We start from the raw sequence: 72,089 nt of genomic DNA on the forward strand, positions 1-72,089 counted from the left end.
GCCTAACTATTTTCTATGTAGTTGCGTGTTCTAATCTTACTTGTTCTATTATATTGAGTACTATCTTCTCTAAGATTTTCTCGAGATTTATCTACGATAGGTAAGATATAAAAAGTAATAACAAAGCTCTTTGTCTCATTCTTTGTGATTCCACAATAGCTTCTTCTACTACCATATAGTTAAGTTATTGTGAGGTGATTGATATTTCTAGGCTGTTCTTCGAGAATATAAGACTGTATTATCTATTGGTTCCTGTTCACCTTGATTTATCAAAAGACAGAACAAAAACTTCGTATGTATTTCTGTGGGAAACAGATTTATCTATCAGAATAGACTTTTCTATGGGAGACATATCTGTTTATAAGTCTTCGACTTTGGGTCGTAGCAACTCTTAGTTGTGGGTGAGATCATCTAAGGGAATCAAGTTTATTTGGTTAACGTTAACTAAGAGTTGAATTTTGACTTATAACGAAGTCTGTAGACTTTTTTGAGTTAACGTATATAAAATACAACTTTTTTATGAATTCTTTATTTTTGTGTTGGCTTTGTCTTAGATAATCTCACCCCCAACTAAGATTTGCTACGACCCAAAGTCGAAGACTTACAAACAAATTTGTCTCCCATAGAAAAGTCTATTCTGATAGATAAATCTGTCTCCCACAAAAGTACCTATGAAGTTTTATTCCGTCTTATGATAAATCAAGGTGAACAGGAACCAATTGATAATACGGTCTTATACTTCCGAAGAAGATCGACTGTAACTGAATTACTGGGAGGGTTTAATTCAGTCTCAACTACATTCCAGTCCGAAGTTAATTGGTAGTACGCTAGTGTCTGTAGCGGCTTAATATAATTTGGTGTTCAATCTGGACTAAGTCCCGAGGTTTTTCTGCATTTGTGGTTTCCTCGTTAACAAAATTTCTGGTGTCTGTGTTATTTATTTTCTGCATTATATTGTTTATCTTTATAATTGAAATATCACAGGTTGTGCGTAAATCAATCATAGTAGATACGTCCAACCTTGTTTTTTGGATAAGACTTGATTGATTACTTGGAAAATTGATCTTTGGAATCACCCAAGTAATCTCACACGCAAATCATGTTCACGGACTAGTCTCTGTAAACTTTCTGATTGTGAGAGAAAGAGATATAACTCTGAATACTTTTCTTCGATTGAGATTCATTAAGTTGAAATCTCGTAATTGTATTTAAATTTGCCTATGAAAAAATTGGTGGTGTATTTTGGTACCCCGCGTTTTCAGGATTACTTCCATCCTTTTTTCTAGTACTAAGGATAAAATTTAGATCTCCAACTACAGACTATGAAATTCTTTATTGGAGAGCAATGTTATGCCTTAACTCCCATTGAGCTTTCTTAACATCGGAATCAAGGAAACCATAAATAAGTGTTAATTCTAGCATCCATTTTTATCATATAATTGATTATGTTCAATAACATGTATGTCTATATTATCCTTCAAATGGAACCACAAAGCACCAGCAGTACCGAATGGTTCACACAAAAAACAACATTAGTATAATTAAGATGCGATACATGAAGTTTCATTTTTATGGGTTAGTTTTTGGTCTCACTAAGGAAAATAATGTATGGATTGTTAAACTTAGTGAGCAATGTTGTTTGGTATGTTTGTTTCAAAACCAGTAAGTGTTCCAACTAATAATTTTCATATTAGCAAGAGATGGGAGTTCCTGGCAATATTTTCTGAGAGTAATGTAATGGTTGGTTGAATCAGAAGCAGGCTGACTATATACTATCAACAAATATTAAGTGAATATGAGCATAAATAGAAGTAGTATCGTTACTGATACTCAAATATAAAGCAAGACAGTTGACATGTGAAGCAAGCACAAAATTAAGGATAGCATTTGGAAAGTAAATAATCCAAACAGAGATATTGAGTTGAGAATTTTGAAGAAAAAAAAAAACTTAGTCTGCAGCGGCTTTTCCTAATTGTCCCCGTGTGCTCAATCTTTCAATAGATGCCTCTGTGAATTTTATTTCTCCAAGATTTTTTCCTTCTATAGTCTCTTGATCTAATGCTCATCCATATTTGTTTTACATGCCTCTTCATGTCTGATAGAAATTTCACATCCAGAATCAAACCTATCAAAAATAGGATTTGTATGGGTAATTGGTTAATTGGTGGTGATTCTGGTTTGAGGGATTGGGAGAACCATCTTCTATTTGTCTCTTGTTTTTCTTATTCTCATTATCCTTGGTGTTTTCATGGTTATAATAGATGACTATAAGGACATTGTTATTTCCAGCAGATGTACCATTTAAATTACTATCAACACCCTTCATATTCATGTGGGTTGTCATATATGCTACTCCTTCTTGTGTGTTGTACCTCAAATGCAGATACTATTTTTCCTTCATAGATTTATTTTGTGTTCTATAGAATTTTTCTCACAGCGGGTATCATCATGATCAATTACGGAGCAATCTTTACAAATATTATAAGGTTGCTTTTCAAAGTGGTATATAACCTGAACCTTCTTTCGAGCTGCTGTAAAAATCCATCCTCATCTTCTCAATGGCTTATTGAAGCCTACATCAACATACAAGGTATTAAAGTTACTGCATCTTGGTAATCTATATATTTTAGCATCCAGAATGATCATTTTCCCAATATCCTTCCCAATTTCATCTATTATATTTTTTTAGTAAGACTTGCTGCAGATTTAGGCTTGGCACACCATATTTACCTTGTGAAAATATGATCTTAAAAGGTAATTTTTTTCATTATATTTTTGGAGTGATAATAGGTTCCCGTCCATAGTCCATGGAACTTTCCTTAAAACTTCTGTCATGAAATCTTTTTTATTGAATCTGAACACAAATAAGTTTTTCCCTTCAGTGATAATTTTATCCCTTTGTACTTTCTCTATCGTAGATTGATTTTCTTCTTAACATCTTAGCAATCCAATTCATCTCCAGCAAAGAAATTAACCAACAAACTTGTTGACTAATTATGAAAAGACGAGGGTATCCAAATACACCACGATCTTTTAAATATCAACCTATAAGTCCTCTACCGAATGTGACCGTCTATGGACAGAGTCGATACAATACAACTAATTTGGTTCGCACTTCGTGTGATCGTCTATGGATACGAGATCGAGACAGTACAACAACAAGATCACTTGTGTGATTGACTATGGATAAAAGATCGAGACGATACAACAACAAAGTGTGTACTTGATAATAGGTTCGATAATAACCGAAACTCTACAGGATCAATATCAACTGTTACGGAATTAGCGTACAAGTGCAATTTATTTTAACTATAATAAAACGATTATAATGCGGAAAAGTAAAGTGAATGACGGAGCAAGATTTTGTTAACGAGAAACCGCAAATGCAGAAAAACCCCAGGACCTAGTCCAGTTTTGAATACTCTCAGAATTAATCCACTACACAAAATCTAATACCAACTCAGTATAGTTGAGACCAAGCATACTACCCCTAGCTACTTATTTCTCTCAGTATCCCTGCGCTTCGACTTCTAGAGTCACGCACGTGAATAGCAAGTCCTTTGGATTGTATTCCAAACAGCAAAGGAATAATCTGTATGGTAGTAACAAATCTAATCAATCTTGCTAAAGATGTTTGATGAGTCGTTGACAAAGGCTCTTATGTTTAATCAAATAAACTCATGTGTCTAGTTAGATCAATCTATATATTGATTACTGAAATAATCAAGTTCTTGATTCGCAATCAATCAATATAGATCTCAAAGAGAAACAATAAAGTGATGTCGTTCTCACGCAACTAATCAATCATATCTATCAAAGATAAATCGATTTTAGTTGGATCCTAGCCGATCAAGGTTTGTGCACTAAATCTACAAGATACAAAAACTAATAAGAATACTTCTTCTTCTTCAAATATTATACTGCCTTCAAATACCTGCACAACATCATTTGAATCCTCTTGTGATCAATAACGCACAGAACGGAGTCTGTTAATGATGGATTATCACAAGATGTCTTTAGATCCGAAGATGGTTCTAAAGATCCCGTCGATACTTTGATCTAGTCTGAGTGAATCTTATATCAAAAGATAAGATTCACAAGAAGAAACAAACTAGGTGCAATCAAAGTTTCAACAACCGTGAGTCAATCAAATCAATAATCGAAAACTAATAACACTACAGTCTATTTTCCCACCAACGATACTCGTAGAGCTTCTTGATCCCACGGAAGTCTTTAAACGAGCGCTCGTAAGAGATTTCGCCTAATTAGGGTACTTTCTTCTAGAATAGACGGCTCCACCAGAAACTACAAGAAATGAAGTTTTCCTGGCTCTTAGGATAGTTTACAAGAAATGAAAATTCAATTATTTATAGACCAAGGTTGTTTGGACAACAAGGAAATTCCAAAACCGAAAATATTCTCAAGATATTAATTGAAGTACCCGAATTCGGTTTTCCTATTCCCAATAAATGTTAACCAATATTTCTGAAAACTCTCATGGAAAAACTTCTATTATTAGTCTAGCAAATCAATTAATAATATTTTCCATAGGATATGTTTAATTGCTGGTAATTAAAACATATATGATGAAAATCATAATTAAATGTTTTTCAATTTTTTGGACTAGGGATCACCTTGAGTATCAAGGAATATTTTGAACAATTAATGATATGAGTTATGTACATGTTCAAATATGTCGACATCTTGGAATCTTCTCAACTTGACAAACCAAAAACCTTAATTCACACACACCAAAAAAAATATATGTGAAGCATGGTTATTGGTTTTGTACGTGGAACCGATTGAACCATCACTCCAAAATATGTTGTGACCGGTTATAACATGATTCCCAATACAGGCCGTTATCGACCTTGCTCACAAAGTAGCTTGTGATCGATTACACCTTGCTTCCCGAGTTAGCTTGTGATCGTTTACAACATGCTTTCCAAAGGTAGCTTGTGATCGATTACATTAACTTCCCAATTCATCTTATGACCGGTTATACCTTGTTTCCCAAAGTAACTAATGACCGGTTACAACTTGCCTTACAATATAGCTTGTGATCGGTTACAATTAGATTTACAATGAATCTCATGACCGATTGCAACAAACTATATTATATAGGCTATGACCAGTTATACCATAAATCTCAACAAGTTAAGATAGGTTCTACCAAAGTCATATTCCATTGGTCATCCAAAAGATATTCAAAGAATAGCAAGACCAATCATGATTTCCCTTTTGATTATGGAAACAAACTCATACATATACTTCCTTAAACTCATGTAAATATACATAGTTTTCTAGGATGAAATCATACTTATATAATGCACACATAATCAAATAATATATACAATAGATTATGTCGATGTCGTATTTACGAAGTTCCAAAAGATAAGGTTTTAGTCTTCGTAATATGTTTTCCTTGACACTTTGATCATACTATTATGACCAAGTCGCATCACTAGAATATTATATACAATATATATAGCTTCGCATATTATGTTTTCAATATAGCACGTTTTGAAAGATACGTTAGGAATGGAAATAAGATCAAGTCAATATTACTAACCTCAAGTGGAAGGATGATGTCGTCGTTATAGTCGTTACTTCTTCACATTCTTCAGGTCTTCGGAGTATTACTTGTACCTCTCAACATTCCTAGATTTTATAGTCTAACCTAAACGAAGTTGATTCTAATATTTAATCAAGCGACTCTAGATGAGTTTCGGTACTAAAATATGACAACCAAACTTGAGATACCAATGCTTGGTGAGTTCAACCGAGCTTTGCTCAAACAATTTATTTGCAACTTCATCAACTTGAGCAGAAGCTCTCTTCTAATAGATCTGCCAGAGCCATTACCAATGCAAGTGGATCGCATTCTTGAGGATAACACTTCAATTTGACTTGATTGATCGGCCATTAGAGGACTTTTCTTTTTTAGGAGTCGTTGTCGTCTTACAAAGCTTTTTGGATTTGATAGGTACGGAATAAGGATTAGGGTATCTTATCATATTATAAACTGGGAGACGATTCGGAGTATGTTTCTGTTGCCTAAAATAGTTCAACAGAAAATAATTTAAGGTTTTCCTGTAAGAAACATTTGACCATTTTATCTTGAGAATCAAAATGGAGGAAGAATACCTAAAATAGTTGTTGTAGTTATGGGTATTGAAAACGGAATAAATACCGATTTTCAACCATTAAGTTGATATGATGATTCTGTTAATATTCATGATGGAATTAAAATGAGAAACTGGGTGTTATTGTGAAAGAAAATATGAATAAGGAGTGATCACAATCGACAGAGCAACTTCAAACTACTTTGAACACCAAAAGATAGATATTGAAGGTAATGCTACTGTTAAAATGGGGATAGAGCAATCTCAGAAATAAAATGGTGAAAAATGAGCCGCTCCTGGTAACTACTACTGGCAAGTACACATCAGAAATACGAATATCTGCTACTGGGAACCACTACTTGCAAGCACACATCAGGAACAATACGAAAATCTGCAAAAGAAAATTAGAATATCATAAGTAAGAGAACAACAATTTTAAAAGATAACATGGATATAATGTTTGAAAGGAATTAGTTGATAAGAAGAAAAGAAAAAAAGGAATTCATAAACAATCCTCAAAACCAATCTAATAGATCATATAATCAGAGAGAATGATTGAAATCTAATCGAACAACATAAGAGTTCCAAGATTAGATCAAGAAAAATGGCGGAACAAAGTAGAAATTTGAAAAAACCAAGTGGACTCGTTTGTCACCCGATTTATTACAACTTATCTAAATACAAATTAGTTAGAAGTCTTGTTAGAAGAGCGAGAGAGAAGATATTTGAAGCACTTGGTTTATAAGTGTAGTTCAGAAAGTTACTGAACAACGCATCAATTTTTTGGGATTCCATTTACACCTAGGTCAGAAAGTAAAGTAGATACACTTTCCAAAGAAGATAAATTAACGGGGAAATAGTTTCTTCTTGCTGCATTAGAAGTGAACATTTATTAGATATATTTACAAAATAGAAATTACTTCTTTTGATACGGCAACAACAAAATTTAATCTTAGCCCTATCTATAGAAAAGATCGAGGAAACCAGGAGATCTAACCCTCCCATTGAAAGTTGGGATTGGGAATGGTGGAGGAGGTCCCATCATCCTCTCAAGCAGGAAAACATCATGGGATGATCTCACGGTATACTAATCATATTCGCCAAGTGTTGTTGGGCCGTTCACTCCTTGCAAACAACAATCAAGGTGACCCTTATCAAATAAGGGGGAGCTAATTAGAAGGAATTTAAGTTAGAAACAGTGTTGATATATAATTCTTGTCCGTGAGATCAAGAAACCAACAGCGAGCAAAAAGAAGAAAGAGAAAAGAAGTGCACCCGCCATTAGAGATTTTTTTTTGGTGAAGAATTTGTGATCCTGAAGAAAAAGGTTGTTCTAACGAGGGACCGGTTTGGTTGGTGAAGATTTATCCACCACATCCTTTCTATTCAAAGGGATTTTAGGGTTTTCAAATCCTAGTAGTAGTAAGTTTCTCATCTTCCTTGTTTTGTTATTGCTTGAATCTACCTAATTATTTGGTGAAAAATTAGAGATCCATCGTTAGCGGTGAGTGAGTAGAGAAAGAGGACATTGTTATCCAAGTGCTATATGCACTTTGAAGTTGTGGGAAACTCCAATTTAGAAGATACCGTTGCATCCCATTATTTGTCATAGTGGAAGTTTGTCCTTAATCTTTGGTGGTGTGTGATTGGTATTATTTTAATGTCTGATTGCAATGCACCTTAAGAGCTTCTCCAATGGAATGTATATGAACATAAATGTCTAAGTCCACACAGGATAGACATTCATTTTCCATAAAATTCTTCTCCAATCCAATTTCTTAAATTAATGTGAAGATGACATGGCTTAATTTTTGTTAGACATTGTTAAGGTGAATGTCCTAATAAGTTTTTGCTTAACTAATATAAATTCCAATATATTAAATAACCATTTATAGTTCTAATAAAATCTTAAAATTACTAAAAATAATATCTACATTTAATTAAAAATAGATCACTACCAACACCATCGGAGATGAATTATTTTTTCACCCTAGATTTAAGTTAACACTGAAATGAGGATGTCTTGTTTGTGGTTCCTCCTAGGAAACACACACAACACCATTGGAGAAACTCTAAACTCCTTCTTCAAGCTCACAAATTCTTCGCCCAAAATTGCTCTCACGGACAAAACTTATTCCTAACTTAAACTCCTTCTAATTAGCTCCCCTTATTTGATAAGGGCCACCTTGATTGTTATCCATAAGGAGTGAACGGCCCAACAAGTGCTCGACCAAGGAGGAGTCGAAATTTCTTTTACAGAACTGCGCAATCCTCAGCAGGAAACTAAAAATCCAGGGTAGGTCTCTTGTCTTTATGAGTTTTATTTCTCCTTTATCCTTGAAGCCTATTTTGAGGCATACCTTCGGCTGATAACCTCTGAGTTATCAGCCGAACCTAGACAAAACATAAGTTCGGCTGATAACTTGAATATGCCTCAAAAAAGATTGGTCCGCCTCAAAACAGGTTTCTTATCCTTCGCAAGTACACGAAGTTAAGAGTTGGCACATAGGCAATTTCTTATCTGTTTTGGAATCCGGAGCCAGAAGGGGGTATAAGTTCTTTTCTTTTTCGGAATCCGAGGAAAGAAGGCGGGCACTGTTTTATAAGGAAACCATACCCTTATTTGGTAAGTTACGTATTTGGAAATGCAAATATATATATATATACCTTCATTATCTTGTTGTAGCTACGTACAAAAATGAAAACGAACTGCATCATAGGAACTAAAACCGAACAGAAAAGCAAACTGCTGATCCTTCCTGAAGATATTATCATCGATATACTTTCTAAGTTTTCATTCAAATCGATCTCTCGGCTCAAGTGTGTATGCAAAAATCTGGTATGAATCATTGAAAAGCACTAAGTTTATTAAGACGCACCTTCGCCATACTATTTGAAACAATAAGTTTAGTGTTCTACTTGGTTCAAATGCGGACTCTTATATTATAGATTTTGATGTAACATCCTCATCTTACCATATGGTTGTTGAAGCTAATCTCCCACCTAATACCTTTGTATCTGGTTCTCAACATGTTGTTTCATGTGATAGTCTAGTCGGCTTATCCAACAGTCTTCGTTATGGGGAGGCAACCTTGTGGAATCCATTAACTCGAGAATACAAGAAAATATCGAGGGTATATTAATTAAATACCCTAAGTTTTGACACCCAATAAATATACCCTTATACAACAATAAATATACCCCTATCATTTAAAAATCTTATTCATACAATAATAGATTACCTTAATACCCTCACTTGTATAATATTTTTCTTTATTTCAAAATACAAAAATTTCTTTCTCTATCAACTTCACCGCCACCATTCCACCACCAACATCACCGTCACCACCATCACCACCATTACACCACCAACATCACGGCCACCACCACCACCACTTACTAACCACAGCCACCACTACTATTCCATTACTACCACCACCTCCGCCGCCACCACCACTCCGCCGTCGCCACCACTACTCCATCACCACCGCTGCCACCACCACCAAAAATTGGTGTCAACAACTAAAGTTGATCCAAAAATTAAAAGTTCAAAAATAACTTTACTAGTACATATTCAAGTTTTTTTTGTATCAACAAAGGAAGTTGATCCCAATGAATGGAGTCAACAACCAAAGTTGATTCCAAAATCCGGTGTAAACAACCAAAGTTGATCAACTTTTTTTGTTTAAAAAATAACTGAAAAATATTCCCAACTTTTTGGGTCAACAATGGAAGTTGATCCCAGTGAATGGAGTCAACAACCAAAGTTGATCCCAAAATCTGGTATCAACAACCAAAAGTTGATCAATTTCCTTTGTTGATACAATACGTGAAAAAACTCCAACTTTTTTGGGTCAACAATGGAAGTTGAGCCCAGTGAATGGATCAACAAAAGTAGTTGATCCCATAAAAAATTGTATCAACAACAGGAGCTGATCCCATAAAAATGGTCAACAGTAGGAGTTGATCCTATGATTAATAAGAATTAATCATGTACATACATCCTCCACCACTGTCGCCACCAGAACCACCACCGCCGCAACCATTATCATCATTACTCCTCTCTTCATAATTCAATATATATACCCTATAATTCCTACACATTCATCTAATCATTTTAATCACAATCCATTAGAAACATTAGAAGATTCATATTCGAACACACTCATTACTTCTCAGCAACAACAGGTTCATCATCTCCAACATATCTCATTGATTCACACAACATAACCATATCGAAATTCAATTGACCTCGCCTCTATCTCTGTGTATCAGTTTTGGCTACGATTTGTTTCTCTAGTTCTACTTCAATCTTCATCACTCACGCCACAACAGTACTCATCCTGCCTTCTTCTTTCTCTTTCAATTATGCCCAAAATCTTGAGCAATCACCCACCAGACTAACCTCCAATTCCTTCGAAAATCAACCATCCAAGGCTATAACAAGTTCAATCTCGTATCAATTTCTTCAATTGCATTTCATCATCTTGAACTCAATCGCCCATTAAAGCCATCATATATACTGTCTCGGATCACTTTTACCGTAACATCTCTCAAATCTCCTTTTCTTAATCAAATCGAATCACATCACCATCTTCAATGCCAACAGCGACAACCAGTCATTCGCAGACTTTGCTCAAAACTTGATTTCAGAACCTAAAAAATCAGATCTGGATTTCTTTGGATCTGATTTTAGAAATCAATTATAAAAGAAGAAGAAGGTTTCATATGTTACTGATACTTCTCGATCGTCGGTGGCGAATATGGGAGTATTTGCAGAGGTGGTGACGATGAAGATGCTGGTGGTGGTGGTGGAGCGATGGAGATGGATGGTTCGCTGCTAATTAGAAATGAAGAAGAAGAATAAGAAAAAGAAGGGGAAGTAGATAAAAACGATAGGAGGGCCAATTTGGAATAAATAAAAACCTTAATGGACCCCTGATGTGCTTAGGGATGGTGAGGGGTATTTTTATTGTAGGATAAGGGTAGTTGTGAAGGCCATGAAAAGGAGGGTCATTTATATAATTCCCACAAATGGGTATCAACAGCGTCATATCCTTTACCAAATATGGGGTTTGTTATGATTGGAAAATTGATGGGTACATGTTGTTCAAAATAGTACCCAATAATTGCCATGTCTGTTCAGAAATTTGGATTCATGGATTAGGTTCAAATTCATGGGATAGCATTAGAAACATATCTTACAATTTAAGTCATACTCTCTCCGTTTCTGGAAAAGTGTTACTTTCACTTTTTCATTTTAACCTAAAAATAGGTTAAATTGAAAAAATGAAAGTAACACTTTTTCAGAAATGGAGGTAGTATTAATGTCTCTATGAAGCCTTTAAATGGAATCATTCATTGGATAGGAAACACTAAAGTTATAGCCTCATTCGATTTGGTTAAAGAGCGAATTAAGGAAATCCAAATACCCAGTTGCTCTCTGGAGATAAGTTTCATGATATGGAAGTGGGTGTCTTGGGAGAGGACCTTTACCTATCAGTTAATGCTACATCTGGACAGGGTTATATCGATCTATGGGTGATGAAAGATTATGGAGTTATAGATTGTTGGACCAAAATTTTCAGCCTCTCGAAAGATAAAACATGTTATGATTCATTATGGCCCTACATTATCTCAATAATAATCGCAAGATTCTCTTACAGGGTTATTTGAATGGGAATGGCAAAGTGCTTTAGTCTCGTATGACCTGAAAATTCGAAGAGTTAGAACTTTGGATATCCCCGGCATACCAAAATATTTTTCTGCAAATACTTTTGTTGGAAGTCCAGTTTCACTAAATTCGGGTGAATTCGTAGAAGCTACAAAAATATCTAAGGTAGCGTGAGTCTCATGGTGACATTCTGATCAAAACAAAAAAAAAAAAAAAAAACCTCGTGGTTACTTTTCTATTCTCGTAAGATGAAACAAGCCGTCTTATTTTTATTGGTTTCCGTTATTCTGCAACTCAGCTATTCTTGAAATTTCTGTAAATTCGATGTGTTACTTGATTTTGACAACTTAAAATTAAGGATTTCAGGCACAAATGTGTCATGTCATGTGGATTTGTTATTGATTGCTGTTTTGCAAGCGCTCAAAGAATTCCAAAGGCCGATAAATTATGGATTTCTCAAGTATTTTGCTGCGTGACCAACTTTACACAACAAAATGGGGGAAAACGCAATTAAAGCAAACCACAGGAGAATTCCAACAAGAAGCCTACAACTAGTTGGGATACGGTAATCGCGACAGAAGCAAGTGCTCAACTGCACACAAATGCACTGTTGGGTCATTACCATCACCCGTTTGAGGTGTGACCGTGCAATATTGTGTTAAGGACGGCTAGGTGAAAAAGTGGCTCTGTCCTCTATTACTTGTACGGCTCAATTTGATTATCAAAGTTTATAAAGGAAGATCCAATAAAAATGACTTGATCTGAGGTATTTACCGCAAATAGTTACACGAATCGTGTATATTCACTGTAATGTTGATATCACTATCCTGCTGTATCACTGATCTGACAATATCCTTCATCTAAATGGTCTTTATTCTTCAAGCAAAAATGGAGCTCATCCTCCACCAAGAATTGAAAAACGTCATTATGGTTCTCCACATTAATAACCTGTTCCGTTCAAATACCATCACAGCTAAAATCAAGACCAGTTCATGTATTACATGTGACACTAGCCTTGTAGCTAGGGCAGACTTGTAAGCTATCATCCATAGGCTCATAGAGTAAATGCAAGATTAAAAAAAAAAAAAAAGATGATGATGATGATGATCGCAGATTCACATTTGAGGATAAATGAAACATATTCATGACAAATAGAAGCTTCTCCGTAGAAATGACGTATAAGCTAAGCCTAATTAAGCTTCTAGGTTAATTTATAAATTCAGATGAGAATTTACCCTCTTGTTGAGCAACTATTCTCAATAATGAATATACCTGTTGAGACATACCACATTATCAATGTTCAACCCTATGAATCTCTTGTCAACTGATGAAACCAGCTCGCAAGAGTATCTCTATTCACCTGCCGATAAAGAAAACATTGATGTGGACACCTACCGAGCTCGCCAAAGAGCAGCCTTTCTCCATCTATTTGATTCACCTTATGATTTCCAGTGCCTTTATATATAATATAATTGCTAAACCAAGATTACAAGAAATAAATTTCAGATTCTTTCTTAAGAGGTGACGACTATATTAGAGATAAAAAAGAAATCCTATAGATGCGTGGTACTGGAAGTAGATTATGAGTAGAGTAAAGAAGCTTTCAGGAAACTCTGTCATTTCTTCCCAAGTACGTTATTTACGTTGTATTAACACAACAACAAAGCTTAGAAGTAAAGAAACAAAAACGTTCTATTGTTCATATTAGTAAGACAGCAATTCAAATTCTGATAAGAAAGGGAACACAAACATTACTCCCTCCGTCCAAGTTATATAGGTGGAGAAGGCAAATCTCATGGATTAAGAAAAATATATAGATTTCATAAATATCTATGTTTTTTTTCTATTTTACCCCTTACCTTTTGATGAAAACTAAAAGCAATAAATTTTAGTGTAGTATTACAATCATAAACAGAGGCATATATGAAAAAAGTCATCTAGGAATTAGAACTATGCCTATAACCAAAAACTGATATTCCACCTATATAACATGGACAGAGGGAGTAGTTTATTACCTCAAACAGAAGTGCAAGAGTCGGTGCCAGATTAACTCCAAAGAGGAGCGGCTCCTTGAATCCTGCAATGGAGAATGGACAGCAAATAGAGATTATCATAACTCTAAACAGTGAAATGCATATAAAAAATGTTCAATTGCAATCAGAAGCAAGTAAGGACCAAAAACATGGGAGAATAGACAACCACTGAACAAGAAGGCAAAAGGCATCACACACAATACCTGAAATGTCTCACTGGAACTGATAAGTTTTCTGCAGATCTTACACAAATAAAGAACTTCACACATCTTTGGACTTAAAACACCAAATTACAAGTATTCCTTGGACAAGAAGAATGGATAAGAACCTTTGTTGTGGCTACACTAAATGTCTAACTTCACTTAGAGGACAACAAGGAGAAGGGAGAAAACAATAAGGAGTGCAGTTTTAAGCTTACATCAACTGAAAAAATATTCTAACCAAAATGGGAATAACTGTATTCACTGGAATATACAACAGCAGAAAAATGCGAAGGGCAGCATTTAAGTATATCAATGCGAGAATATACGACAACATCTGCTCTGAAGGGAAAAATCAATTAAATTAATAATCAATGTCTAAATGAACTTCCATGGTACATAAATTACAAATTGAGCTGGTGTGAATGCACCAATGAGAGTTTTTTTTAAGGGACCTCAACCACACAAGATAGCTAATGATTTCCTGCATTAGGGTATGATAGGATGGAGCAACATACATGAGCTTTCATCATCTTTCCACCCATTCCCAGATTTTGGCTTATACTGCAGTCAGTCCCTGACTTCCAAGGTTTCATACTTTCACATTGGTAGAGTGTCTGTATCCTTTATTAGCTTACCTTTCAGTATGGTTTACTCTGCTTGTTTTCTCTCTTAAGTTGAACCTTTAACTTCTTACCTCCTAATTGGTAGCCATTCATGACGTTAATTGCAGATTGGGCTGCTACTGGTGAATCATAACTGACAAAGCCTGCACGCAGAAGGTAATATGGTTGGTAAATCCAATTCTTTCTTTTTGTTTTTAGTTGATCGAACAACTCCATATGTACCACATCAAAAGTTAGGAGAGAATAGAGGGGTACTTACCAAAACATTTGCTAACACCAGTTGCCTTATCTACGAAAACCTTAGCGCTCAAGACTCTACCAAACGTCTGAAAAGCATTTGCAAGCTCTGGATCTCCAAATTCTTGAGGGATGTGATAGATAAATAGATTAGCACCAGGAGGACCTACAAGTTCACCAGCACATTAAAGGAAGGTTAGCGATGGAGCAATGATAGGGACCTCAAAACAAATGACCAACTTGGAGAAAAAACAATCACCAACCTTCAGTTTGAGCCCCTGAACTTGTAATGATGTTAGAAGATGCAGCTAAGTTATTATTTGCAGTTGGGGATGTAGCATGGGAACTATTGTGAGACCCTTGATTTATCACTCCGCCAGGATAGGACATAGGATATTGAAGACCTGGAATAGAAGGATATCCAGACCTCATATAATTGGCCTGAGAAAACCCTCTAGGTCTTAAACCAGGAGCAAGATCAGGTGATAGTCCACGGATTGCACTCCCACGGTTGACTGGCGGAACCATATTTTGGAAGCCAGGTTGATTCTGCATCTGTGGTAGTGGGTACTGCATGAGTCCATAAGTTCCAGGCGCCTACAAAAAGGATATAAAATATAACCCAGGTCCCATTTTTAAATTTCATGCATGAATGAATGTTGAAACAAGATTATATGATATGTATACTGAATAAACTCAACTACCAATTTGCAAGGAAAGTAGTATGCCATGCAAATGAGAGAGATATCCTTTCGCTGCTGAGATATAGTCAAGAGTGATTAATGAACCAAACCTGATACCCATATCCATTGTATAGAGGAATGTGACCCATTGGCAAGGCCCCAAACAATGAAGGTTGTTGTGCTAGATCAGTATTAGGCACTCCAGAAGCTTGGGATTGAGCTTTCTGAGCTCTCCGAGCTTGCCTTTCCTTCTCCGTATCAGCCCACTTGACAACTAGTGGAACACTTGAACCCTACAATAACAGCAATGCATAGAAACAACATTTCAACCTCGGCCAATAATACCATCAAAAAGCAGCAAAAAGCAGCAAAAATCAGCACAGTTTAAAAAAGTTGAAATATCATAAAAGTATGTTGCCGTACTTGTGGTATTGAATGCTAATATGACATCTATTTTAATTCTACAGCAGTTCTGATGTAATCATGCAAAATCACATTTTGGAACAATAGGTCATCTTGCTACACAGCCTTTTTTCTTTGGGCGAAACTCCAACAAGGAGATCATATTGATGAAAGGAAATCAAAAAAGACAAATAGGAGGGGGGGGGGGGGGATTAAATCAAAACTTCAAAACAGAATGAAAGCACCAATTGAGCAAATCGGTTAGCTAAACCAGATCCAGTAACACAACTTTAAATAAGCACAAACCTCCATTTTATGCTTTCCGTTGATGGCCTCCAGGGCTGAAAGAGCTTGCTCTTTTGTCTCATACTTCAAAAAGGCACAGCCTGCCCAGAACAATAACAATGGATAAAGACTCCGTAAGAAAAGTTTATATGACTCTGTCTATTTAAAGTTGTGAATACTGAATTCCTCAAAGGTTGATAGTAGAGAAAAATACAAAATGAAATATAAATTGCTAAAAGGGTGGTTTATGTACCTTTGCTAGTCTGTTGAGAACCCCTCAAAATCTGTAAATCTTTTATCTTCCCATAGTTAGAAAATAACGCAGAAACTTCAGCATCAGAGACATTCTTTGGAAGCATACCAACAAATAGCTTGTGTTCTAGGAAATCCAACATAGAGAAAATCACAACTTTGCCGAAGTATTAAAGATAATCAAAAGGCTACTTTTAGCTTTAGAAGTAGTTAGTAAAAAGCACCAGCATTAAATACAAATGAGACCAGGCGCGTAAAGAGAAACCACAGGAGAGAAGAACAACATAATTACACATATGAACAATTCTCACACCTAGTCTTTCCAACTCGCCATCTGCATATTTCACTTGCAAGGGACTAGATGCCTGATTTAAGTAGAAACAACAGAACACACTTTAATTAAAGAAAGAAAGACAAATATTGACAAAACACTATAAAAGGGAACAAGGTTAAAAGCATGTAAGACTCTTCTAATCAGAAAAGGCAATTTGGCCTTCTAGTTTATATTTAGAATTCAAACAAACACAAACGCATATTACTCAATGAAGAAAGTAAAGCAGCCAACCAAGTGTCAATAATCAAATATTTCTATTCCTGGTGGATTTTTGCCACCCAGTTTTGGACTACTAAAGAAGAAAACAAAGTATTTACTTTCATTTTAACTTTTTCATTACAATTAACCGATGATAAGGTGGATACCATATTTAGGATAAGAAACTTTGATCCAGTAGAACTCTGTGATTATCAGACTTGTATGACATCTGACATGCTTTTGTAAATTACATTAACTTAAAACTTAAAATGTTTTTTTATGAAGTAAATTCTAAGAAAAAAAATCAATTGTCGAAGAAGATCATAAAGGATCTCGCAGTTCAGGCTACAACACACAGATTGTTAAATAACGTCGAAGATTTCTAAAGTATCTAATTACAAATCGACTTCCTTGTGAATGTGAAGATACACAAGAGACCACATACTCAAATCAGCATAAATTCACTCTTTTTCGTCCTATTTCAACATCTTAGGCTCATTACTGCGTTCGATCCTAATCTTAATTCTTTTTTTTTTTTGATCCATATTCTAATCTTAGTTCTTGAAATGTAACTTCATAATACATACCCAACACTAATCAAAAGTCAACTTAAAAAGGATTCTCCAAACCTCACACCTAACTATCAAAAAGGTCTTGATCCAATTACACACAATCCCGATTCATACAAATTTCTACATCAAATTACTTAAGGTTCCAGCTAAAAATAAACTCATGCAAACTGGAAAATGAAAAAAAAAAAAACTATCCAAATCAAATTCTCTAGAATAATACTACAGTGTTCTAAGTTCAATTCCAAACTCAAGTGATGATATGAAGATAAAGAAAATCAATGACTTACTCCAGGTAGCGTTCGTTTATTGTGACAAGCGTTAACTGCTTTATCTGCTTCTTCTCTCGACGGACAGATCAAAAAACAACAACCTACACGCAAAATTTAGGGTTTCGAATTACGATAGTTTCAGATCCCACATTCACGATCCACAAATTATACCAGCACTTGAAATCCAAACTTATCAACAAACAAAAATTAAAATATCAAGTAAATTCCAAAAGTGTAACAACGAACCTCGTGAAGTTCGAGTAGTTTTGTCTTTAATAATGTTAACTTCATCAACCAAAGAAAATTCTTTAAACATAGTAATCAGTTCAACTTCTGTCATATGTTTTGGTACTTGACCAACAAATAATTTCACACTTTCTCCTCCTCCTCCACTATGATTATTGTTATTTGTTGTTGATTCCGTCATTGTTGCCTATTCTTTCTCTCTTCCCTCGGTCTCTCTAAATTTTGAAAAAGAAAATTCAGTCGATCGATCTTTTGGAGTCTTCTTCTTCTTCTTCTTCTTGAAATTCTTTTGTTTGAAATTTATTTGGATTTTATTTTAATTTTTGTAAATTTTGGGGAAAATGGAGTGTTTTGGGAGGGTAAGATTGGGTCTTGATGATATTATTATAATTAAATGGTTAAGTTTGCCCATGCATACAGTTTTATTTACAACATATGACCTTGTACTTCTTTTTAACATGAGTTTACGTGAAAAACAAAGATAGGTGAATCTATGGCTTAGATTTGGTTGGATTGTATACGTGAAATGACAATAATGTACTTGGTCCTTTATAGTAAAGCGCCGTAATTTTGCTGGGTTGGCAGGTGAAGGTTTGGTTTTGGATTAGATTTGAATTAAGGTGTCAAAGTGGATGACAACTTTTGCATGTTTACGTGGTGAGATTTGTTTGCAAGTGTGGAGATTTACAGTGCTATCTGCACCATACAATACAGGAAAGAAAGACAATGTCCATGCTTTGATTGACTCGTTTTGTCGATGTGAAGTCAAATTGGGGGTCATTACTCCTTAGTGGGTTCCTCAAATTTTGGGGCTCCACCACAACTTTTCGGACATAATGGATGTGAAATAGTGGATATAAAGGTCTCATTTTGCTCGGACGGATATGAAAATATGATGATCATTGAGGGGGGAATGTGTACACATATATCTCACTATCAGACACGTGTATATATAAAGATACGTGGAAAGTATGCAGGCCAAAACATCAAAACATGATGCGCTACGAAACACCAAATAAACCCCGAGGAGTTACTTTATCGCATCCCCAAAAGAGAAGCTAGGATCAACGGTGGAGAGAAAGTTAGCTGACACGGACGTGACAGGGGCAGAAGACACTTGTCTGACACGAGCAGACTCCTCAACTACCCGCATTAAACACTCTGAGCAGTGTACGTGTCGATCAACCTGTGGAACGAGCGTGGATGCCTCTGCGAGATCAAGGGGCAAACGCAGACCTCTGCGTGATAGACGCAAGGACACAAGAAGATAAGGTTCCAACGGTCATCAGAGATGGGTCCCACACTCTAACCTTATAAATACCCCGTCTCCACCAAGAGGAATGGGGGATCGGAAGAATCAGGAAGGGAAGGAGAGAGAAAGAGAGTTGCAAGTGTAAGTTAATCATTTAGAAGAGAGAAACATGTAAACCCAAAAGTCATTCGACTATTCGTGTAACCGTGAAGAATATAGTAAAACAACAAACCCCGTGGACGTAGGCCTTAGTGCTGAACCACGTAAACCATGGTCTTATTTACATTTCAGCACTTTATATTTATTTAGCCCCACGGATCTTTACTTATACGTTTTGTTTTCTTTGCTTGTACTTATATCCCGTGCGCAAACGCCTCGCATGGAGTTGTTAGATGAGGCTATGATAAACCCGAAGGTTTTGAGCCAATGAATCAACACTTGGATATCATCATCACAAATCTCCTTAGATGATGATGATTGATTGTGAGCATTCGGATCCCTTCGTGATTTGTGTGTTCACAATTTGGCGCTAGAAACAGGGACTTCGTCCCGTTAAAAGATTTATCTTATCCTGTGATTTCATTTTAAATTGGCATATGATTGCTCTGATTTATCAGCCCGGACCGTATAGATCATTTGTTAACTGTATTGTGTTAAAAACACACCTTTTATGTTCGATAAGATTTATTGTTCTAATCCGCGGATTTACGATTTTCTTTAAATCTCATGCGAACCCGTCTCTCTGGGGGGTTTTTTCGTAGTTTTTATACTAAGGATCTCCTTTAGTAAAACTTTAACCCGTATATTATAACTTGCGGGTATTAATCCTCTCCAGGAAGAATGTATTTCGTCAACTAACCCGCTTCACGCGGATATTCCCGTTTTTCGTTTGAAATGCCTTAGGCAGAAAGGACGTATTGTGAGTAAAGAAGGCGAGTTTCGGCGAGATTTCATTGTCAACAAAAGGACACGTGATGGAAAAGACGCAGGAAGCAGGAAAATCCAAAGCTTTGTCAAAAGAAACACCCAGGACAACCCCGGTCATCACCCGAAGCAAGCAGAAGGGAGATAAAGCTAAAATGACCAGTCAAAGGCAAGATACTGCGGAAATCACTTCACCTATGAACGCTAATTCAGTTGCAGCGGCGGCTCTCAGAGCAACAGCGACAAAGTACGGTGCGGCTGCGGTAATCCCGAAGGCTGCAGAGGCTAGCAATACTTGCGCCATGAATCAACTTAACCAACCAAGAGAAAGGGTGGATGAATCCAGAACATTCCAACCCGTGCACCTTCTAACTTTTGGAATGCCACCAACAAATGATCAAAATCAAACCATACCGGCGGCTCTAGCACCGCAGAGGAGCACTCACCCCAATTTGGAAATGCCAGCGACCGAAGCTGAACCCCTTCAACCTTTAGTGCAGACCATGGAGGAGGGCGGCACCATGGCTGTAGTAGCACGCGCTGGGACCCCCAATCAGGGGTCCAACCAATCACACCGACTGATGGCTGAGCTTGAGGAACTGAAGAAGAGCCAGCAGGTTTACGCAGATGTTGTAGCCCTGTTGGCCAGAGAAAATCAAGATTTAAAGGAGCGGATTGCTCTAAGCACGAAGACCAGCCAACAACTTGATGAAGCAAACTCCAAAGCACCAGAGCCAAACCGAGACTATAGAGTCGTCATAGCAGCTAATGAAGACGCGACAAGGGGAGTAGCGTATCTGACCCGGATTATGACGATGGAGAGTCAGACGGTAACGAACAGAAGAATTTAGGGCACCACCGCGCAATGGAAGAACTACGAGATGAGATGATGGCCGAGATCAAGCAATTAAAAAATAAACAAGGCGGGGGGAGGTTAGAAGAAGTCATGAGAGAAGCTAACTCCATGCCCTTAACTCATCGCTTGGCCAACACCCCTATTCCACTGAAATGCCCTGTCCCAACGTTCGAATGCTATGATGGATCCAGCGACCCTGCTGCACATATTCGGTACTACAACCGTGTCTTAGCTAGATGGGGTCAGAACGACGCCGTACTCTGCAGATACTTCCCGTCAATCCTGAAGGGATCGGCGTTATCATGGTTCGATAACCTGCCACCAAATTCTATCCACTCATATGACCAACTCGCAGAGAAATTCTTAAGAACGTATATGTACAACAAGACTGTAAACACCGGAATGGATAAGCTCTTTTCACTAGCGATTGGCTACAAGGAAACCACGAGGGAGTACACTAACAGATGGCACAAGATCTGCCAAGCCATAGGAAGCGTGGACCCAGTAGTAAGCATCAATTGCTACAAATGGGGCTTAGACCGAATGAGTCCCCTATTTGTTGAAATTCATGGGAGTGTGCCTAAGACAGAGGGAGATCTTCGAATAATTATTGAAAAGCACGCTCGACTTGAAGAAATTCAACGGGAAAACCCGAGGGCATATCCGCAGAGGTCTCACCGCACCAATTCAGCGGAACAAACCAATGGGGCCAAAAGGAGTTGCTCAGGGGAGAGACCTCACGAAGATAGGAAGGAATGAAGGGATGAACGAAGAACAGGTGACCGAAAATTCGAAGATCAAGTTTACACGAAACTCAACGCTAGCTATGCTCGTATCCTGCGAGAGATCAAAGGGAGGGAAAACTTGGAGTGGCCATGGTCTAAGGGAAAGCAGCCCTCGAGATCCGAGAAGTCTAAAGATTACTGTGAATATCACTGTTTCAACGGACACCAGTCCGAAAAGTGCAAGAACCTTAAAATAATGATCCAAAAATTAATTGATGCGGGAGAGCTCAAACATTACGTATGAAAGGATGTTACCGAGGACAGATCTAAGCGAACCAAACCAGTCCAACTTCCGGAAGGAAACCGAACAATCAACACCATCTCATGTTCTGAAGCCACAGGACCCTCACTTACAGCGCAGATAGAAAAGAGGTTAAGGAAGCAATTCGAAGACCGCTGCGAATTATATAAGGTCGATGGGATAGTGGTGGACGAACACGAAGAATGGATGGAATATCATATCATCTTCGACGCAGAGGATATCGAAGAAGATATGGAAGACCATAACGATCCCTTGGTCCTAACACTACCAGTAGCTGGATGTAACCTCAAGAAGATCCTCATAGACGGGGGAAGCTCCGTAAACGTCCTATTTTACGATGCATTCAAACGGATGAAGCTCCATGATGAACAGTTAATGACCTCTTATCACACCATCTACGGATTCAATGGAGCAGCCACGAAGCCCTTGGGAGACATCGTGTTGCAGGTTAACGCAGGGCCCATGAAAGTAGAAACCCGATTCAGTGTGGTGGACACCCCTTCCCCCTACAACGCTATTATTGGACGAAAATGGATACATAAGCTCAAAGGAGTTGCGGCAACGTACCACCAATATCTCAGATTTCCAACACCTGAGGGAGTAATGGAAATCAAGGGAGATCGGATCACTGCGCGAGAGTGCCAGGCCACTCAGGATCATATCAACAACGAGCAAGAAGAGCAGCGAAAAATCCGAAGAGTAAAAAATCAAGAAACCGCGAAAGAGAAGGCCATAGACCTGTTCCTCAAAGAAACTACAGGGAAGGGCTTGGCGAAAGATGATAATGTCCTAAGCACAGAAAAAAGTACTTCAACAGCCAGCGAAGAACAGAAACACGCTAAATAGCAATTAAAGAACGTTCCAGTCCTCGGAAACCCGAAGCCTGTGTTCACACCAGTGGAGCCCGTAAAGGAAATCAACATAGGATCGGAAGAATCAGGAAGGGAAGGAGAGAGAGAGAGAGTTGCAAGTGTAAGTTAATCATTTAGAAGAGAGAAACATGTAAACCCAAAAGTCATTCGACTATTCGTGTAACCGTGAAGAATATAGTAAAACAACAAACCCCGTGGACGTAGGCCTTAGTGCTGAACCACGTACACATGGTCTTATTTACATTTCAGCACTTTATATTTATTTAGCCCCACGGATCTTTACTTATACGTTTTGTTTTCTTTGCTTGTACTTATATCCCGTGCGCAAACGCCTCGCATGGAGTTGTTAGATGAGGCTATGATAAACCCGAAGGTTTTGAGCCAATGAATCAACACTTGGATATCATCATCACAAATCTCCTTAGATGATGATGATTGATTGTGAGCATTCGGATCCCTTCGTGATTTGTGTGTTCACAGGGAAAGTACTGCATCCACTGCTGTAGATTTTAAGCATTTTGCTCGAATGGATATGAAGATCGTTTGGGGGGGGGGGGGGGGGGGGGGGGGATGGCTCAGGGACGGACCCAAGAAGCCTTAATTTTTTTTCCAGTCCGGGCTAATAGCCTTGGACGAGCAAACATTTCACTTTTTTAGGCTGTTAGAGTGTGACGGCTACCTGGGCTAAATCCCAGGTTAGCCAGCTGTAGGTCCGTCAGTGGAATGGCTGATGTACATTTTGAGCTAAAATGTAAAATGGGGAAGGAAGTTATATGCTCCCTCCTAAATTTTCCAAAATCCAAATAGAGCCGAGGAAACACGTTGCATATCCTGAATCGCTTTTAGATCATTTTAAGTTCCCAAAATATGATAAATTTGAAATTATCATCATGCCCAAATCGAATGGGGAATATAATCTCATTCTTTTTAGAAATATGTTTTACTTTGTTGTTGCACTCAAAATTGATGCAACCAAATTCTCCGTATACTTAATTCATCAAACATTACTTTTTTAGATATTGGTAAAATCAGATTGTTGATTTACCTGGTGAAATCAACTAAATGCTGCGTTTTCAAAAATTTCTACGAACAAAAAAATCTCAAAATTCCTTTATTCAAATTTTCTATCCAACAAAGACCCTCATAGAAATTGTGGGGTTTAGAACCGTCTACATACTAATCTTTTGGAAGCGAACCAGCCAACAAGAAACTCTAGATTTCTCGGATTGTTCCGTGAACCTCTTTACTACGATCTAGGATGAGAAAAACAACCACACGAGTAAATGTCATAAACAAAAACAACAAGTAACGTACTCATTGATTTAACGTGATTCAACAATATACACAATGTGTGTATTGTCTACATCCACCAAACGGTTACGACCTATTTCTTTATTATAGCACCAACTGAAAATTACACATATGATTGACTAATCAATTCAACGACTCATCACAATTTGACTGAACACAATAAACTCTAACTGTTGAAATCTAAGGCGAAATGAACGTTATAACTGCGAACAAAATAGACCGAGGCGTGAAGAGACTCACTGTCCTTAAGAATAGATTTCGCACCTACGATGCAAAAGGTTAACGACGTCTTTTTCCCAGGATTTAACGATCTTAATCCCGTAAGAGTGCACTCTCAATACAGGATCTTATGAACAAAATGATATTGATATACGGCAGGGAATTAGAAAAGAAAGATTACTGAGAAGAACTACAAAGAGATTTTATTATTTCTGAAAAGTGATAAATCTCTAGGTTTATAGAGTTTGAACCGATGCGTCTCTTGTGTTGAAACCCAAGCATGCACATGTTCACTTTTATGCGCCTGTAAACTAATCATCACTTATATTCACCAAACGGTGCTATTTCTCTCTAGTTATCTGTAACCAACTGCCATATATTTTGAAATACATAACCACAACTCCATCAATCCCCCACATTTTGAAATACATAAAGTTTGCCCGTATATAGATATGCTAAACTAGTGAATTTGAATTGGTGCCTTTTGGGCTATGAACCAACTCTATGTTGATAAATCATAATTTTACCAAAGAACATGGTGAAATCGAAATTTCTATGAACCATTTTTTCATTTGTGTAAAATAGAGGATTTATTAACCACACTTATGTTTAAATATCATTTTTGTTCTACGGTTTGGCACTTTTCGGTCACGCACCCTCCTGGTTTCATGAGTTTATGCAGAAACATGCCTTAGTTTCTATTGGAATCGACCTTATTCCAAACTCACATAGGTGAACTTCCATCAAATGCGTATTGAAGTTGTACACACCAGCAAATGGTATGGAATTCATTAAGAGGATATGTAAAAACTCATCCTTACTTACTGCATACATGCACCATCATGCCACAACAGGCTTTTCACACAGTTTTGATAATGCCATAGAGCGACTAGTGACTTGTTTTGACTCTATGAACCTATTTGTTGGAGTCTCCAGACATATAGGTGAGGTTACCATCACTATCGATCTAAGATTTCTAAGCCACTCAGTCTTAGAACATGTATTCTCTAGTTTCTCAACTTAAACATTTCGCGCGGTCACAAAGACTATTTACTGGAGACTACATTTCTAGCTTGTAGGTACAACACTTAGCATCTCTACAAAATGTTTTATATGATTTACACTCAGCAATTATTCTCAACCATATCTATGTTTTCCTTTAATTGAAAACCTTTAACTTTAACAAGTTGTACATACACCATTATAACTCTAACCAAACAGTTAGAATTATGTAAATTAACATTTTTCTCAATCCCTTTTTGTCGACTAGATTACAATACGTTGTCACTTGGATCATAGATAACTATCTCCTAGTTTCTCAAACGTTTCAAATAGTATGAATCTACGTCGACCCCCACATTTCCTGACTTGCCTAATTGAAAATTTTCAATTGTGCTAGTACAACCAAGGGAAAGATAAAGTACCGTGATAGTTAGTCACAATGACCATTCACAGTACTTTGGTACCCACTTCTAAAGGGTATATTCAAATCATTTACATACATTTCAAACCCACATATGTTTTACCAATACCAAATTTCATCAATTAAGATATGAACAGATGATATGAACTATTGTACATTAATAGCAATCATCTTCCATAGATGATATGAACTACTTTTGAATTTGTAGTAACCATCTCCCCTCGATGATATGAACTATAATTGGCAAACACATCTTTCTAAGATAATCATCTGACACAAAGTCTCAGCAGTGGGGTTTAAATTTTAGCATTACATCCAAAGGATGTTGTTATTCAACACTAACAATACAAGTTGTACAACCATTTACTTGCCATCAAAATGACCCAAAATCCACGTACCCAGAATTTTCCACAAGTATGCCCGTGGGAAATAGGTTAATCTTGCGGCCTAACATTTCTTCCACTCGTTTATAATAGTCTTATGATTAATACAAGACATCGTCTCATACAATCATTAATCATGAAGTTTCAAAAGCAATTCCATGCAGCAGGAGAACCACTGTAATTTCCATTTGAAACTTTCAAGCCTTATTATTTAGTAAGGCGACAAAAGATTAATAATCTTTCACAATTCAATTCACCATACTTTAGACTACTTTTATACATAATGCCGAAACAGAGACAACCTCAATGATAAACACAGCCCAGAAACTCTAAAACACCATATGAAATTTCTCGCTGGAAAAATTAAGTGTTTGACCGTTGTGTACATGGCGAATGAAGGATCGCAATTCCGCAATTCAAAATCCACGGTCCTTAACAATGTAGTACAAATTATTAAATAACTTTAGTGTTGGTGCTCCAAAACTAAACATGATACTCTTTGTATCAAACGTATCAATCAAACTAATTACGGATATATCAAACACCATTATGTGTTTATGTAGATTTTCTAAAATGGAAATCTTAAATTCAACACCCAGTTATTAGTTTTTTCCTCAAAATCACAATGATTTGGCCAAGACAATTTGTCAATCACCTTTGTGTTCAACCCACTTTGTCTCAAAATCAGCAAACTCTAAAGTTCCTAATTGACAAAACATGAAATGAAAATATTGAATTGAACGATAAAATAAAAATTTCAATCTAACATGTTTACTCATATTGTTCAGAAGAACCATCACTTGATTTCGGTTGCGCCAAGTACTGCGCCAATTGTTCCACGTCCAATCTTCAAAGCCCCAGCGTTTGAAACCGGCCCGAAACTTTTATAGCACCCATGTAATCTATTCTTAAGATTTTTGGAAATCTAAGTCGAAATGGATGCTATAACTGCGAACAAAACAGACCGAGGCGTGAAGAGACTCACTGTCCTTAAGAATAGATTTCGCCCCTACGATGCAAAAGGTTAATGGCGTCTATTCCCCGTGATTCAACGATCTTAATCCCGTAAGAGTGCACTCTTAATACGGGATCTTATGAACAAAATGATATTGATATACGACAAGGAATTAGAAAAGAAAGATTACTGAGAAGAACTACAGAGAGATTTTATTATTTCTGACAAGTGATAAATCTCTAGGTTTTTAGAGTTTGAACCTATGCGTCTCTTGGGCTGAAACCCAAGTATGCACCTGTTCACTTTAATGCGCCTGTCACTTCTATTCACTAAACGGTGTTATTTCTCTCTAGTTATCTGTAACCAACTGCCATGTATTTTGAAATACATAACCACAACTCCAACACTAACAACGTTCTATAACTCTAAAGTAGTATCTTCATTATAACATGATAATGTTTACTGTATTCTCTCCCATGACGAGATGTTCTTTTCTGCACACACCCTTACATAAATTATCATGGACGCCTTTTGCTAAACACTAATAATTTACTCTAGCACAACCAAGATGATCTTCTCCTCAAACCAAACATGATGTCCTGCAAACATCTCCATGTGAAAATCATAACGACATATCTTTTAACATCGATAAACACTCTGTAAACCCATAATAGTACTTCTTCCACCATAATGATCTCTCACATCCACCCCAAGAGGTGAGATGAATTCCTCACATTTCTATTGAGAATTCCATTGAGAACTCATTATCAAACTCAAAGCCAAGATATCCTTTTGTCGGAGTCGCATTGTTTATCATACAAGAATAAAGTTTTTTAACTTAGCTATTAAGCTCTTGAAATTTAGGATCAACTGAACAATTAAGAGTTCTCTGAAAACTTTAATTTTAACCTTAAACTAATTACCGACTAATTTCACTTATTTTAAACTCAAAAATGATCGACCAAAGATTGACTTTTCTCAAACTCAAACACCGACCTAACGTACAATTTTCTACCTCGGATCATGCATTTATGCATGAGATGATCAATCATGAAATCACTTGCATCTTCCAGAAAATCGATTCTAGCAAATGTTTCTTAAGTATCCTGTAAAACCTCCACCAGAAGGGAGCGAATCAAACTTGAACGTCATCTTCTCAAGACTGAACAATCCGACCAGTTGGTGATTGTATAAATTTTCACCTATCAAAAATTCCTTTTTTAAGTCGATCGACAAACGAGACTGCCACAATAATTTCAACGCGTCTGCCTAAGTATTCCTTAGCAGAAGTAAAAACATAATCTATAAACTCTAGCAAAGTTAGTTGCTTCTTCACACAAGCTGTTATATATAGACTTGCTTTTTTTTCATGATCATGTCCACCAAAGCGATTTAACGAGGTACTTCATGTTAGTTTATATAAAACCAACCCTCATGTTAGCTTCCAAGAAACCAACCATCATGTATGGTATCAATGAATTGGGAGCATGACTGCATTGAATCCTATCTTTATGAGTTTTGGTTTACCCGAGTCTATCTCATATTGAGTCTTGATTTGCGATCAGATCTCACCTTGAGTCTTACTCTTCCAAAAATCTCATGATACTTTGCATATACATACTTCATAGCCAAATGTGTTCAGCTTCATATAGACTTTAATGGATGACATTCCAAACTTTTATACCACTTCAACAACCTCAACAGGCTTTGACAATAATATCCTTTTACGGGCTTTAATAAAATTGTATGCTTAGTCTTTTATCAGTTTAGGAGCAAGCATGTGGTTTCGACTTCGCAACAGTCAAACGACGACATAATTCAGACTTGGACATAATTGTGACTAATATCTTATAATAGATATTTTTACTTTCATACCAACCCATAATATCATACATTCTTCCTTGTGCATAGCCCTTTCTCAATCTTTCTCCAAATGTTTCAAAATATGATAATTCGTCACTCACGCAAAGACCCAATCAGACCCAGACATATTCTGAAGACCTTTTGGAAACTTCTCAAGCTCCAAGCAATTCAAGACTTTGTTGTGTTATCTTATCATACTATACGGAGGAAAACAAATGACAAAAACTATATCGTTGCTAAAACAAATTCTCAAAAAAAATCTCTACCTTTATCTTCTACAGGCTCTACCATTATTGAAAACATAATCTCAATAACTGAAGTAGACGAACAAATTCCTATCACTGCTATAATGTCACTCTCTCTCTAAGATACAGTCTCATACTGACTACGAATTCTCAAAACTCAAGTAGCCAGTAGATAACAATGGTTGACGGAAAAACACACCGAAATTATATCCCTCTCAAATTCGTGCACTTTGTTTTTCCAAGTAGTATGTACTAACTTTCATAGTAACATCATCACACATAATGTAGTATTGTACCTTTATTCTTTAAACTCTTAGAGTGTCCAAGTGATACCTTGTTCCATCACAAAAAGTCTTTACAGAAAATAGGAACGTATCCACAACTCAATTAATATTTGACGCCCGAATACCCTTTCTTTGATCAATTTTCATAGCTGAAAGAGAATTGGTGTCCTACAACCTTTAACATAAAGCTCACTTTGGGTGGTAAATTTTTTATTATAATATTGAGTGAGATCACAGACATTAACTTGCCACCTTTTGGTTATAGATCTAAATTTCTCATTTGACCGGTGAGTGTAAGAACATGGTATTATTTGGTGAGTGAATGCCTAAGAATTTTTCCAATAATATATAATTATGAGTCTATGAATGGCAAAGAAGAAACCAAACGGATAAGAGCGGCTTATAGTAGCTCAATGAAAATGTTATATATCCCATATTTCTCTCCAAAAAAAAAATCCACACGATGTATCGCAAATGTACTGATACATGAATATTCTCAGCCAACCCAGCCCGGATCACCACTCCTTTAAAAGAAAAAAAGGATTTAGATTGATGTCAGATGGATAGTTTAGTATGAGATCCACTTAGCGGTGGTATCCAGGCAGTCGAACATTTTCCGGTAGAGGCAGAGAGAACAGAGATTCCTATTTTCCTGGAGCATATGGGACCCAGATAAATGGCTAGGACAATAGGTCCAACGTGAAGACATTACAAGACTTGCGGCAGCAGACATGCAAACAAAAAAGCCAAAATGCCTGCCTACGTCCTACAGAAAAACCAAAGGGTAAGACCGTAAGGTGGCATTTTCGTAGTTATAACCTCGATCTGAGGTTAAGGTATAGCAACGCCAGACTGTCCCGCCAATCTATCCAAAACATCTTGCCCACAGTTGGGAAGGAGTCAGTCAGTCTTCACACGCTATTTTACACAGTAAAATTATAACACGTTTTATTACACGGTTACACCAAGGTCACCGCCGACAAAACTGATCAAACTCTTAATTTTACGTTCATGATATCAACTAAACATAATTAATCACTAATTATTCCCAACTTGCCCTGATAGTCCTTTGTTGGTATTATATTATTTTTCATGATAATCAGCTTGCTTGATTTAGTTCTCTTACGTGTGTAAATTATAATACATTTATGTGTGAATAATTTGATTGTTAAGTCAAACTTTTTCTAGCTTTTGTAAAGTATTAGGAAATGATGTATTTATCCATAAGCAAAAGCTATTAAAACAAAAAAGAAAACACACACACAATTTTGTGTCAATGGATGGAACTGGATATCGTGAATCTTTTTGGGGTCTACTTGGATGAAGACTAAGTGAAGATAGACAGGTTCATGTAAATAAAGAGACCAATTTTACAGAACAAATTCCATCTTGAAAATTGTTAATTGTGCCAGGAAGCAAGCAGCTAGTAAATGTCACATGTAGACTTCAAATCCTTTAATTAGACCGTAAATCATAACAGTCACGTCATGCTAGTAGCAACAAGCTGGCAACTTCGCTAAAATTTCATCATGGGCTTCTATCATTTCCTTTCTACAAGAATTCTTTAATTTTTTTTGTATTTTTTTTTCTTGCAAATGGTCCATGAGGGATGACTACCAACATGTGCAGCATATGTTGCTCCCTGATAACAAGGAGGGTTTCTAATGAGAGAAAGAGAATGGGACAGTTTGTCTACTGCCCCACTTAATCTGAAAACCTGTCCTTTTTGATAAACAAAGTTTCTCATTTCTTCTCAGAGAATTTTGTTCCAAAAATGTGAGAATTTTCTAAATTTATCCCATACAAGGATTTAACTGTTTGATAGAGCCAGTATATTTGCTGATCCTGTAACAGAAGCTCAATAGAGTAAGTAGTCTAAAAAGCAGAACAAAACTAGACCTGCAAAAATTCATAACCAATTTTAGAAGAACTAAGAAATCTTTTTGCAGGAGTAGTTGTTTACAAAAACAATCAATTGTAAGAGTTGGTTGTACCTAAAACCAGATTTCATAGAGTATAACTCACATTCATACACTTACCTAACCATATACCTCTTTGAACTACAAGTTGGAAAGTGAAACTCCGGTGAAGAAATCCTAAAACCCCATTCAAGTCGAACCTCTTACCATGAGTTTTCAGACAATGTAAACAAGACGAACAACTCACCAGAAAATGTTAAAGTATGAAGTTTAAAGTTTTATTTCGATTCTGTAATGCACTTGTAATGTGATGAGAATGTATCAGAATCAACAATGATCAAGACCAAAATTCCCTTCATCGTGTTTACAACTTTATGTTACAACAAATTTAGTGAACAAAGTAAGTGTAGGGATGGCAATGTTTTGATCCCCTTGAATGAAATGTTCATTCCATAAAAATATGGAATAAAAATATACCTATTTTATGCTATATAGAAGGGTAATTTCTTTCATTGGCACTTGAAGCCATTCAATATCAAAAACTAATTCCTTCCTCTGTGGAAATGTAACTGGAAACGTGTAGGCTAGGTTGTTCTTAAATGACAAATAAGCATAAATTTAGAATGGGTGGAACCTTGGGTGTCAAATAGCCTTTAGTCCAGCAAGTTCTCGCAACTTCTCACAAAGAATGAACGTGATCGTGGTTTGCGGGCCTAATCTCGCAAACATTGCAAAGCCCCTGAAAAATTAGAAAGCATCAAAACTCTTGCACATTGTCAAGAAGAAATGGGGATTTTACAGCATATACGAAGGCCAGCTAAAATGTCAACTGAGTCAGGCTATACATCTCGATATATGAGATATATACTCACCCTTTATATAGGGCGCGAGGGCCTTCTGTACTCATAACCTGAAACCATAAACCGGAGGATTTATATAAATAGACATTCGACTGAAAAAACTAAAAGAAACTATCAAACAATTTATCCCGCTTTCTCGGCAAACAGTTTGTGTCAGAATAAGTATTGACGTTGCAGTACTATACCTGGTATGCGCAGTGAAATCCATTTCTGTAGCTTCCTGTGGATTTAGAATCTCTTTGTAACATGAGACGAGTTTTAATCATGTCCACAGGTGCAGTAACAAGAGTGCTTACGGTTCCTGCTATGGTACTTGAGCTTCACTACGCATAAATATGTAGAGTTAATACTCCTGAAAAAGAAACTGGAGTAATGTTTTGTAGTGTTGTGTTGAACAATAGTGAAAAAAAACTGAACATGCAAATCATCCATGTTCTCAAAACCGTTCCAGAAGTAGTTGACAGAGTGAGATATAGCTTACATGAGATGCAGATTAAATCCTTCTTCTAGAGGTGTCCACCGAATCAAAGCCTATCTAGGGATAAGGGCATAAGATAAGAAACCTTAAAAATATGGTGGTACACACTACACAATCTTAAGCGACTGACAATCTGCAGAAATAACTACATAAACATCCAAATTGATTAATAACATGGTTAACATTTCACCTGCTTGGCTTCATCGTAAGTTGCTAGCTGTGATGAAGTAAGAGCAGCAGCTCTGGCCATAGCAGGGCCAACCCCTTTCCATAGAGCGCGTAATCCTTCTTCTGAAACAATTTTTCGCATTTCTGTGATTGCTCCTCTTCCTGAATCGTGGTTCATCTGTAGTCGTACCTGATGAAAGAAAGTCAAACTGTAAGATAGAGTGAAAGAGGGAAATTCAATAGTAACTATACACAGAACCACCCACAGTATTTTCCTTGATCAGTAGAAAAGGGATAATTTAGCTAATTAATGAGGAGTTATGTCAAAGCATTACCTTTAACACTTCGGTTGGATTGGTCAGTGCAGTTGCAATGGCACCAGAGAATGCACCAGATGCAATTTTCACCAAGACATTGGAGGATCCAACAGCCCATTCACAAACATACTTGGATGGTTCATACAAACCCAATCGCAGACCTCCATATAGCACTGATCTGGTCAGTGCAGGTGTCAATCCAAGATACAGCGCAGTAGGCCCTTCACTTTTCACCATTTGAGAACAGATCTTTCCCTGCAAATACACATCTTTGAAGGATCATAAACTGCATAAAACAAAAGGAATCTTATCATAAGGAAGAAATAGCTATAGTCTTTAAGAAAACTACCAATCCGGTTAAGGGAGCTTTCTGGCCGACAAGCTGCATTTGCAGTCTAACTTTGAGAACATCTGCAGGTTCAAACATACATAACGGAAATACTCACCTGATCTGAAGATTACAAGGGAAAGAAGCCGAGGGCATATCTAAACATAAAAAATAATTCTTTTGTTTTTTGCTTCAGATGATTTTAGTTTACACCAGGAGAACAACATGAAAGCCTCATCTAGAACCTTTTTTTTTAACTATAGCTTCACATCGATAAGGCAATTAAGAACCCCACAAACTACAAGTGCACTAACCACCGCTTAATGTTATCTTTTATGATCTTGCAAGGTATTGATTAACATTCAAGCTTTGCAACAACTCAACAATATAGATTAAAGTGCCAATTCCACTGACCATTTCGTCATTATAAATTGTAAAGAATAATATGATTATATAATCTTACCAAATTTTTTGAACATTACAACTAGGGATAAGATGGTCGTTCATAAAGGCCCCCTATGTTTCCCTCTGCAACCACCTAAAGGCCACATAAATATGATTATAACAGGCAGCTGACTTAGTAACTTACTGCTCATAATTTTGTTCATTTTGAACTCCCTAAGAAGAGATTAATACCAGTCAGTTGGATTGCCTAAGAAAAAAGGAATCAATCTAAAACTGGCACCCCCATCAAACAAAGTCTGGTGATAGTTTATACTCAATAAGTCTACTTTATACCTGGAACATTCAATGTAGCTTTCATGTTAGTGAAGAGAAAAGGTGTACTTGGACGCCTCCTATTAAGGGAGAAGTAATGCTTGACTCAGATGGGTCGTCGAAACATGACTCTGACAGCTACGGTGCTATTATAAGGTGCAATCATGGTATATGTCTTGCTGCTGCTGCTAGGGCTACTCCTCCTTATTCTATATCAGCTTATGAGCCGCAGCACGGGAAATTGGAATGCCAACCCCTTCTGAAGAAGGTTTAGGAAAGTCCAAGTGTGCATTCGACTCATGGGAGCTGTTACTCCTCTTAACAGTAGTAATCCTTGGAAGATTGCATATTATTGAGACAGATTGTCCATATTCCGAGCTAGGAATTTAATAAAATTTAGTTTACTCTGTGTTTATGGTGAGCATAACAAGGCAGGTACTTGTTAGCTAATAACCTTCATGTGGATAAAGATATTGATGTGGTTGATCCTATGAATATGGGTACAGATGGTTTTGAAACAATTCTTAATGACGATAGGAATCAGAATATACACTGTCGGTTGCAATCTTTTTTGTTCTCGTTTCAAAATGCACAAAGATTAAGTAATGTAGCAAAATATGGTATGAACAATTAAGAAACGTAGAGATTGCGGAAAATAGAACCTAGCGGATGAGTAAAGCCTGTTGCGGTAGTAACAGCCATTCCACTTGAACCAAAATGATAAGCGATATACGATAACGATATCGTAGATTTGTTCTTCTCTTCTCCTTTCAACATTTCTGCGAATTCAAGATTTTGAAATGTTCAATTATGCTTAAGCAAAACAACAAAGAAATTGAACCCAAAAAAGAAACTCGTTACATTTGATGTTTAATTTGAATTCGGGACAAATACTACCTGAAATTAGGGTTTTGTTTGATGAGCTAGAATTTTCCATTATTGTGTGTGTAATCTTCTGTGTACCTTGGGAATATGTAGTTTTTAAGTTTTTGACACAGCTTTCAAGGTAAGGTAACGCTATATTGCGCCTGGTATGTATTGGACAGTCTCTTTTCATTTATTTTTTTCAGTTGAGGCTCAGAGCGAAAATGTTTTATAGCCCCCACGTCTATACCCAAAAATTTTGACACCACTATGTATCAAATTTTTGATTGGCTCGTTCTATAAAACAGGACCTCCTGTTTGTCTGGTGGGGTTTGGAGAGATGAATCAATGGTGGATTGAGCTGCCACATGGTGGTGTAGAAAAGAGGGGTATGAATTTGGGGTCCCTGTAACATCTTCGGGCTTAGAGGGATGAAGGATTGCTCATCATGCACGCGCATACGCATACCCATACGGCCGTACGCAATAGAGTTTAACTTTAACTAACTTGTACGTGGTTTAACTTTAACTAACTTGTCTAGTTCGTTTCCGATCTCGGTTGCACTTACGTAACGGGACGAGGAAAGCTAGTTTTTTCTTGGTTTTTTTCAAGAGGGAGTTATTCCTTTACATGCTTAAATATACTAATGGTACCCGAATTGTCAATTAAGTTACTCCGCTACATTTTTCACGTAATATATAAAACAGTAAGAATAAATCAGAAATCGATTTGAAAATCGAACAATTCTTAGTTATAATCGATTTGAACTGATAACGATATGTTAGACTTATACATTCAACCGTTTCTGATCTTAAAAATGACTTGAAATCACTATTTTGCAACAATCGAAATGATTTAAAACCATTGCTACCACTAGTGATGCTATTACTGATGTCACTCCTCCTGCTACAAAGGCCGACGCTACCAACACTCCTCCTTCTGGCCAAAATGCTGAAGAAGGTAGAATTAATCAGGTTTCGCCCACTTTACCTGATTTGATGCAGAGGAAAGAGGTTCTTGTTTAGACTCGAGACATGGCTAATACTCAGAAAGAGGTGCTTACCTATCTCAAGACCATGGCAGGACAACTATCACTAGAACTGTGTCAGCATGAAACAGAACAAGCAAGAAGCACTTTCATATTGGTTGTTGATGCTAGTACTTCAAGGGGCCGCACTCAAGGAGGTGAAGAAGTTCATGTAACTATTGGTCGTTAACGGGCAAGAAATTAACAATCTAACTTAATCACACGTGAAGGTTTGGAGCGACTTCTCCAAAATTGAGGAAATGAAGGCTCAACTGTCGTCCATCGACATCAGCCTCCTTACCCTCCTAAAGTGCAGAAAATTCCTCTTCTTAGGGGATACTCATCTCCTCCATTTTACTATGTGATGGAACTGGAAATGCTTGTGATATCTCAAGTTTTTTGTAGTCAATATTAGGGGAACATGAGTACAACCACGTGCTCCGCCTTAAGGAATTTTCGAAATCCTTCACCAAGGGAGCATATACGTGGTATCACAATATTGCACCAAACAACATTGTCAGTTGGTGCAAAGTGATGAACATTTTTTTACATAAAATACTTTTTTGTGTCTGAGCAAATCACCTTGTCAGACTTAGGAAGGATGTTTCAATGGAACAACGACCATCCTAACGATTATGTGAAGCGGTTCAGGATTCAAGCACTAGATTGTCATGACCCAAATGTAACTGAACTACAATTGGTGGAAATGTGCATTAATGGCATCATGGTTTTAAAAGTCGCACGATTCGCTCCAAAAAATTCTAATTCGCTTCACATCGGAACCTTCAATCGTATCCACATAAGAATCGTATTTATTCCATTATAAATATGCTATTTTGACTTTTAATCAGTTGTCCCATAAAACAAGGCGCTAATAATCGTCTCCCGTACTTCTTTGCCCCATGGACCCCATCAACTAGCTAGATTTCTACGAAAAATAACTAATGTGTTATTTTATTGCTTATGGATCCCATGTTTACGTAGATATCTTTTGCTTATGGACCCCATCGAATACAAATGTGTGATAAAAAGGATTAAATTTATAGTTGCATGCGCGGCTGCACCTTGTATAGCTCAGTAGTAGTTGAGTACTGAGCCACTGCACCCAGATTTTTTTTATTTGTTCATAAGTGCATCTATTTTTTTTTTATTTTGTACTAATTTTAGTTGAAAATTACTTATACATACCGTAAAAAACAGTGTTATTTACAGAAGTATAATCATATTATCAATTTTCAAGGTATGTGTAAAAGTGAATGTGAATCTACGATTCACGATTCATTATACGATTCGATTCCTTAAAATACGAAAACGATTCACGTTATGATTTACGATTTCACAACCTTGAATGGCATGATACATGTCTATCGTGCTTTACTATAAAATTTGCACTTCCAGACGTTCTCAGAACTTCATGAAGCTGCCAAACGATTGGCTACAACAGGACCTGCCTTGTTGGACAGAACCAAACCTGTCAGAAATGAAGAAACACGTGAGACTCGTGGAACAGACGTCTTGTCAATAAGCAGTATAACATTCAACCGTATGTGAGTGTTATGACCGAAGAAGGCAAAATTAAAGCTTCGGCACAAGAGAAACAACCCAAGCATGCAGCACCAGCACCACAAGAAGTTCGACCACCCAGGAGGACCAATCAAGCAGTGCTCAACATCAACAAACAAGTGAAACTCTAACTTTTCCAGACTTTCCTTTTCCTAAATATGGAAGAGGTGATCGAACTCCTTAAAGTATGGGAACAAGATGACGATATCAAGCTACCTCTTGTTCAATGTCCACCAACAAAACAAGAAATGGCAGATCCCAAACATTGTCATTTTCACATATTCGTTAACCATTTCACAAGTGATTGCAATAGCCTGAAACATATATCAAAAAAAAAAATGGTTCCATAAAATTCCTCATGCGGACTGAAGGGGTACATATATCCCCTCCCTGGAAGGAGTTTCACCATGTCTGGAGAACCTACCAATCAAGCAGTCTGACCCTTGATGGAACACATATGTGAACTTCTCTACTTCTCAAAGGCGCGGCGCAAAGACATCTTCACCACTCTCATGTTGTGTCTGGCAGATGGTTGTTTTTTCCTGATGAAATTGAAATACGCCCTGGAATTGCTCAGATGGGTAAATACAAATAGAAGTGTGACTGCTCACCACCACTTTTATCGAAGATACAGACAGTGAGACATTAATCGATGCATGCATTGATGTCAACATCATCCTTGTCAAGACACTCGGAGCCGTAGGAATAACTCGTTGTGAGGTTGTCCATGTTCCAATAGCAATCTAGGATCTTGAAGGGAAACCCATATAATGATTATGGTTACATCATATTGAAGTAACTAAAGATGTGTTCTGATACTACAACCAAAATTCACATAATCAAGGAAGATCCAAGTTATGACATGAATTTGGGACCCCCATTGCAACATGACCACAGGATGGCTGCATACCAGACATTTCCATTAACACACTTTTTTCAAGCATACAAATCTGTACTTATCATAGAAATTGTGGTAGATAACCCTCTCTTGCATTCATAAGAATCTCAAAATTCTATGACAGTGCAGCAGGAGCCTGGGAAAGTATAAAAATCATATGTTGAGAAGTACCGTGATCAAGAAGGTATCACTCATCATACTCATTTATCTATAAGCATACCTCATTCCTCTCATGCTTGGGGACTTGATGATACTAATAAAGTTAACTATATTACAACTAGAAGATGTGAATGGGAAGTTGTTCCTTTTGAGCATTTATTAAATGAAAAGGAATTGTCTCTGAATACAAAATATGTAGATGAAAAACGTATGTAACTCAATCGGTTTCTTCCCATATGAACACACTTGAGATGATACTTCAGAGAAGAATGAAGAGTCATGTATACGGAGCCCAACGTATTTCATGTTGGAGATTCTGTAATGAAAGCAACCAAACTCAATCAGTCGCCCAAGTCTTTCTTACGACTGTGAAGGGCCATATACAATTACTAAAACTATATTTGGTGGATACTACAAGTTAGTCACCGTGGGTAACAATCCAATAGAAGTGATGATACATGGAAAGTGGCTCAAAGCCTTTAATGTCTAGTTATCTTACTAACTATGTCCAATTATTTTCCCAATTCTTTGTAATTATGCAATATTCACAGTGTTCAGCAATCAAAATCTCAAGTAATTCAAAAACCATTATTTTTAAAATTTTCATAATTTATTTGGAAATTATCTACTCGTTCAAACCAAAGAATCAAACTAAAGAAAAATATCTCATCTCATCAACAAACAATTCGGTGCTCAACCATCTATGAAGTACAAAGCAGGCATCCATCTCACCATTCTTAACAACTCAAACACTTGATACCTCACCAACTTCCACTCTAACTTATTTTCAAGTTCTTTCTCTATCCCTAGTGTGTCAGCAACAACTAACAATAAAATATAATAACACCCTGATATATCTCCCTTGTCCTATGTAACATAATCAAGTGGTTAGAAGCCTAATTGCTTCATAAATTCATTTCATTCTATCCTAGTTATGGATCCCAAGTGAGCTACAGTTGGGGATTGACGTTGACATGAGACTTCACTGCCCCAATACGTTAAAGAGCCACCCTCTCCGAAAGATTAATTATTAAAAAAGACATATCATTGATGGGAAGTTCAACATGTCTTTACTTAGTCAGTAAGCTCTTTTAGCATTTCACACCTGAGGACTTGATCTTGTTGGAAAGATCAATCCAACCTTATCTAAGTGGTTGAGTGAACAACCACTCCATTTAGTATTTCGACGAATGTAAGTTATCACTCCTTGAATCATGGTCAGAGATACTAAAAGTATCTAAGGATATTCATCAATCAAACAATATCTGAAAGTTCCAGCATAAGACCTCCAAAGTTAAGATAAAGACTGCACCCCTGCTGCTATTACCTACTTCAGAAACACCAAGAAGGCATCACTAAACTGGAATGTTTCAACCAAATTTTCGACATGGGTAATCAGAATAAACTGGATCACCGAGTTCCGCAACATACAGATTTCCAATTCAACTCTACTACCAGTGTCCTCATACGTCCAACCATGAACGGCCAAGCATGCCTCTAGTGTATGGCCAGCTTGGTCTGACACCTAGTGACTGTTAAAGATACAAATTACCACGGCTGCAACATGAAAGAAGTATAACAAAGAAGCTGAAAGGATTATTAATGCTTGCTAGTGGAAATCATTAGTAAAAAACTCACACAATCAACAAACACCGTGAGTGGAACACTCACCAAACATTTTTTTTTCTTTGCTTCACTACTATGACCACCAAGGAGGTTCAATCTAACTACAATATTTTTGTCTACATCAAGAAAACTATCGGAGTCCATCACCAGCTTCTCCTGACTCTGCCTTACTCCTTGCTGCTACCATCTACAACTTGTGTAATCACCTTATTGTCACTGGTGTTCTGTCTCTTGTCTACAACTACCTGTTATTGCCTGTCTCCCGCCAATTTTGCCGATTAATTACTGGTACCGGAGCTGCTAGCGCCAAAAGGGAGGAACTGCTACTACTACTATATCTTACTATTATTAGCTCGTACTTCAACAACCTTGCTATTGGATGACGCCGTCACACATGGCTGAGTGTTTTCTACTATCGGATGACGAGTTGGTATCCCTATTTCGCCGAGATGGCATCTGACGAGGACTACTCTACTAGTACCCACGACTCCAACGCAATATGTAAGTTTTCCTACATTTTTTTTATCAAAAATTTACGTATAACATATATCTGGTCTTAAATCTACAAAGAATTAATACTAACGACTTAACTAATAGTTATAAGTGAAAAAACATGGGTCTAACAACCACACCCAATATTTCGTTTAGCAATCTGTATGGACTAACTCCAATATACTTTCAAGGTAATCAACTAGACACTCAAACTCAATCTTAAGAAAAGTATATCAAAGAGTTATACCTTTATTTCTCAATTCAATTTACAATCAAACAAATAGGAATTTGCGAGCCTGATTGAATATAAAAAATAACTTGGACGGTATCAAAAACTAATATCCAAGTATCAATCAATTTAATCAACAACCAAAGGTTGGATTCACAATTGATTAAACTTACCCACAACCTGTGATATTTCAATTATATAAACAAACATAATGCGGAAAAGGAATAACACAGGCACTAGAAGTTTTGTTAACGAGGAAACCGCAAATGCATAAAAACCCAGGTACCTAGTCCAGATTTTAACACCATATTGTATTAAGCCGCTACAGACACTAGCCTATTCCAAGTTAACTTCAAACTGGAATGTAATTGATCCCTAACCAATCTCACACAGATCAAGGTACAGTTGCGCTCCTTACGTCTCTGAATCCTAGCAGAACTCTACGCACTTGATTCCCTTAGTTGATCTCACCCACAACTAAGAGTTGCTACGACCCAAAGTCGAAGACTTGATAAACCAATCTGTCTCACACCGAAAAGTCTATTGAATAGATAAATCTGCCTCCCACAGATATAAACTATGAGTTTTGTTATGTATTTTGATAAATCAAGGTGAACAAGAACCAATTGATATACCAGACTTATATTCCCGAAAAACAGCTTAGAAATACTCCCTCCGTTCCGTTTTACTTGATGTTTTAGGGTTTTTTTTGCGTTTCAAAATAGATGGGAGTTTAAATATTTTTCCCAAATTCTCACTGATTTGCCCTTGCTTTGGAATCACACCATAACATCAATTCCCATTGTAATCAGTAGACATATAATTAATCCAATTTTTAAATTATTCAATGGAGGAATATTAGGTTTATCCCAAGTAAATTACAACGGGATTTGTAATTTATATTAAATCTATAAACTAAAAAATAGGTAATTTAAATTCTTAGGAAGCTATTAATATGGATAGAATTGGAAAAAATTATTTTCTTTGTTGTTTCTTAATCTACGTGAAAAACTCTACAACATCAAGTAAAATGGAACGGAGGTAGCATCAATCACCTCATAATAATCTTAATCGTATGGTAACGAAACAAGATATTGTGGAATCACAAACGATGAGACGAAGATGTTTGTGACTACTTTTTATCTTGCTTATCGGAGATTAAATCTCGAGTAAATCTTAGAGAAGATAGTACTCAGTCACGATAGAAAACAACAATATCAGAACAGACAACTACAAAAAATAGTTGGGTCTGGTTTCATAATCCCAATAAAGTCTTCAAGTCGTTAACCAACAGGGTTTTAGAAAATCTAAGGTTAAAAGAGAATCGACTCTAGTCGCAACTAATATCATACAAAAGGTGTGGGGATTAGGTTTCCCAGTTGCTAGAGTTCCCCTTTATATAGTCTTCAAATCAAGGTTTGCAATCAATGTTACCTTGGTAACAAAGCAATCAATATTCACTGTTAGATGAAAACCTGATTAGACTCAAGCTAATATCTTTTAACAGTTGGATCAAACTTAGCTTGTTACACACAAATGAAAAGTAGATTCATTTAGATATGAGTAACCGTGCCTAAACGTGTACACCTTCGTTGGCTCAACAATAGTTAACCGAATTTATCCATATGAATACTTTCATATAAACCTTATTCATCTTAACCATAACTAGTTCAAATGACTCAAATGAAATTAGTTCTAGAGTTTTTCAATTGTTTATATTCTCATAGAAGTATACAAGACACAATTGAAGCAAAATCGATTTTGATTCACTCGAATCAATTCATGAACATTATAGCCACGGTTTGCAAAAGATTGCATTCCTTAATATATAAATGTATTAGTTCATGAACAAACCGATTTTAGAACATAACCCACTCAAGTATGCAAACGGGTACGCATACCTAAGTAGCCGGACTTGGACTGTGTTCGCCAGTATGCAAACGGGTACGCATACTGTCGTAGACTTCCAAGTTTCAGTTGAATCCAGTACACGTACTGGTACGCATAATATAGTACCTGGACTTCAACTGACTTCGCCAGTATGCGTACTGGTACGCATACTTTAGCTCCCGGACTTTACCTGACCTCGCCAATATGCATAGGGGTATGCATACTACATTCCGGTCTTGGATCAACACATATGCAAGTATGCATACTGTGCACATAATCCAAACTCCAATTTCAATCATTGAAATATTCTTAGAAGATGATAATATCTGTCTCACACAAACTATTAGCTTCAAAGCAATTTTCAAGTGATCGAATGATCAATATGAAACATTCTGAGTCTACATCAAATGACTGTCTTACACAAATCATGTAAGATGTTACCAGGTGATTTTCACATGATCATCTTTTGACTTTCATCAAGAATATAAGATGAATTTGGTTAAAGCGAAAGCTTACCAACACATATTTCGAGGAAGATGTAAGCGAGTTAAACTCAGCTCGAAATATCAAATGTGTATAATCGAAGTCTATATAGTTATACGACTTTTTCTCAAATAGGAGATAGAGTAGATAGACTATTGAGTGATAGATGAGTTCAAGTATCCACACACCTTTTGTTGATGATGTTCCACAAGATCCCCTTAGTAGTTCTTCGTCTTCAATCGATGAACGTCGTGAAGTCTAATGCTCAACTACACTTTCTATCCTAATCCGAGACTTAGCTATAAGTAGGCTAGAAATCAAGACTTATAGTTTTGGCAACTAAACTTGACAACAAAACTAACAATCTCCCCTTTTGTCAATTTTAGTGACAAAACTATAAATATATATATAATACAAAGTAAATAAATTTGTAGCTCTCAATTCAGATGCTTGATTTCCTTGGTTCTTTTACATTACTCGAAATCTTCGTCACTTCCAAGTATTCCAGTGATTTTGAATGTGTTCAACTCAGCATCATAGTTGTTTAAGATCCGTATCTATAACAATGAGATAATAGTATCTCTCAATCATTGTTATACAGTGTCATAGTATTATTACACAACATCAAAGTCTAATTGTATCACAACTTTGACAACAATACTATGGTGATATGTATCACCCCCCCTTAGTCAATACTTCTTCTCACATGAAAACCACTCCCCCTTACATAATGATCCATAAACCATATGTATTTGTTGTGTGAACTACACATTAATTTCTCCCCCTTTTTGTCAATATAAATTGGCAAAGGTACGAAAACTAGTGGGATCATAATGAAATTCTCATAGATATACTTCATGACTAAAGGAGAACATATCAACTTTGTTTCGATGATTTCACATAGTCGAAACTATTGTATTCATCAAGGAGTTTATAAAGATACAAGAAAGCTCCTATAATATTCCACAGCTGCACTCCCCACAAAGGTTTGGCAATTAAGCATAAGTTCAATAAAGAACTCTCCCCCATAAAATGTCATTCCCGAAAGAACAACAAGAGCGACCTTACTTTTACAAGAAAAGAAGGATTTCTTTGGACATTGACAAATCACATGAAACATGAATTTGTATCCAAAATACTCAATTAAATTAACCACAAGAGAACCCATGATTAATTTAATCGGAAATGCTCACATAAGAGAACTTACGGAGCCGCACGGTACTTTACACAAAGACGTGGATCAGGGAAAGACCAATACTGTGGAATATTTAAAGATTAATTCTATTTTTCATGAATATTTGCATAAAGACATGTAATAGAATTAATTTCTGTAAACAAAAGTTCATCCTATCTTCCATCAATATTTGCATAATGACATAATAGGCTTAACTTTTGTTGTCAAAAGCTCATTCTATCTTTTATCAATATTTGCATAATGACATATGATAGACTTAACTTTTGAGCTTATATGGGACAATCACAGTTCACGGATGCAAACACACATATCCCATAACAAGTTGCAATATATAAAACCATAAAGATTAATGCTGCAAAATCATCTTCCAAATAAACTTTAAAATTCAAATAAATAAATCTAAAACATTGCAAGATGAAAATCGTTGGCAATAGCTGTGTGTACTCACAATAATGTCTATTCCAAACCCTAGTTATCCTTCTTAAAACACAAGATAAATTCTCGTAAGAAGTTTCCTAGACATTAAGGCCTCTAAGAAATTATTTATCGTCCCCGAACTCCTTGTCGTCAACAGCCATAGGAACATAAGGTTCATGAAGAAAGGAGTCAATTCCAACAAACCTTCTAGACTGATGTCGAAACAGGGCCTTATGAATTTCGAGAGTTCTCAAAACAATAACTTTTATTTGCTGAATCTCCTTTCTTGTTTCCTTCAACTCTTGGTTTCCTCACATTCCTCCTTTTTCTTTTCAAAGTTGAAGGTACAATATATTTATCTTTTTCCTTCATGATTGATGGCTTAACAATCATATTAACATCTTTTCCACCATAAGACACAATGCTTGCATTCTCCATACCAATATGAGATTGTGAGAGGAATTCACAAATCAGACTCAACAAGTAATCTTGTGATAAAAAGAGTTTTCAGAGAAGGAAAAAAGAATATAGGGTTACAAAACCTTTATAAACTAAAAGGATTCACGTACGCACAACTCACAACTCTAAAAAGGCATAATTGTCGATTTTAACCCTCTTTTATTGATCAAACAAAGTAAAGTCCTTTCAATATCAATTAGATATGAAAAGATTGAAGAATTCCAAATTGGTGAAACCTAGACCAAAAAGAAAAAACAAAACAACAAAATTCTTTTTCTCCTTTCCTTAAGCCTGAAGTGCGCAAACCCTTGTCTCTTTTGAACCAGGCACATGAGACAAGATACCCAACCAACACATTTAAGTTGTGCTGAGGTGAACAATAATCTGTCCACCATAACCTTCTTGAATGGAATTCTTAGAACCCTGTTTCACAGACAGTTTAGACCGTATTATTTTCTCTAGTGGTCTAATTTTTACTTGGAAATTAACTTCGTCGGGGAAGAGATGAGATTACATGCCTCAGACGACTTCTGAACAAGTTTGAGCTTGTTTGCTAATCTATTTGCTCTTCGTTGAAGTTTTTTGACATATTTTATCTTATGTTTGTACTTGAAACATTTGGAGAGTTCATGACCCTTGAGAGTACAATAAGAACATGTCAATATGGAGGATGGTTCAGACGTCATGGTTGTGCAGGCTGCTAGACAAATGGTAGAACCTGAAAAATTAGAAACAGAATTTCCAGTAGACAAAGAGAATTCCATTTTATCCTTCAAGGTGGTTGAAGTTTCTCCTCGAAGAATATCGAGATTGATGTACGTATTGCTACAATTATCAAAATCAATATTTTTACAGAGGAGTGCAACACTTGATATTTCGTCTTCATTAGAATCATAGTGATCAGACATTTCATCAAGAGTTGCAGCAAGACCTTTGTTTCCAGTGTATTTTCTACGATTTAGACACTCATTTGCAAAATGACCAAAACCTTTACACTTGAAGCACTGTGACATATCCTTGTCATTAGTATCGTCAGTATCCCTGTTTTTAGAGCGAACACGATTATGAGGTTTAACTGATGACTTAGGTTTATCTCTAGTGAATCGTTTACTTCTCTTCAAAAGAAGATCTCTAAACTTTCTTATGATCAAGGAGACTGACTTGTCAAGATATTCTTCTGATGAATCAGTCTCAGAAGGATCATCTTCAGAGATGCCAACACTTTTACTTTTATCAAGTAATTTAGTATTCTTTTATTCTTTAAAAGCAATATCCTTTCCAGATTTGGATACATGCTCATGACCAAATATCTTTAACTTCCCAACGAGAGTATTTCTGGAAAGAGCATCAAGGTTATTTCCTTCAACGATGGCATGTTTCTTAGATTCATATCTAGATGGCAGTGATCTGAGAATTTTTATCACAATGTCCTTTTCAGGAATAGTCTTACCCAATGCAAAAGATGCATTAACAATTTCATACACTTTGTGATTAAACTCATCAAATGAATCTTCATCTGCCATACGAAGGTTTTCCCAATCAGAATTTAGGTTTTGAAGCCTAGCTTCTTTTCCACGGGTATTCCCTTCAAATACGGTTTCTAAGATATCCCACGCATCTTTAAACCGAGTGCACGTAGTCACATGGTGTGGGGTAATGGCATGGATGATCGCATTCAATCCGTCAGAATTTTGCTTTGCACCAAGAATCTAGAGAAAATCATAATCACCGATATCCTTTTGAAAAGTTACATCGCCTACTGTAACAGCCGGAGGAAAATAGCCATTAACAACATAAACCCATGATTGAAAATCTCACGCTTGAAAAAAACACGCATAAAAATTTTCCACCATAAGTAACTCGAGCCACCGAAGACTGGTGGTACGTTTATAGGGATAAAAATTATGTCCATAGAGTCAGATCGCCACAAACACAGACTTATAAGGTCTTAAAGGTGTTTTCCTACTCTGATACCAATTGAAAAAGCGGGGGTCTAATAACCACACCCAATATTTCTTTTAGCAATCTGTATGGACTAACTACAATATACTTTCAAGAGAATCAACTAGACAGTCAGACTCAATCTTAAGAAAAGTATATCAAAAAGTGATACCTCTATTTGTCAATTCAATCTGCAATCAAACAAATAGGAATTTGCGAGCCTGGTTGAATATAAAAAATAACTTGGACGGTATCAAAAACCAATATCCAAGTGTCAATCAATTTAATCAACAACCAAAGGTTGGATTCACAATTGATTGAACTTACGCACAAACTATGATATTTCAATTATATGAACAAATATAATGCGAAAAAGAAATAACACTGACACCAGAAGTTTTGTTAACGAGGAAGCCGCAAATGCAGAAAAACCCCGGGACCTAGTACATATTTGAACACCACACTGTATTAAGTCGCTACAGACACTAGCCTACTCCAAGTTAACTACGGACTGGAATGTAGTTGAGCTCTAAGGTACAGTTGTGCTCCTTACGTCTCTGAATCCCAGCATGACTCGATGCATTTGATTCCCTTAGCTTATCTCACCCACAACTAAGAGTTTCCACAAACCAAAGTCAAAGACTTGACAAACCAATCTGTCTCACACAGAAAAGTCAATTGAATAGATAAATCTCTCTCCCACAGATATACCTATGAGTTTTGTTATGTATTTTGATAAATCAAGGTGAACGAGAACTAATTGATATACCAGACTTATATTCCCGAAGAACAACCTAGAAATATCAATCACCTCACAATAATCTTAATCGTATGGTGGAGAAACAAGATATTGTGGAATCACAAACGATGAGACGAAGATGTTTGTGACTAGTTTTTATCTTGCCTATTGGAGATTAAATCTCTAGCAAATATTAGAGAAGATAGTACGTAATCACGATAGAAAACAGCAAGATCAGAACATGCAACTACAGAAAATAGTTGGGTCCGGATTCACAATCCCAATGAAGTCTTCAAGTCGTTAACCTATAGGGTTTTAGAAAAACCTAGGGTTAAAAGAGAATCGACAAAAGTCGCAACTAGTATCACACAAGAGGTGTGTGGATTAGGTTTCCCATTTTCCAGAGTTCTCCTTTATATAGTCTTTAAATCAGGGTTTGCAATCAATGTTACCTTGGTAACAAAGTATTCAATATTCACCGTTATATGAAAACCTGATTAGACTCAAGCTAATATCTTTCAACGGTTATATCAAACTTAGCTTGTTACACGCAAATGAAAAATGACTTCATTTAGATATGAGTAATCGTACCTAAACATGTACACCTTTGTTGGCTCAACAATAGTTAACCGAAGTTATCCATATGAATACTTTCATATCAACCTTATTCATCTTAACCATAACTAGTTCAAATGACTCAAATGAAACTAGTTCTAGAGTTGTTCAATTGTTTATATTCTCATAAAAGTATATAAGACACAATGAAGCAAAATCGATTTTGATTCACCTGAATCAATTCATGAACATTATAGCCACGGTTCGCCAAAGATTGCATTCCTTAATATATAAATTTATTAGTTTAATGAACAAACCGATTTTAGAACATAACCCACTCAAGTATGCAAACGGGTACGCATACCTAAGTAGCCGGACTTGGACTGTGTTTGCCAGTATGCAAACGGCACGCATACTGTCGTACACTCCCAACTTTAAGTTAAATACAATAATCGTACTGGTATGCATACTATAGTACCCGGACTTCAACTGACTTCGCCAGTACGCGTACGGGTATGCATACTACATTCTGGTCTTGGATGAACACATATGCAAGTACACATATTGTGCACATAATCCAATTATGATTAAGTGTTCTAAACTCCCATTGCAATCATTGAAATGTTCTTAGAAGACGACAATAGTTGTCTCACACAAACTATTAGCTTCAAAGCAATTTTCAAGTGTTCGAATGATCAATACGAAATATTCTGAGTCTACATCAAATGACTATCTCACATAAATCATGTAAGATGTTACCAGGTGATTTTCACATGATCATATTTTGACTTTCATCAAGAATATAAGATGAAATTGATTAAAGTGAAAGCTTACCAACACATAGTTCGAGAAATATGTAAGCGAGTTAAACTCAGCTCGAATTATCAAATGTGTATAATTGAAGTCTATATATATAGCTATGCGATTTTTGTCTCAAATAGGAGATATAGTAGATAGACTTTTGGGTAATAGATGAGTTCAAGTCTCCACATACCTTTTGTTGATGAAGTTCCAAAAGCTCCCCTTAGTAATTTTTCGTCTTTAATCGATGAACGTCGTGAAGTCTTAATGCTCAACTACACTTTCTATCCTAATGCGAGACTTATCTATAAGTAGACTATAAATCATGACTTATAGTTTTGGCAACTGAAAAGGCGAGGGTACCCAAATATACCTCAAGCTAAAACTTTCCTACCTATAAGTCCTTTCTCCGAAAGTGATTGTCTATGTACTGAGCCGAGACGATACAACTAATCGTTTCACACTTCGTGTGATCGTATATGGATACGAGATCGAGACAATACAACAATGAAGTATGTTTACTTGATAAAAAGGTTTGGACTTAACCAAACACAATAGGATTGCTTATCAAGTAAATAGGAATTAACGTTTGTATTAATTTACTTTAATTATAATAAAACAATTATAATGCGGAAATATAAAGTAAATGACACAACAAGATTTTGTTAACGAGGAAACCACAAATGCAGAAAAACCCCGGGACCTTGTCCATGATTGGATACTCTCAGGATTAAGACGCTACACAAAATTAAACCAACTTCGTATAGTTGAGACCAAGCAAATAAACCTATAGTTCACCTAGTTCCGTTTGTATTCCCACGCCTCCAACTTATGAATAAGTCACGTACTTGGAACAATTCCTTTGGTTCGTATTCCAAACAGTATGTGATTACTCATTTTCTCGTAGTCTACGTAATGTATACAGTTCGGAGAATCAAATACTAAGAAGTATTGATGCCTCAGTTGAACTGATGATGCTAAGTAATAAAAGATATCGAATATCCCAATAATAACAAAGAACACTAATGTAAAGTAAATGCTACTAAGTTATCTTGAGACACAAGATATTACGTGGCTCAACTTTCGTCTACGTCCATGGGTTAATGAGTGATTTGTTTGTATTAAGTTGTAGTGGTTACAAAAGATCTTAAATGCTTCCCAAAGTAATAGAGAGAACTCAAGTTGAAGTCATTACTTAAGTTCTAAACCTTAAAGAGGTATAAGCTTAAGAATAGATCTTCTTCTCCTAAGAATTAAATGCCCTTAGTTTGTTGGTGAGGCTTGGTATTTATAGCCCCTTCTGCTCCAAGTATATCTTTGCTGCCTCTTAGTCCATCGTTTCCTGATATACCTTTCGTACAGATAGTACCTTCGTTCGCCGCGTGCTTTCTCCAATCGGACTCTGCCACCTAAGCTGACCCACGTTCCTTCAGGAACTTCCCAACCACGGTACAGATTGTACCTTCATTCAATGTTAGCCTCTGCCAATCTAGTTCCGCCACGTCATCTCTCTCCACGTGCTTTGATTATGCGTGTAGATAAGAGATTTGTGCATTTAATGTTGATTAGATATGTCATCTACCTCTGTCCCTTCGCCAGCTGCCTCCCCATAGACTAGGATTTTACTACTTTCATCTTAGCCATCAAGGCATCCTTTCTTGGGACGAGATAAAGTAGATCTACGAAGGTATCCTCTGTCACTTGGATTCCTCTGCATACAGTTATCTTGTATGCGACCACTAAGATCGTGATACGTGCTCCGCATAATATTGGTATTCACACAATAAAGGAACCACAAATATGTTTGGTATCAACTTTATTCAACCAAGTGATGTGAGTCGTACAAAGGATCTCATGTTTATCTTAACATAAACTCCTTCATCAGGTTCTTTATCTATCTTATGTTCAATCACCGAAGTAATTGTTAAGATTTTGCAATCAATACTTTTAATCACAAAGAATTGTATTGATGCCGACCTACACAACTAATCAATCCAATTTACCACAAGGATAAACCGATTATAGTTGGATCCTCTTATACCGAAACAAGTATTGTGCACACCAAAGATTATGAACCACAAATCAGAAATCTTCAATATCTTCTTTGTCTTCAAATCTTCTTAGATCTTCAATAAACACCTGCACACAACAACTTGAATCTCATGTGATCAATCACGCACATAATGGAGTCTGTTAACAATGGATTATCACAAGATCGTCTTTAGCACTAACAACAGTGCAGTCAAAGTTCAAACACCGTTAGTCAATCAAATCAATCGAAAAAACAAGATAAACCGCAACTATCTAGTTTCCCACCAACGGTACTCGTAGAGCTTCTCAATCCCAAAGAAGACTTTAAACTGAGAGGCCGTAAGAGATTTTGCCTAATTAAGTTACTCTCCTCTCTGAATCGGCGACTACACCAGTAACAAAACAACCGAGGAAGTTTTCTGTCACGAAAGATTAGTTTGCTAGAAATGCAAACTTCAAGTATTTATAGACAAGGAAGTTTGGACACCAAGGAATTTCCAAAACCGAAAATATTCTCAAAGATATTCGATATATTCCAAATTCGGTTTCCGTAATTCTTGGAAATGCTTTGTCCAAAATAATGACCGAAAATATCAACTAGTAAATGCACATTACTAATTTTCATTTTCCTAAAATAAAATTAACAACCTTAATTAAACGATTCTTAACTTATTTATATTTCGATCCTGGGATTTTCTTCTTGTAGCTATTAAGGAATAACTTTGAACAATAAAAGATAAACATTATTGTACGTGTTCAAAGTATATCGTCATCCTTACTTTCTCTTACTTTGTAAGTCCTCTTTCATACTTACAACCTTGAAACTGATTTGACACACTTCCAAACAAGTTTAGAATTGGTTCATCTGACTTTCAAGAACTATGTGATTGATTAAGAAACACTCAATCACATGGGTTTAACGGTTCTACCAAAACAAGTTTTGGTTTTACCTCCATGTGAGTAATGTACATAGTCACACTAGCTTTCCAAATTTCGGTTGACTAGGTATTAGGATCGATTCCCCACATATATATGGTATCTAACTTATATGTGTTATGCATAGGATCGGTTCCCCTTTCTGCTACAAACTTGTTGCACCTCATACAAGGATCGATTCACCTTTGTGATGTGTTGCACCTCTTCATAGGATAGGTTCCCCTTTACCCAGATTCGGTTCAACAAATCACAAACTCGATCATACCATCTCAGGTGATTACTTAAGATCGGTTTCACTAATAAAAGTCATATTAATACATAAGTCAGGCCTTTGTGAATAGTTTTACCAAGAACACAAACAAGTCGTGATCGGTTATACTAAATCACACATATTGGATGTTCACAAGATATGCAATGAATAACAATCCCAATAACCCCTTGCGATTTCCTTTTCGATTCATAAACAAGTTTATGAACTTACTTCCTTAAAACACATGTAAAACATTGTTTCTTAGGATGAAATCCTCACCTCATACCCATACATAATCACGATGGCATTTAAACGATTATGTCGATGTCTTATCTACAAAGTTTAATGGTTAAGCAATAAACTTCATATTGTATTCCTTAATAATATGTCTATCTAGAGTGTTCATGCTTCACAGTTTCGTTTTCAATATGCATGACTTAAAAGATACGTTAGGGAATGAAACAGCTCAAGTCAAATATCACTAACCTCAAGTGGAAGGATGATGTTGTCGTTGTAGCTTCTTACTTCTTCAAGTCCCCGCAATACTTGTAATGTCTCATATCCTAATACTTTCAAGCTAACCTATACGAAGTTGACTCTAGTACATAATCAAGCGACTCTTAAAATGAATTTTGATTCACTAAAATATGACAACCAAACTTGAAATACTAAACAAATTACAAGAATTCATTACACATACGCTTGATTCCCGAGTTCAACATCACAATAACCTGCATTCATTCAATCCTTAAATGTCGTTGTTGACATTATAATAACAAAGCTAATATCCTCCTAAAGGCGAGATAGGTAGATTTCATCAATCCGCGCGTCTTTTTTATACCAATTAATATGATATGCTATTCCCCCTAGTCTATGCTTTCACTCTTTCGTTAGATAAACGTTTAAGCACAATTGTTCTTTTCCTTAGTGCTACCAATCAATATAAAATCAATACCAGTATTACTTGTTTACTCCATATATTTCTCCCCCTTTTTGTCACAAAATGACAAAGAAACGAAAAAATAAAGGACAACACGAAAAGAATCTTACAAATCTCAAAATAGACTTGCAAACCTATAGAGTTAAGCATGAGGGTTCCACACACCATTTTTGATAACCAATATCAAAACCGAAACTACAAAGTAATTTGTTTTGATATGTTATCAAGGAAACAATTGCCCGAAGAAATTTTCCCAATTTAGTTTAGCAAACAAAAAATCAATTAAGCAACTTAGTCCCTTTGCTAAACCGATTGTACAAATACAATCACTTCATTCGATAAGACCAAAATAAAGATAACTCTATTTTTCTCATCAGATTCTAATTATCCATATAACTTGGACCTTTAAGTTTTAAACAAGACAAGTACTAGGTTAGTTAACTATCATTTCTTGTTAAGGCATTCGATTAGACATGAATAACCGAAACCTCCACTTTGATAAGTTTAACTAAGATAAACTTAGCTTCTCTTATCCGGTATCGAATTGGACTAAACAGTCCATCCCGTAAACCTTTTCTTTCGTTAAGCCATAAATAATTCATACAAACCAAATAAATCAACTTATTATTCACCTCCACCGGAAGCAATTGAATCAACAGAAGCATTAAAACACCTCAATTGCACCAAAATTTTGTAAGCCTAAACAATTGATACCACACAATAAAGCAAGACAACAATAGTTTTTCTTAACCGGAACCAATTGAAAATCACACACACATCCATACACACATCATGTAATAAAACATCAATTGTACCGAAATTTTGTTAAGCAGAAGAAAAATATATATGAATTAAAAATCAGGCTTTTCTTAAATAGGAAAACAATTAACTAACAACATTGTTACCTGAAATTTCGCATCCACTTCTCCAATATGTTTGCATCTTCTTCCAGGGAGAATTGATATCGAAATATCATTATGTTGTCATCCTTATGCAAAACAAAAGAATAACAACAACCAACCTTTACCAGATAAAGGTTGAAAATCGGTTTTAACAATTTCAAGCAAAAGTTGAAAACCGTCGAAACACATATGCTTTTATGCTAAACCAAAACCGATTCAACATATTGTGACTTTTTCACATATTGTTTCTACCAGAACCCCTCATGATCCTTTGATAAATCCTACCAACATGGGCTAGAACTTAATCCTGCTAAATCAAAAAGTCACCCAAATCATAAGGGTTCACAACATTATGAGATCGAATTATCAAGGTAATAAAACCGAAATCAAACATTCCATAAACATCCATAACAATAATAAAGCATTCAAGCACATGCTATGTAAATCAAAAACCATCACGAGAAAAATTATAAATCAAATAATTTTATTCATAATAGAATTAATACAATCATCGAAAATCAAAAATTGATGTCTATCATTCCCTTGAATTCAATCCCTCATATCAGTGCTAAATGAAGGTGGATTATTACTTTCAGACTTCAGCTTGTGAATTTCTTCAAGGAGAAAACCTTTTGCTTGACCAGAATCTCTTGCAGGTGAGAAATTTTCGTGAAGGAATCTGCAAGAGCATGTAATTCTGTCTTTGATTGAACACAAAAGTGTGTAAATGCTTCAATACACTGATCTTTCTTCAGAGTATTCTCTCTTTCCTTCTTGCTAAGCCAATCTCCTTTTCTAATTTTACTCTTAATATCAAGAGAAGATCCAGACTTAATCTTAAGTTGATCTTTCTGATCTAGCATCTTGCCAAAAGAAGATGTTGGATCCAGACTCATGGTTCAGACAAGGAATGACCAAAGAAGGAGAAGGATCTTTTTATAATTTTCACACTTTCGAAAATATTCCTAAAAATACGAATATATCAAATATTTTCAAATTCTAGATCTTATTTCCATAATCTACACTTAAGTGCCTTGATTTTTCTTCTTCCTCACTCAAAATTCGGCACACATGGTGAGGAAAGAATTCAAATACCGATCAAGTGGTATTAATATGATATTTTCTCTAATTATGGAAATTAGAACAAAAAGATTATCCTTGATCTAGTATCGTATGAGAAATTCTCTTCTTGTTAGCTCGAACTAGCGAAGTATCTTGAGATTGACTTGGGTTTCCTATGCAACTTTTAGCAATTCTGTTTTTGAAACGGTTTTTGCATCTTGTCTTATTTTTTCCTTTACTATTAGATAATTTAATAACATCGGAAGACATGTCCATTTTTAAAATGGGTAAATCACTAATGGAGGGGGAAGAAATAAGATTAACAACTAATGCAATATTAGTTGTTTCCTTTTCTTCAGAATCATATGAATCAGAGGTCTCATCTAGAGTTACAGCCAACGCCTTGCTTCCAGTGTATTTATTAATATTGGGACAGTCTTTAGCAATATGACCAAACCACTTACACTTAAAACATTGCGGCTGATATTCATCATCTTCTTCATGATCCTTTTTGACAGGAACTCGATCATGTGGACGAGAAGATAGATGAGTATCCTTAATGAATCTATTATTAATCATTTTTAATAGATCTCGAAATTGCCTAGTAATCAATGATAATGATTGTTCAATTTCATCATCAGAATTTGCTGCAATCTGTTCATCTGAATCATCCATCTGTCTATTCCTCTCCATTGGAGCTTTCGGAATTTTTGCAGCTTTAAAAGAAATTCCCTTATTTTGAATATACCGTGATTCATGATCAAAGATCTTTAACTTTCCAACGAGTGTGCTTCGTGATAGAGTTGAGAGATCATTTGATTCTATGATTGCATGCTTCTTAAAATCTTATCTTGGTGGCAACGATCTGAAAATTTTGCACACTATATCTTTTTCAGAGATAGTCTTTCCAAGAGAAAAAGATGCATTGATTATCTCAGAGAGTTTAAGATGAAACTATTCAAAAGTGTCGTTGTCATCCATTCGAAGGTTTTCCCAATCGGACGTAAGATTTTGAAGTCTAGCTTCTTTCTCTGAAGTGTTTCTTTCGAATACGATCTGAAGATTATCCCAAGCTTCTTTCGAAGTTTGACATGTTGATACATGATGTTGTAGATCACGACTTACAACATGTATTATAGCATTCAAACCATCTGAATTCTTCTTTGCAAGCGCCTTTTCTTCGTTTGAAAAATCTATTAAGCGTTTGAACTCAGTTTCTGAATTTTCTATCTTTGGACGAATATAACCATCGACGACTAATAGCCAAGTATTAAAGTCTCGTGATTGAAGAAAAGATCTCATAGCAGATTTCCACCATAGATAGTTTGTTCTTTCAAATCTTGGCGGTACGTTAATTGAAGTCGATTCATGAGAACTCGGGTTCATTCTTATAGGTTGTATCGTACCAAACACAGATTGTTAGATCTTTTCGTGTTTGCCTGCTCTGATACCAACTGAAAAGGCGAGGGTACCCAAATATACCTCAAGCTAAAACTTTTCCTACCTATAAGTCCTTTCTCCGAAAGTGATTGTCTATGGACTGAGTCGAGACAATACAACTAATCGGTTCACACTTCGTGTGATCGTCTATGGATACGAGATCGATACAATACAACAACGAAGTATGTTTACTTGATAAAAAGGTTCGGACTTAACCAAACACAATAGGATTGCTTATCAAGTAAATAGGAATTAACATTTGTGTAATTTACTTTAATTATAATGAAACAATTATAATGCGGAAATATAAATTAAATGACACAGCAAGATTTTGTTAACGAGGAAACCGCAAATGCAAAAAAACCCCGGGACCTTGTCCAGAATTGAATACTCTCAGGATTAAGCCGCTACACAAAATTAAACCTAACTTCATATAGTTGAGACCAAGCAACTAAACCTATAGTTCACCTAGTTCCGCATGTATTCCCACGCCTCCAACTTATGAATAAGTCACGTACTTGGAACAATTCCTTTGGTTCTTATTCCAAATAGTAAAGGAACAACAAATCTGTTTGGTATCAACTTTATTCAACCAAGTGATGTGAGTCGGACAAAGGCTCTTCTGTTTATCTTAACATAAACTCCTTCATCAGGTTCTTAGATCTATCTTATGTTCAATCACCGAGGTAATTGTTGAAATCAATACTTTTAATCACAAAGAATGGTATTGATGCCGATCTACACAACTATCAATCCAATCTACCACAAGGATAAACCGATTATAGTTGGATCCTCTTATACCGAAACAAGTATTGTGCACACCAAAGATTATGAAGCCCGAATCATAAATCTTCAATATCTTCTTTGTCTTCAAATCATCTTAGATTTTCAATAAACACCTGCACACAACAACTTGAATCTCTTGTGACCAATAATGTAAAGAACGAATTCTGTTAATAATGGATTATCAAAAGATCATCTTTAGTACTAACAAAAGTATAAAGATCCCTGTAGAAACTTCAATCTAGAAGAGAAGATTCTCAAGCATAAACAAACTAGGTGCAATCAAAATTCTATCACCGTTAGTCAATTGAATCAATCAAAAACACAAGATAAACCGTAATTATCTAGTTTCCCACCAATGGTACTCGTAGAGATTCTCAATCCCAAAGACGACTTTAAACTGAGCGTACGTAAGAGAGTTCGCCTAATTAGGTTATTGTCCTCTCCGAATAGGAGGCTACACCAGTAACAACACAACCGAGGAAGTTTGCTGTCATGAAGGATTAGTTTGCTAGAAATTCCAACTTCAAGTATTTATAGACAAGGAAGTTTGGACACCAAGGAATTTCCAAAACCAAAAATATTCTCAAAGATATTCAATATATTCCAAATTCGGTTTCCGTAATTTCTGGAAATGCTCTGTCCAGAATAATGACCGAAAATCTCTTTGGAAAATCTCAACTAGTAAATGCACATTACTAATTTTAATTTTCCTAAAATAAAATTAACAACCTTAATTAAAAGATTTTTAACTTATTTATATTTCGATCCCGGGATTTTCTTCCTGTAGCTATTAAGGAATAACTTTGAACAATAAAAGATAAACATTACTGTACGTGTTCAATGTATGTCGATATCCTTATTTTGTAAGTCCTCTTTCATACTTACAACCTTGAAACCGATTTTCCACACTTCCAAACAAGTTTAGAATTGGTTCATCTGACTTTCAAGAACTATGTGATTGATTAAGAAACACTCAATCACAAATCATGGGTTTAACGGTTCTACCAAAACAAGTTTCGGTTCTACCTCCATGTGAGTATTGTACATAGTCACACTAGCTTTACAAAATTCGGTTGACGGGGTACTAAGATCGGTTACCCACATATATATGGTATCTAACTTATATGTATTGCACATGTCCATAGGATCGGTTCCCCTTTGTCTAAAAACGTGTTGCACATGTCCATAGGATCGGTTCCTCTTTCTGCTACAAAGTTGTTGCACCTCATACAAGGATCGATTCCCCTTTGTGATCTATTGCACCTCTTCATAGGATCGGTTACCCTTTACCCAGATTCGGTTCAATAAATCACAAACTCGATCATACCATCTTAGGTGATTACTTAAGATCGGTTTCACTAATAAAAGTTATACCAATACATAAGTCAGGCCTCTGGGAATAGTTTTACCAAGAACACAAACAAGTCGTGAGCAGCTATACTAAATCACACATATTGGATGTTCACAAGATATGCAATGAATAACAATCCCAATAACGCCTGGCGATTTCCTTTTCGATTCATAAACAAGTTTATGAACTTACTTCCTTAAAACACATGTAAAACATTGTTTCCTAGGATGAAATCCTCATCTCATACCCATACATAATCACGATGGCATTTAAAAGATTATGTCGATGTCTTATCTACAAAGTTTAATGGTTAGCAATAAACTTCATATTGTATTCCTTAATACTATGTCTATCTAGAGTGTTCATGCTTCACAGTTTCGTTTTCAATATGCACGACTTAAAAGATACGTTAGGGAATGAAACAGTTCAAGTCAAATATCACTAACCTCAAGTGGAAGGATGATGTTGTCGTTGTAGATTCTTACTTCTTCACTTCTTCAAGTCTCCGCAATATTTGTAATGTCTCATATCCTAATACTTTCAAGCTAACCTATACGAAGTTGACTCTAGTACATAATCAAGCGACTCTTAAAATGAGTTTTGATTCACTAAAATATGACAACCAAACTTGAAAAACGCTTGGTGGGTTCAACCGAGCTATGCTCTAACATCAATTAAACTTGAAAACAAACTTGAGATAGAAACACTTGCGAGTTCGACCGAGCAGTACTCTAACAATAAGCATTCTAAACCGATCTCAGACCTTCTCTATAAAGTACACACATATGTATAAGTATTGGAGCTTCACCTAGATGAACTCTCAATATTTTATGTATATGCGACGTAGGTACTGAGTGACTCAATACTCACTCTATACTGAATTTTATTGATTAGATAGCTCCTAGATGGATTTCCCACTAGTATACAACGACTTTGTCCTCAGAATGACATTGATGTTTGATGCGACTCCTCTTAGATTTCCTCCGACTATACAGAATATTCATAACATACTATTGTTCCGCCTTCTTCCTTGACCTTATTCTTGAATAACAAAGCTCCTAGATAAATTGTCTACTAGTATGATGCAACTTCAACCTAGATCATAGACGGATTGTCCACTAGTATAGAGCAACTTAAACTTATTCTGGTGCAATAATTCCACACCCGAATTCCATGAACCCGTTTGAAACATACATATCATTATTGTATTCACATTATCTATACATACCTTTAGTACTTGACGTTTATTTATCAATAATAAATTGTTGAATCATCCATGCCTAATCTTAGCTGAATGGTATAGATCTACTAGTGTTATACATTTAAATATTGGTATGCTCTTATTAAGCAATGTTGATGCACTACTGTCTACACAATATTGCATGTATATATAGAATCTTCAATACTTGGAGACTGTCACAATTTAATGCTAACCGCACAAAATCATTGTTCTGCGCTAAACTAGGGACATAATGTTGATAGTGTGTTTTTTCTTAAGGCAAAAATTGTAATATGTTTCTGGCTTAATATCAGAAATACTAAAATTCAGTGTGTTTTCTTTCTGCAAAGAACTTTAAAAATAAACTATGTCATAATTGTTACAGCATAGCTCGGTTGAACCCACCAAGCGTTGGTATGTCAAGGTTGGTTGTCATATTTTAATATCAAAACTCATCTAGAGTCGCTTCATTAAATACCAGAGTCAACTTCGTTTAGGTTGGACTAGAAAGTCTAGGAATGTTGAGACGTACTGAAGAATGTGAAGAACTAACGACTACAATGACGACATCATCCAAACTCTTGAGGTTAGTAATATTGACTTGATTTTGTTTATATTCCTAAGGTATCTTTCAAGTCGCATTATATTGAAAAAATAACATGCGAATATGTATATATATAATAATCTAGTGGTTAGACTTGGTCATGACATTATGATCAAAGTGTCTAGGAATCTATTGAATTACGAAGTATAACGCCTATCTTTTGAACTTCGTAAGGACGACATCGACATAATTTATTATACATAGTTTTTTGATTATGTGTGCATTATATATGAATGATGTCACCCTAGGAAACAATGTTTTATAACATTTGTTTAAAGGAAGTACATATATGAACTGGTTTCATGTTAGAGCATAGCTCGGTTGAACCCACCAAGCGTTGGTATGTCAAGTTTGGTTGTCATATTTTAGTGAATCAAAACTCATTTTAAGAGTCGCTTGATTATGTATTAGAGTCAACTTCGTATAGGTTATCTTGAAAGTATTAGGAAATGAGACGTTACAAGTATTGCGAAGACTTGAAGAAGTGAAGAAGTAAGAAGCTACAACGACAACATCATCCTTCCACTTGAGGTTAGTGATATTTGACTTGAACTGTTTCATTCCCTAACGTATCTTTCAATTCGTGCATATTGAAAACGGAACCGCTCAGCACTTGTTTGTTTTCTTGGTAAAACTATTCACAAAGGCCTGACTTATGTATTGGTATGACTTTTATTAGTGAAACTGATCTTAAGTAATCACCTGAGATGGTATGATTCAGTTTGTTATTTGTTTGACCGAATCTGGATAAAGGGGAACTGATCCTATGAAGAGGTGCAACACATCATAAATGGGAATCGATCCTTGTATGAGGTGCAGCAAGTTTGTAGCAGAAAGGGAACCGATCCTATGAACATGTGCAACACGTTTTTAGGCAAAGGGGAACCGATCCTATGGACATGTGCAACACATATGAGTTAGATACCATATATATGTGGGGAACCGATCCTAGTACCTAATCAACCGGATTTTGGAAAGCTAGTGTGACTATGCACAGTACTCACATGGAGGTAGAACCGAAACTTGTTTTGGTAGAACCGTTAAACCCATGATTTGTGATTGAGTGTTTCTTAATCAATCACATAGTTCTTGAAAGTCAGATGAACCAATTCTAAGCTTGTTTGGAGGTGTGGAAAATCGATTTCAAGGTTGTAAGTATGAAAGAGGACTTACAAAGTAAGTGTTAGAGCATTGCTCGGTCAAACTCGCATGTGTTGCTATCTTAAGCATGTTTGTTAATATTAGTGATCAAAACTATATGTCTTGATTTCTAGTTTACTTATGACTAAGTCTCGGTCTAGGATGGTCAAGTGTAGTTGAATCTCCAGACTCCATGGAGATCATCTTACGAAGACGAAGAACTACTCGAGGAACCGGTGGAACTTCATCCGACTAAAAGGTATGTGGAGACTTGAACTTATCTGTCACTCAAAAGCCTATTCTATCTCCTACTCTTGAGAAAAATTCGTTTAAGTATGATAGTTTTCATACATACACATTTGCTATTTCGATCCGAGTTTACTCTCCTATCTTTTTCTCGAAATATGTATTGGTAAGTGTAGATGATGGATTTTCAACAAAGGACAAAATCATAAAATCATGATACTGCATGTTTCTGACACGTGTTTCAGGCATGTGATGATTCAATTTTACGATCCATGGTGAATTTGTTTTCGAAAGGCCTCCACTAGCTGAGCGTTTGATACCTCGCATTTCATCATGACCTCTATGTAGAATAACGTAATTGAGCGGTTCTCCGTAAGATTGAGAGCAACAATGCCTTCAGGACGTCGGTGACTCGGTGTTCCCTGACTACATGAGAGAGACCCACCTCTACATAGAAGAACGATTGGGCGGTTCTCCGTAAGATTGAGAGCAACAACGCCTTCAGGACGTCGGTGACACTCATTGTTCCCTGACTATGTAGAGAGAATGTGTATAGACCCAGGAGGTTCTCCGTAAGATTGAGAGCAATAACGTCTTCAGAACTTCGGCAACACTCGTTGTTTCCTGACTATACATCTCAGAACGGGTATGACGCTTTAACTGGCTAATATCCCTTCTGCAATATATTAATTCTACCGTGACATTGACAACTGAATTCCTAGAAGATAATCTATTTTATCTCATTACTCCAATTTCATGATCGAATCCACAACTGATCTCATAAGATGGTAATGGATAATCTCATTACTCCGGTTTCATGATCGAATCCACGGATGATCTCATGGGACGGTAATAACTACTTTCATTACTCCGATTCTGTGGTCGAATCCACGATCCCATGGAATGGTAATACTTATTTTATTATTATTCTGAATTCATGGTCGAATCCACGACTGATCCTATGATTGATAATAATAAACTACTCACTTTTATTTCTCAATTTCATGAATCATTCTCCACTGAATTTCATAAATTAGTAATAAATACTCAACAATCGGGACTCTGGATTATTCCTGAGTGAGTCCCATAAAATGGTGCAAGTGTACTCAACCATGATGCACGAGCGAGCACCCAAATGCGTGAACGAGCATCCAAAATATGGACGAATGAGGAATCCTACACAAAATAGGAGAGAGAAAATAATAACATTAAAATAATAAAGAGGCGTCTATGAGCCGGGCCCTCCGGCCGGCCGACATTCCCTAGCCATGGCCGGTCACATGCCTCTCCCATTATTTTTCCTTATTTTTTCTATTTTCATGAACTCATGAAGACTCCTTCATTCTGACAACTTTCCTTGTTTGAGCAAAACTCATGGTTTCTCCATATTTTCGTGGTTTCATGAAAAATAATAATACAAAACAGGGAAAGGTGTTGTGGGATCGGGCAACTTAGCCGGCCGGCCATACCCTAGCCATGGACGGTCCCACACCTTGCAATCCCTAATCTTTCATAAATTCTTATTTCTCTTATCTTGTGAAACTTCCCTATTTCAGCAAAAATCATGGTTTCTCCATATTTTCTCAAATAATGCGCAAACCATGAAAAGGCCAAAAGTCAACGTGGCCACATGGACGACTAGGCTACTCACGAAAATATATTAAAATATTATTATTTTAATATCCACGAAATTTTAATCAAGCGGGCAAGTTTCTACTTGCTCATTCGAGCAAAATCGAGAATTTCAGTCAAAGATCGAACTCTTATGAAAATCCAAGATATTGCTCAAACGCAAATCAAAAAATGCCGAAAACTCCCAGGACTAAGACACGGGCATTATGGTGACACGAGCATGCTCCCTTAACCGACCAAGGTCGGCTCTAAGGCTTGCAACAAGCCGGTCCCACACGTTTTCACAATTTTGACCTAATTTGTGCAATTGCTCATATTGGGTCCAAACTCTTTCCAACCAACTTGGGATTTGCTCAATCGACCATCAGCTGGTCCCACACCCTCAAGGCCGGTTCCATGCCTTCTTGGACGGTCCCTCACTCCTCCATAAATTAGGTTTTATTACTTAATGCTCAGACGAGCACTATTTCAGTAAATGATGAAACCAACATTTAATCATTATTCTTTCACCAACTCTGGTGCATGCTCACTCAAGCGCTCGGGCACCACATGGACGTCCATAATTCCATGTGGTCGGTCCTCTCTCACTTGATCTATTTTTAGCGATCCACCAATTAACGAACAATTGATCAAAAACTAGGATTTTGAACAAACACTCAACAAATCATCATTCTGAGAAAGTTCACACACTGAATAAATTTATGTTGATCCAGCAAACAACACGCGGATTAATTATATAATATTTGGTAATCTACCAATATTTTAATTAATATTTTATTGGGTCACGTCACCAATAAATAATTCTTCGAATTGAGAAATACTTGCTCAATTGCTCGAATATTGATCCAACTATCTATATTCAGTAATTCATTGAATTGAGCAATACTTGCTCAATTACCCAACTATCAATATTCAGTAATTCGCAATACTTGCTCAATTGCTCAAATATTGATCCAACCATCGATATCCAGTAATTCGTCGAGCAATACTTGCTCAGTTACTCGAATGTTCCACTAAGAAATTCGTCATTCATGCTCAATTAAACAAAACCTAGACTCATTGTCTAAATCAGTCAACGTGACTAATTAAATACACGTCTGTCATGCAGACTTCATTATTCGTGAGACATCAATCACATCACAAATGGGGGATATCAATTAGGGTTTTGGTCTGGCGGCCTACGGCACGTGGATTCATCCACGATGAGAATGTGAGTAAGTCGTGCAACGGTTGAAGGAGTTAGAAAAGTAGTAGGTGGACGGTTAACCAAGTCTCCGCATGACCTGGAACTAGTTTCACCACAATCTTCCACTCTTTCACTCAAGACACCGTCACACTTAAAGGGATCAGGGTGTTCATCATTCTTGCAATATAAATAAGTCTAAATCGAGGACAACAGGTGGATCATTCGTCAACAACTCAATTAAAACTTATTCATAGAACTCAACTTCAGCAGTTCATCAATTTGTAGAAACCTTTAACACATCCATAATCCTTAATCATCATTGATCCCACACAATTCTCAGCTTCCCTCCTACAGATCAACCCATCTCCCTCTTTGTGACTGAATTGACTCTGGAACGGCCACTGACTTGGTTTAGGTCGGAGTCCTACAGATTGATCTCTCGAATCTAAGCACTCCCTTTGCAGTGCATCTGTGTGAGGTTCAGCAGTTTGCTCGGTCGAGGAGTCTCGTCCGCACGCTCGACTCTTCACTTTCCTAAAAAACCAGCAAACCGTTTTCCCCATCCACAGATTGGCGACCACAGTGGGAGATTAATCTCTCGGTTTCAATCTCACATTTTCACAAAATGGCTGGTCTTATGTCTGGGTTGGTCACAAATGCAAACTATGCTAGCACTAGCAACAATAACAATGATGGTATTCCAGAAACTATTCCTGCTTCCAACAATGGTGGTGACATTACTCCTTCTGAATCCGATGTTGAAAATCATCCTTTCTTCGGCCGGCATCCTGAGGAAATCAGAGAAAATCCACCCACCATCGCTGATCTCATGAAAGTCCAGGAAGTTCTCGCCAAAAATTAAACTGATATGGCTGCTACTCAGAAGGATCTATGTAACTACCTTAAAACTCTTACTGACAAGATGTCAGACAAAACTCAGGAGAAATGAAAAGACAAGGAAACATCTCCAACTATGGATCCTGAAGTTATTCCAGACCACGATGATGATGAAGCCAACAAAGATGCAGAACCTGCTGGTTTCATCACTCGTGAAGACCTGGAACGTTTTATGGAGAATCGGGGAAAGGGACATACACCATCCGTGCACCGTCATCAACCTCCATATCCCGCTGCTATGCAAAGAATCCCTCTCCCAAAAGGATACACTTCTACAACGTTTACACTCTACAATGGAATGGGGAATGCTCGAGAACACGTTTCTCGATTCTTGGAAGCATTAGGAGAGCATGAACACAACCATGTTGTCCGTTTGAAGGAGTTTTCAAAATCCCTGACGGGTCCAGCATATACTTGGTACAACAACATCGCACCAGGGAGCATAGGGAATTGGGAAGAAATGATTAACACTTTCTACAGGAAATACTTCTTTGTTTCTGAGCAAGTTACTCTTTCCAAGTTAGGAAGGATGACTCAGAAGAATACTGAAAATCCGAACGACTATGTGAAGAAGTTCAGAATTCAAGCTTTGGATTGTCATGATCCTAATGTTACTGAACAACAACTGGTGGACTTTTGTATCAACGAGATGATTCCGGTCTATAGAGCCTTACTGGAAAACCTCCGGTTTCAAACCTTTTCAGAACTTCATGAAGCGGCCAAGCGATCGGAAACTACTGCTCCATCTTTGCTAGAAATAACCAAAACCGTCAAAGTTGAGGATCCGAACGCTCGAAACAACATCAATAGGCGTTTAATCAACAAGCAATACAATATTGAAGCTTCCAAGAATGTTGCTGAAGGGATCAAGAGGAAAGCTGAAGCACAGCAACATAAAAATGCTCCTCCACCTCATGCTCCAAAAGCGCCAAGAAAAGATAACCATGCTAGAAATACACAACCACCAGTTCAGCATCAACAGAATGACCTGAAAGCACCTGACTTCCCTTTTCCTATTGAAGAGGTAATCGAGTTATTGGAAGTCTGGATTCAAGGCGGTGCGATCAAGTTACCTCATGTCAAAAAGGAACCAACTGAGGAACAAATGGAAAATCCACGCTACTGCCGCTTCCATAGGTATGTTAGTCATCCAACAAGTGATTGCAGAACTCTGAAGCACATATTCAAAGAAAAGGCTGATTCAGGGGAATTGGGGACTGAAGGAGTACACGGGAATCCTCTTCCCATCAGAACATTTGCACTCTCCAAGCAGCCGGTTAAGGAAGCAATTCAATCCTTAATTGAGCATGTTTGCGAGTTGATGTACTTATCAAAGGCCCAAAGAGATGACATGTTTGCTTTACTGAACCACATTATGTCAGGGAAATGACAAACAATTCAGGAAACACTCTCTGAACCTCCAGCAACAACCAAAGAGATGTATGACTGGGGATTTCTCACTACAGTCCATCTCAAAGGAAATGAATTCAAGTGAGCGTTGGTCGACGTTGGCACTGCTATTAACATCATCCCATTGAAAACCCTCAGACCTGCTGGTATCACTCGACAAGAAGCAACTCATGCTCCTATCTCAGTCAGAGACCATGAAGGAATCTCCAGGGATGCTTACGGTTACATCATTCTCAAGATAAGAAATGATTCAATCTGGACATAAACTAAATTCTTCATGATTAAAGAGGATCCAGGATATGACATGGTTCTTGGGAGAACATGGATTCATGATGAAAAAGTTGCTGTGATATCTTCATCTTCATTTGCACATTTCTCCGTGGAAGAAATCTCTGACTCGGAAGATGATCAACCGTTCGAGCATTTGGGGAAAGTCGAAGCCTTGATGGAACTCACACAAAAACCTGGGGAAAGCGCCCACGAATTCGTCAAAAAGTTTCGCACTCAGGCAAGTCTTATTCCCCATGATGCATATGTTCTGCTCAAAACCTAGCTATCACCAAACACTATGAGCGGTTAGTCTCCCCTCAGCAATACTTCACCAAATGGTTAGATGCAGAACCTCTCTGAATCCATCGTCTCACTAACACAGTCATTGATAAAATAATGACTGAACTTCAGAATCAATATCCCAAATATTCTCCCTCACGCGAGTGCCCACATATGCCACAAAATTGGAAAGCTCCACCAACATGGAATCCACGAGGAATTCCGAACCAACAGAAAATATTCAGGGCACGAGCAACCAAGCCTAACAAGTTCCATGAAGGAGATTTGGTTCTTAAATCAACTAAACGTAATTTTCATTCCACAAAGAATTCTAACTGGGAAAGACCTTTTATGATTGCTAAGTCAGCAGCTGGAGGATATTACAAACTGGATGACATCAAGGGAAAGACAAGTATACCGGTGATTCATGAGAATTGGCTCAAGAGTTTTGACGCATGAAGCATTCAATATTGGGTGTTTTGTGTCCAAGGTGAACGCTCAAGACATATGGCATTTTGCATCTTAGGATTTTCTTTTACCTGTATTTTCAATTCCTCCAAAACGTTTGCAATACTTGCATCCAATATTTGAATTCAGCAATTTATCAAAGTTCTTTTATTTAAGAAAAATCTCTATCAGATCCAAAATTCAAAAGAAAATCCCCAGTCACTCATAAATTCAAAACCAATCAAAAGTTCAAAACCAAAATAAAACCTCACATATCTCAGAAGTTCAATATTCGGAGATAATTGGAAGAAAACTAAAGAAAGCCATCAAAGTATGATTTCTGCTCTCAGCATTCTCCAAGACTTGCAAAGCCGCTTTCTCCAACTCCAGCTTTTTGGTTAGCTCAACAATCTTGGTCATTTTCTCCATCACGGCGTCACTAGTAAAAGGGATGTTCTTCACTACTGCATCCTTGATGGTGTTGATCTTCTGACGAAGCCACTTAAAGTTAAAGACAAGTCTCCAAGAATTCTCCAAGTTGTACTCCCAATCAAAGAGTACATCTCGAGTAACAGTATTTCTGGCCCTGGTTCGTATATCATCTATAACACGCAATATGTCTCCTAATTGCATTGTCAAGAAGTAGCTACGTTCAGGATCTCTTGTAACAACAATATGGCCATACATCTTCCACAACTTCTCATACATGCTGGCATACCCAGTGGGAACGCTGAATCCACCAACAGATACATGATACGTGAGTGAAGCACCAGATGGAGGCTCACAAACAATTCCTGCATTAGGGTACTCGTGTATCACTATGCGATTCTTCTGGGACAGTCTCTTCTGCTCTAGGCTCGGTTCCATCTGTCGGAGCGATAAAAACTGGGGTCTCAGTTTCCTAGACAACCTCAGTGACGATATTCTCATGGCACTGAGGTGCAGAGATCATAACATCATCGACTTGGTCCACCATATGATTCGAATCATTATTTGCTCCATTATTCTCCATTTCGTCATTTGGTACCTAATACGAAGATTACATGAGATTAGACCAATTCGAGCATTAAACCAAAGGAAATCATAAAAATACAGCATGTAAGTGATCTAACACTATCTAAGTTCTTTATTATGTATCCAAGACATGATCAAATGGTGTGAAGGTCATGAAACACGTTTTTCAATAAACCCGACTGAAGAGATTTTATACTTCCCTGTATAAGACGACGAACTGGGAGCAATTGGTAAGGAATCTAAGGTTGGGTTATATATGTTTTCTACAACATATCAAAATTTCATAGCAATTGGATAAACGAGTAAAGAGTTGTGGCCAAAACATTGGACTACATGTCATCTGAAAATTTCCTGAAAGTCTCCTGGAGGTTTACTGTTTCGCTTATTTCGGCCCCTAAACATGCTCAAAACTCTAAAATCTTCTTTGTTAAAGCTTGGAAATTTCCTGGGCATAAGGATACATGGGTAGATTGCGAAAATCCGATGTCGCGATTTTATGGCGTTTTTGCTAAAAGGCTGCGTTCTGAATTTTCTGGTGACGTATTTCATTAAAGTTTCCTCATTCATTCGCGTGAATTCTCATTCATTCAATCTCAAGTCAGCAATGTTATACTTCTATGAAGAAAATATGAAGTGAGCACTTACTTGAGGAGTCTCCAAGTCATTCAATGGGTTAACAAGGTCGGCGTTAACATTGGGAGCATCATTACCTCCATTCGGTTCCAACTCTCGAAGGTTCTCGTTCTCACCATTATTTGAAGACGAATGGGAAATCTGGCTGTGTCGGCTTTCCATAACAACCTCCTCCTGGACGCATCAACAATAATCATTATTTCATTCAAATAAATTCTGAAATCACTTACACAAAAGGATACTCACATCAACCTCTCCATCGATGCTGGATTCCTGAATTGTTCGTATGGAGTAAATATGAAGACCGTCAATAATCGATAGAGCAAAATTCTGAAACAAATTAACAACATTCTTTTAGGATCCTAATTACATGGACAAGAAAATCGCAACGATAAGGGAGATACTAACAACTCACCAAAGAAGCGGCTGGAGACTGCGTATTATTCGCCATCATTCTGTAATTCATCCTGCTCCCGCTTTCTCCACCCTCGGGACTGTCTTGCCATTCATAGAAGTCTACATGAATTCAAGGCCTCACAGCACGACCGCCCTACAGTGAGTTAATCGAAACAATTAAAGGTGCGATTATCATGCTTTTACCAAAAATCATAAGAAAATATCTACCTGTGAAGATTCTGGAGATGTTTTTCTTTTATCACCATTAGAAAGAGGTTTCAACCGTGGTCGATCCAAGAGCATCTCAGTATAAGAAAACCCTCGTATCGGAGACTTGACATCCATCACGAAATTATATAAGTTTTCGAGTTGTTGATTCCAGAACTCTGCATAACCTGGAGTTACATAAATATCCCAGTCGGTAAAAGAAGACACATAAGCATTCCCTTCCATGTGTGTTATCTAAACGAGCCTTCGGATAGTCAACCGATGGTTTATTCATTCGATGACCTGAAGCACACGGATCGAGACCCATTTGTCGAGCTGCTCTGTAGATATTATGTTCTTCCACCTGGAATTCTCCTTGCATCACTGACACTATATAACCAGGAGTGCAACTCAGCATAAAGATTTCTCTCCATCACTCAACTCAGTGCCAGACTTCAAAGTGATGATCTCTTTAGTATCACTGAAAGTGATCAATTGCGATAAGAAAGGAGGAACTGTCTTCCATGGACGAAAGTTGAACTCAGATTCAGTGTCTAAAATACTAGCAAGACATGTCTTTTGCCATGGTCACTTCGTAGACCAGCACATAATCCTAGCACTATTTTTCTCAAGGATGGCATGACGGGTATCCACGTTGGGTCCTTGCAAGACACTACGGGGAGTTGGAGCATATTTCTCAAGGTGCTCCCACATTAAGGCTTGGAGGAACGCGGTATTAGCTTATGTCTCAATCTTCATGAAACCATTGGAGACATTGGAATCCATGACTAAAGAATCCAAGTTAGCAAACAGTGAACCCAGAAACAAACTACCAATAGGAAGTTTCTCACCTTTAGCCATTTTTATAGCAAAAGGGATCACAAACGGCTTCAATAAATGTCCATTGTCTTCAAGA

General features: G+C 36.7%; 2 protein-coding genes and 1 long non-coding RNA gene across 7 annotated transcripts; all 3 read right to left on the bottom strand.

Annotated features, from left to right (window-relative positions):
• Positions 1–6,223: 6,223 nt before the first annotated feature.
• Positions 6,224–7,337, bottom strand: LOC113354360. Its single transcript, XR_003361837.1, has 2 exons — positions 7,123–7,337; positions 6,224–6,516 (listed from the first exon to the last, which is right to left on the bottom strand). It is a non-coding gene; the product is annotated as an uncharacterized LOC113354360 (long non-coding RNA).
• A 7,038-nt stretch (positions 7,338–14,375) lies between these two features.
• Positions 14,376–18,477, bottom strand: LOC113350187 (RNA-binding protein BRN1-like). The gene is made up of 9 exons (XM_026594287.1): positions 18,137–18,477; positions 17,909–17,991; positions 16,831–16,882; positions 16,519–16,644; positions 16,287–16,366; positions 15,689–15,871; positions 15,159–15,492; positions 14,918–15,061; positions 14,376–14,801 (listed from the first exon to the last, which is right to left on the bottom strand). The coding sequence occupies exons 1-9, from the start codon at positions 18,315–18,317 to the stop codon at positions 14,674–14,676; spliced, it is 1,311 nt and encodes a 436-aa protein (XP_026450072.1). The 5' UTR covers positions 18,318–18,477; the 3' UTR covers positions 14,376–14,673.
• Positions 18,478–31,958: 13,481 nt separating this feature from the next.
• On the bottom strand, positions 31,959–35,639 carry LOC113350188 (mitochondrial substrate carrier family protein ucpB). 5 transcript variants are annotated; one of them, XR_003360653.1, is made up of 9 exons: positions 35,455–35,639; positions 35,220–35,336; positions 33,862–33,923; positions 33,531–33,767; positions 33,218–33,385; positions 33,031–33,080; positions 32,735–32,901; positions 32,562–32,599; positions 31,959–32,428 (listed from the first exon to the last, which is right to left on the bottom strand). XR_003360653.1 is itself a non-coding variant. In XM_026594288.1 (9 exons), the coding sequence occupies exons 1-9, from the start codon at positions 35,612–35,614 to the stop codon at positions 32,332–32,334; spliced, it is 1,062 nt and encodes a 353-aa protein (XP_026450073.1). In that variant the 5' UTR covers positions 35,615–35,637; the 3' UTR covers positions 31,959–32,331. The 5 variants fall into 5 exon arrangements, 2 of the variants coding, with proteins under 2 accessions (XP_026450073.1, XP_026450074.1); XR_003360652.1 differs by having other exon boundaries at positions 32,735–32,913; XM_026594288.1 differs by having other exon boundaries at positions 32,735–32,867; positions 35,455–35,637.
• Between the last annotated feature and the right edge of the window lie 36,450 nt (positions 35,640–72,089).

Source organism: Papaver somniferum, chromosome 2 (genome assembly GCF_003573695.1).
Source record: "Papaver somniferum cultivar HN1 chromosome 2, ASM357369v1, whole genome shotgun sequence".
In the NCBI taxonomy this organism is placed as follows: Eukaryota; Viridiplantae; Streptophyta; class Magnoliopsida; order Ranunculales; family Papaveraceae; genus Papaver; species Papaver somniferum.

Bases quoted from the DNA above. Each gene is read 5' to 3' on its own strand.
- LOC113350188 (XM_026594288.1), bottom strand. From the start codon at position 35,614: ATGAAAAGAGACTGTCCAATACATACCAGGCGCAATATAGCGTTACCT. The intron at 33,081-33,217 runs GTGAAATGTTAA...ATCCCTAGATAG, and splicing joins CTTACGATGAAGCCAAGCAG to GCTTTGATTCGGTGGACACC. The intron at 32,600-32,734 runs GTATAGTACTGC...TTATGGTTTCAG, and splicing joins GATTTCACTGCGCATACCAG to GTTATGAGTACAGAAGGCCC.
- LOC113350187 (XM_026594287.1), bottom strand. From the start codon at position 18,317: ATGACGGAATCAACAACAAATAACAATAATCATAGTGGAGGAGGAGGA. The intron at 17,992-18,136 runs GTTCGTTGTTAC...TTTTGCGTGTAG, and splicing joins AACTACTCGAACTTCACGAG to GTTGTTGTTTTTTGATCTGT. The intron at 15,062-15,158 runs GTTGGTGATTGT...GTGAACTTGTAG, and splicing joins TTCAGGGGCTCAAACTGAAG to GTCCTCCTGGTGCTAATCTA.